Source organism: Ceratotherium simum, chromosome 17 (genome assembly GCF_057802395.1).
Source record: "Ceratotherium simum simum isolate JZ-2026a chromosome 17, ASM5780239v1, whole genome shotgun sequence".
NCBI lineage: Eukaryota > Metazoa > Chordata > Mammalia > Perissodactyla > Rhinocerotidae > Ceratotherium > Ceratotherium simum.
Genome location: NC_141916.1, coordinates 2,078,969 through 2,151,057, shown reverse-complemented (window position 1 = coordinate 2,151,057; position 72,089 = coordinate 2,078,969). Strand labels below are relative to the sequence as shown.

Here is a 72,089-nt window from a genome sequence, read left to right as displayed (position 1 = left end):
GAGGGACTGCAAAGGGAACTGAGAAGAGTTCTCAGAGAAATTGGGAGGAAAATGGGGGAAAACGGTTCTAGGAGCCAAGGGACGAGGGTTTCGAGTAGGCGAGAGTGTTCCACTGGGCCAAATGCTGCAGAGAGCAGGGAGAGGGCTCAGGAGTCTGTGAGCTTGGCAGTCAGGTCACCATGACCTTGGCCAAGCCACATTTTATTCCTTCAAGCCAGAGAACAATGCTTGACCAAGAGGTAAGGACGAGAATCGTGTCGAGCTGGCTAGAGGGTGGGTGGTCACAGGATTCAAGAATTTTTCTCAGTCCAAAAAATATAATTTATGTTATATAGATTATATAATATATAATTTTTTTTTGTTTTTAATTTTTTTTGCTAAGGAAGATTGGCCCCGGGCTAACATCTATGCCCATCTTCCTCTATTTTGTATGTGGGACGCTGCCATGGCATGGCTTGATGAGCAGTGCATCAGTCTGTGCCTGAGATTCAAACCTGTGAACCACAGGCCACCAAAGCAGAGCACACAAACCCAACCACTATGCCAGCGGGCCGGCCCCTATAATATATAATTTGTATTCAAAGTATTTGTAGGTTATAAATCACCATTTAATTTATTGTCGGTACAGATGCCCGGGGGAGGGGAGAAGGAAATACACCCAAATTCTCAGTGCATGCGAGAGGATAGTGAGTTTATGGATGTGTCTCCCTTCTTCTTCTTCAAATGTTTAATAAGATGCTGATGGTACGTTCAAAAGGAAAACTGTTTTATTTATTTATTTTTGTGAAGGAGATCAGCCCTGAGCTAACATCCATGCTAATCCTTCTCCTTTTGCTGGGGAAGACCGGCTCTGAGCTAACATCTATTGCCAATCCTCCTCCTTTTTTCCCCCAAAGCCCCAGTGGATAGTTGTATGTCACAGCTGCACATCCTTCTAGTTGCTGTATGTGGGACGCGGCCTCAGCATGACCGGACCGGAGAAGCGGTGCGTCAGTGTGTGCCCGGGATCCGAACCTGGGCCGCCAGTAGCGGAGCCCGCGCACTTAACCGCTAAGCCACTGGGCCTGCCCGGAAAACTGTTTTAAAGACAACAAAAGTATATCTTGTAAGGTATTCGTTGGCAATTACTCCAAATGAGTAAGGAATAACAAGTATTGTTTCCAACTTCATGGAAACTTTTAGTTAGAGCTATCCCAATATAGATGGTTTGCATTTGAACATCTGATAGAAGTGGAGGACATTGAAACCACCAACACACAGGTTTAAAGAGGAAGCTCTTAGCCTGGCTGCATTTTAGAACCACACGGAGCTTTGGAGAAAGTATTGACACCCAGGCCAATTACATCAGAACCTCTGGGCGTGAAGCCCAAGCTCGGGTATTTATTAAAGCCCCCGGGGAGACTGTACTGATGGAGAAGGTCTGGATTAAGCTACATAACAGGACTGTGTCTAAAAAATCATTCCGTGACTTTTTCTACCCCCCTCACCTTACAGACCAAGTCACCCTGATACAGTTTCAAAGCATCCTATACCATTCTTTCTGTCAGTCTCTAACTATTTACGTGTGTGTTTGTGTGACATTTCCATTGATGTCTGCCTCCCCCACCAGGCAGTCTACCAGGTACGGCAGGAACCCTGATGGTTTTATGCCCTATACCCAGCGCCCAGCACAGGCCTGGCACAGAGTAGGAGCTCAAGAAATACCTGTTGAATGAATAAACCAGTCTCAAAACATTTACAGATTAGATGATGGGTATGTTTCACACTCAGGAAATAAACCTTGTTCCATCCTCCCTCCCGAGGGGAGAATGTACGGCCAGGAGAGGCCTGCCGGGAAGCCAGGAAGGCTGAAAGCTTAACCCTAGAGACGAGAGTGAGAACAAGAGAGGTCTGGGCTTCCCAGGACAGACCCAGGAAGCAAGTTCGGAGGGAGGTGTGGAGAGCTCCCACCCCAGGGCTGAGAGCCTTTTCCTGGAGCCCAAGACCAAGTTCCTGAGCCGGGGGACATTGAGGGCACCTGTGCTGTCCAGACAAGGTCCAAAAGACTCTATGCCACTTATTTAAATAGTGACTGTGGGGCCAAAAAGTTGGAAAGACTATGAGAAAGTGCAAGCTTTCATTTCATGAATAAAAACCCCAGATCAGTGAATTGATGTTATATTTGTAAGTTCCCTGCTTCAAGTGTGTGCACAACTCAGAGGAAAGATGGCTTGAGATTAATAATAAATATAATGCCTTATTTAAAGAACATCCTAATTCTGTAATAGCTTCCAAAAATACAGTATGGAGGAATAAGTGTGTTACGTAATCCTCATTTCCAAAATGACTCAATCCTATGTGATTGATTTAGTATGTAAAACAGTCAGTGGTTCAACGTGCAAAGGTCGATTCTCAACCCATTCACGTATCACTGCAGATACTGTCTGTCTAGATACAAAGACAGAACTCTCTAGGAATGCCAAGGACACGTGAAGAACGCCCCATAGCATGAGAAAGAAGGGACAGTTTGTCTTTATCTTCCTACAGCCATTTATTTTCTTCATCTAAGGCATCTGTCTGAGTGGGGTCATTTGGTACAAACCTTGTAAATAAAAGAAGAAACGACCAAAGGTATTTGAAATAAAGCTTTTAGATTGTTTGAAAAGGGACGAAAGTATAGAAACTAATTTTTGCACAAACAGCCAGAAATGAGGATTCTAGGTAAACTGTGAAAAGGCATCATTTTCTGAGACCTTCGTTGTATAGACTGTATTTTTGATGTATGGAATTGAAGCAGAAAAAGGATTTTACAATTTCTAACTGGTTCAACAGAAATTGCTTCCAAAACCTTCTTGGTTTTTTCATTGTGTGAATTCTGTTTTTACAAAATGATTTAAAATCAAGGATGTGGATCAATGAAGCAAACCGGGAAGGACAGCAGGACCAATTCCTTTAATCACCAGAAGCATAACCGCGCAAGGAGTGGGTAGCAGTAAGCTTCCGCCCCCTTAAGATACCTCGGGTTGCACACCGCACACACGGAACGCGCTCCCCCAACGCCACAGATTTCCTCTCACAGAAAGCTTCCACACTGAAGCAAGTGAAAACATGGAGTGCATCTTCCCTCTGCCAGAGTCCCCCGTCAGTGGGAATGCGCCCACACCGTCCTGCCCCTGGCGTGCAGGATGTCACTTGCCCCGCAGTTGCACAGCCCACCTGTGGCACTCCTTTCTGAGCCCGCTTCTTTGCTGTGGTCCACAGCCTGTGCCGAGACAGGAACATCCATATTCCATCTTGCTTTCATCTGCCACCGGCATCTTCACAGTGTCACCAGGCTACCATCTGGCTTCCCGAGCGGCTCCATCAGCATTCTGGCTGCAACAGAGCCACAGGAACCGGCAGAAGACCATCACACCAGCAAAGCCTGGACTGCAGGTGTTCTGTGCAAACCTCTAGGTAATATCCATCACAGTCGGTCCCCAAGCTGGGCACGACTGAAGAATAAATGAGTACACAGATGCTGCTGTCACTGAGAGAGAGCGGAGTGAGTCAGAAGTCCTGGGCAAACACCTTAGGAATTATCTATCTGCCCCCTGACTGTTCTTACGCACAGGGAGAGTAGCTCCTTGGTGTGAAAGGGGACCCCCGAACTCAGAGCCCGTTTGAGTCTTGGGTCTTCCATTGACCAACTGTGTGGTCTTGGGCAGGGTGTAGCTTATTCATCTGTCCCTGTTCTGGCTGCCGGTAGAGGTGAATGAGGCCGCCTGGAGCTGAGGCAGGAGGTTCTCGGGCCGTCCCAGATCACCCCTCAGGGCTTCCTGTCGTGCTGCCCCAATTCCATCCTTCCCAGGGCCCTCCACTCCTCAGTCCTCCCCTAGCTCCAGTTCTCAGTACTGGACTTACTACCTAAAGTATTCATGAGCTAATTCAACATAGAGTTAGGGTTCCTATTACGTTCCAGGCCCTGAGCAAAATGGGTGCATTCCCTGCACTCATGGAAATTACACGTCACATTAGAGAAACAGACCTTCATCAAATAACACTCAGGAATGAGTAACAAGCTGGGGAAAATGCTGTGAAAAACCAGCCCAGGCGCTATTGGAGTGAGTATAGGGTGACCAAGGTTGCAAGGAAGGACTTCCAGGAAATGACTGCTAAGAGAGAGCTGAAGGATGAGAAAGAATTAGCTGGATGAAAGGGAGGCTGGGGAGGCATAAAGCATGGCTTGGCCTGGAGACCATGTGTGGGACTGGGGCTCCATCCTAGGAGCAATGGGAGGTCACTGAAGGGCTGTAAGTAGAGTGACAGCAAAATAACACATTGGACAGATGAAAGAGTCGAGTGGGGAGACCAGTTTGGAGGCTACTGCCATGATGTGGGTAAGAGCTGATAAGAGCCTGGGCTGGGGTGATGACAACCACAACACAGTGCTGGGTGCTGGGTGACAGGGTAAACAGGACAGGCTATCTCTACCTTCATGGAGCTGACGGGGAAGACGGTAAACTAGTATTCCCAGCTGGGGTGAGTACAACAGAGGGGACAGAGTCCTACAAGTGCGCTGAGCAGAGGTTCTGGAATACTCTGTTGGTACTCTGCCCTCTCCTGGGCCTGAAGCCTGGCCTTGAGACAGTCTTCCCAAGAGTAAGTTCTATTCCTTGAATCCCAAGTTGGTGGCTCATTGACAAATCAGCTAGATGCTGACTTCTGGCCTGGATTTCTGGCTCTTTAGGGATGTTACCTCTTTGAAAAATGGGCACCTGCTAAGCTTCAAACTGGTTCCAGTCTCTGCACCTTAGTTCTCTCTTTTCCAAACCCAGGCCCAGACTAGAACCCACAGCACCCAAGTTTGCCAACTGAGACCTCCACCATCAGCAGGTGCGACCAGGTCAGCATCCCCAGTGCCCAACGCACCCTGGTGAGGGGCTCTGTGCCAAATGCTGGACCCCTGCCTGGCTAGACCCCTCCTGAGCCCCACTGGTTCCCAAGACACAGGAGCAACCCTCCTCTAGCTTTTATTGATGAGATGCTTTCAGTAAAGCCCTTAGTTCCTGCACTGAAAACTTCTGGAAAATAGGGGACTTATACATCCTCATCTTGACAGATTAGTGACCGGTTTTGTTGAATGATCTTCATCATGGTGAGACTGCCACAATAGCTTTGTTAATGTACACGAAGGCAGAGAAGAGATACTATTTTTGAAAAGTACTTGTACAAATATTTATCAATATTCTTCTTTTTTTTTGTTTGGAGGAAGATTGGCCCTGAGCTAACATCTGTGCCCATCTTCCTCTACTTTTTATATATGGGATGCCGCCACAGCATGGCTTGATGAGCAGTGCGTAGGTCCCCGCCCAGGATCTGAACCCCGGGCCACTGAAGAGGAGCATGCAAACTTAAAGGCTACGCCACCGGGCCGGCCTCTATTGATATTCTTTTCTGAAATAGGTCACTTTCTGAAAAGACTGAAACCATTGCGCCTTTCATTTTAGGTTTCAAAGTCTGAAAGGAAAAGCAGAACCTGATAAAAATCCTGAACTCATGAAGATGAACTATCATTAAGGAATGAAAACAGGATTTTAGAATAAGTGGTTAATTGTGAATTTCCATATAAAAAATTCCATACGATAGTTAGAGTGCACGATAAAAACAATTGTGGGGGCCGGCCCGGTGGTGTAGTGGTTAAGTTTTCGAGTTCCGCTTCGGTGGCCCAGGGTTAGCAGGTTTGAATCCCAGGTGCGGACCGACACACCGTTCATCAAGCTATGCTGTGGCGGCATCCCACATACAGACAAGAGGAAGATGGGTGCAGATGTTAGCTCAGAGCCAATCTTTCTCACCAAAAAAAAAAAAAAAAAAAATTGTGCATGTTTAGTAGAGAATTGCTGAGTGATAATTTGCATTGATGGTGTCCTCACATTCACCAATTCAAGCAAACTTAATAATGAGAATCTTCAAGAGGAAAAGAAGAGTCTAGCTCAGTCAGAATAATGATTAATTCACAACTGCAATTAACACCTTGGAAGGTCTCAGCAGAGAAGCCAGTGGATGTCGCAGTGATGTCATCAGACTGTGTCTGTCTGGGTTGAACTACATCAAGGATGCGGGGCACGGGGTACCGACTCTCTATTTTTAAAGAAAGAGAAGACTTAGGTCTTCCAGAACTAAGGTTTCTACAATGACTTGTCTTTATCATAGTATTTAAAAGAAATTCTTATACGGAAATAGGATCCCCTCCTCCCCCCTCAGCACACACGTGACCGTCCCTCTTCTGATTTCTTTAAGAAACTAACAAAAGACAATGGGAACAATAAACTGTAACTTCTACTTCCGGCCCTGCCTCTGATCTTCTGTATGGTCGCAGAGCAGTTCATGTAAATAACTTCAATGTCTAAATTAAAATTTAGTTTTTAATTTGTGCTCAAAGGCCAGGAAGTGCAGGTGCTGCTGAAATCACTGGTGCGTGACCAACGGTTTTCCACATTAGGCAGGAGTGAGGGATGGTGCTTTGGGCTGTGATTACAGTAGCTATTCCCAGGGCCTGCCCCTGCAGGGTGCCCCTGGGGGTCAACAAGGAGAGCAGCTACGCATCTGATGGCCCTCTCCACCCTCAGTCACACTACCTGCCACACACAGGACCAGAATCGGTCCTCAAGACAGCCCACAAATGGCAGACTGCATTGTTTAGGCATTCAGCACAGCTAAGTCAGGTCACTGCCAGGCAAGGTGATCAGGTGCTCAGTAACTGGCTGCCACAGTGGCCAAGTCCACCAAGTTCACCAAGTGAGCAAGTTGGGGTTGACTTGGGGGAATGCAGTGGCAGCAGCACCCCGGTTCTGGGAGGGGCGGTGTGGGATGGTGGGATAAGGGGCTACTGTGGAGTCAGAGGAACTGGGTCGGAATTTTTACTGAGTCTCCTGTAGCTGGGTGAGAAACACCTGGACTGTTTCTTAATCTCCTTGACCTTGAATTTCCTTATGTGTAAAATGGAGAGATAATAAAACCCACTTTGTAGATTGTTGCAATGATTCGAAGTAATACATATGAAATCCTATCACAGAGCCTGGCACATAGTAGGCACTCAGTTAAAGGTAGGTAGTTTTTGAGACATCCCACCCCCAATCCATCCTCCCGTTGCAGTCAGATTGTACCTTCCTCAAATACTGTTTTTATTCTGCCTTCTATTGGCAGGCCCAGCCATCCAAACATATCTGCCTGGTGCATTCACTCTCATGCAAATAATTCTTGCTTATCTTTGCCTAGATTTCTTCCCTGGCCAGGAAAGTCCTCCTCTTTTGCCTCTGTTCATTTAAGTCCTTCCCATGTTTTTGTTTCTTTGTTTTGTTTCTTAAAACCAGCTCAAGTCCTGCTTCCTTCTTCAGGAGAAGCCTTACTCACTGACTCCCTCTCTGTTTGTAACGGCACCTGTGGTCTGTACCTCATGCTTCGTCATACCGGAATTTCTCACGTGCTAATTGTCTCACCATCAGATGGCGAGGTCCCCTGGAGCAAAGACAGTGTCACAATCTACATCTGCATCTACCGTGGTCCTCGGTACAGTGCTGACCACGTAACAGATCCCCACATTTTTGTTTTTGGACTCATTCATACAGCATTATCACCTTGTTAAAAAGAAACAACAAGCCCAAAATGGAGTCACTTACGCTAAGCCCCGCCAAGACTTAATATCTAACCTAATTGCAGTCTCAGCCTCTACCAGGAGTGAAACTTTAAACCAATCAGTCTGGAATTTCCTGATCAGCAGAGTGAGGTGATCTGCCTGATGAGACCCCCAGCCTTTCCCTAAGGGAAGCTGACCTTGCCAGAAATAATCCACTCTTTTAGCTTCCTTGTCCCACCCTCTTTCTGCCTAGAAAAACTTTCCATTTTGTGCAGCTCCTCGGAGCTCCTGCCTGTTTGCTGGGTGGGATGCTGCCTGATGCATGAATCCTTGAATAAAGCCACTTAAGTCTTTAAATTTACTGAGTTGAATTTTTGTTCTTTATCATGTTGATCTTACTTGATGAGTAAGTACATGTAATATTCACGCTTTCCTTGGAGCTGGAACACAGCTCCGGAACACAGTTTTGACGAAACAGAAGTCGAGTCAGTTTTAAAGTCTTCCTTAGAATTCAATTCTAGAATCACAGAAACACTGTTTTAGAGCTGGAGGTGTCCTACAAATTCATCTAAACCTGACCCCCCTTATTTCGCGGTTGAGAAAACTCAGAACCATAGAGATTAAAGGACTAGGTCAAGTGGGATGCAAAAGGGAAACTTGGGTTTCTGACTTCGGGGAGGGATACAAGAATGGGGCAGTACCAGGAACGCCTGGCACTGAGATGTACACACAATTATGTGGGCACTTGTCACGGTTAATTGTATGTGTCAACTTGACAGGGCCATGGGGTGCCCAGATATTTGGTTCAACGTTATTCCGGGTATGTCTGTGAGGGTGTTTCTGGATGAGATTATTATGTGAATGGTAGAATGAGTAAAGCAGACTGCCCTCCCAGTGCAATCTGCTGAAGGCCTGAACAGAACAAAAGGTGGTGGAAGGGAGAATGTTCCCTGCCTGACTGTCTTCAAGCTGGGACACTGGTCTTCTGACTTCGGGCTCGGACTTGGAACAAAACTTATGCCATCGGCTCTTTTGATTCTCAGGCCTTCAGATTCAAACTGGAACCACACCACTGGCTCTCCCCGGTCTTCAGCTTTCTGAGTGCAGATCTTGGGACTTCTCAGCCTCCATAACCACATAAGCCAATTCCCTATAATAAATCTCTTTATAGATATAAAATCTCCTATTGGTTCTGTTTCTCTCTAGAGAACCCAGGCTAACACAGTACTCAATAAGGACTGTAGGGATTGAAAGTTTCACATTTCAGTGCTGAGGAGGCACCAGACTTGTGAACTCCAACATCTCGCAATTGAGTCCTGATTCTGACTCACTGCGTGTTTTCTACAGAGCCACGTAAGCCATCTGAGTCTCAGTCCTTCACTGTAAAACAGAAAAAGGAAATGGGGCTAGACTCATATGCCTTGCCCCTCACTCACCAGGTTGGTGTCAGACTCCAAGAAGATGAAGGATGTAAAGGTATTTTACACATAAAAATTATTATTAAGATATTGTCAGCTGTGAGAGATGACAATGAGTGGTGCCATAATAAAACAGAGCCGGAGCAGCCATTTCAGAGGAATTGCCTTGCACGTCTTGTTTTCTTTATCTTCCAAACTGGACTAAATGCCAACATTCCAGAGAGTCGGTAAGGACAAGAACATCCTGTCTGGAAGAACTGATGGAACTGGACTTTGCTGATAACAGAATCGCTAACCAACCAACGAAGCACAAGTCTAGCCTTTTGCCTGATGACTGGATCTCAAGCCAATCTATGAAGTACAAACCCAGCCAGACCTCATCCTGCACCAGTGAACTCCTTAATACAACTCATCTCACCCTCCCTTTTCCCCATAAAAACTCTAAGTCCTCTCCTGTAATTGGGACATTATTTGGGTTTCTACCTGAATCTGTGCTCCCCGAATTGCAATTCTTTGATCCCAAATAAATGCTTTGTCTCTTAGACTGGTTTCTGTTTTTGCAGGTTGATACAGCTTTTCTGAGTAACTTTTTTTTTTTGCTGAGGAGATTCACCTTGCACTAACAACCATGCCAATCTTCCTCTATTTTGTATGTGGGTCACCACCACCGTGTGGCTGACAAGTGGTTCAGGTCCATGCCCGGGGTTCCAAACCGGTGAACCCGGGCTACTGAAGTGGAGCGTGCCGAACTTAACCCCCAGGCCACAGGGCTGGCCCCCCTGGCTGACTTTTAAAATGTCACAGGAAGGCCACACTTAAATGCTGTTGGCTTCACAGGCTAGCGTCTACAGGAGAGAACTTCAAAAACACGAGATGGAATCTTTGCTAAGGAAGGATTTTGTAAAATAAATGTAGTTGCTCCTAATTAAGCAGCAACTGCAGTTTCTTTCCATTCCTAATAAGAATCAGATTTGTGGGGTTAAAAAGTACTCTGGTAGCTTGCTTTTTCCGTCTATTGTCCTCCAACAGGAGTACCTTGAAGCCATCTAAGGCCTAAAATGAATGAATGAATAAGTGAATGAGGGAAAGAAGTGGAGGGAATTCAGAGGAAGAATTCAGAGCATCTTGACTACAATAGACTTTTCTCATCTTGGGGAGGAAAGTACAAATGCTTGGGACATTCGCTTAGCTGCGTAGATAAGCTTTCAGACAGGGCTGATGGTGAGCCTTGGTTTCCTTGTTGTTTTAAAGGGATATGATATTTCTTTTTTTTTTTTTTTTAAGATTTTATTTATTTATTTATTTTTCCCCCCAAAGCCCCAGTAGACAGTCGTATGTCACAGCTGCACATCCTTCTAGTTGCTGCATGTGGGACGCGGCCTCAGCATGGCCGGAGAAGCAGTGCGTCGGTGCGCGCCCGGGATCCGAACCCAGGTCTCCAGCAGTGGAGCACGCTCACTTAACTGCTAAGCCACGGGGCTGGCCCGGGATATGATATTTCTATAGCAATTATTTTCAATCTACTTTAAGATATTCTAGAGCATCTCCAAAATCTCCAAACCAAATTAAATTGCATTTACTTTACAGTTTAAAAATAAATGGAGCCCTCAGAGTGCTTTTTGCAAAAGGATATGATAGAAGGGTTTCAAAGTTAAATAACCCATTTGTTTGATTCCAAGAATACTGACGACTGCAGGTCTATATTGACTGAATAAACGTGTGCAATACGGTGAATGCAAAACAGAGGCACTGGGCAGGAGAGAGCCCCGGACGGAAGGCGGAGTGTCTGGAGGCCCAGCTGAGATCTACAATGTCTGCGGCTGACAGAGTAGAGTGGGTGAGGGTCCCCATTTGTAGACAATCCAGATGCAGCTGGAGAGGACGGCTGTCTGTGGTCAGCGACTACTGAGGGGGATCCCAGGAATCGAGGAGCAAGGAGTGCCGTTACTGGAGAAACGGACAACGGGACTCTGACCCCGGGGGGAGGAACAGCTGGAGCAGCGGCTCTCAGTTCTGGCTGTGCACTGAGCCCATTTCATGGAGAGTGTCAAAATGCGGTGATATCAGGCCCTCACTCCCAAAGATTCATTTAATTGGTCTGGGGTGGAGTCCAGCAGTGTGTGTGTGTGTGTGTGTGTGTGTGTGTGCGCGCGCGCGCGCGTGTGTGTGTTACTCTGTGTTAAAGTTTTTCAGGAGATTTTACTGTGTAGCCAGCATGGAGAACCACTGGTCTAGGTTAGTTGTAACTCCTAAGAACCAACATGCTTACCTTTCACAACTAGGTGCATTTAACTGCCATAAGTAGGGTCATCCCTTCTTAAGACCAATCTTATTCCCAGACAGTTACTCCTCCTAAATAAGTTAATATACAGGGGCTGTTAATTCCACTCTGACCTAAGTTAAGGACCTCCTTGGACCTGGGCAAACAACGCCCTGAAGCTGGGCCCTGCATTTCCTCTCTCTTCGGAGCACCTTCCTCATAATTTTCTAGCCGTCATCCAGTGCTTGGGACCCAAGTCTGGACCAGGATCTGCGTGGGCCCTGGTCTCCATTTCTACTTTTTGGGGCACTTTTCAACACTGTACCCCCCAGCACTCCCTATTCAACCAGAGAGTTCGCCCGGATGCCCTGAAGAGCTCTGGGATCTGCACCCTTGGAGTCATCTGGGGAGCCCATGGCTGGCACCAGTTTTAGGAGGACAGACTGGTGACAGACAGCTCCAGTGGCCAGCAGGCACCTTTCCCCCCTGCATTCATGTGGAACTGGGCCGCTAGAATGGTGCTGACACACAGATTTTGGGTGACTTCAATTGTTTATAAGCAGGGGCCACACACCCCGGGGTGATCCTGCCCAAGAGAATCTTAACTCATTTCCTTGAACTAAATCCTTGCATCTGGCCAGGCTCCCCTATAGTTTCTTCTTTCCCCAACTTCCTCCAAACAGAACTCCTTCTGACACCTCATTCTCTGCAGAGTCTGGATTTCTTGCCTCTATATTCCAGTGTCCTCATGATTGAGGCACAAATATCAGCTGATGACTCTCTCAAATGCCAGCTGTATACAAAGATCTTCCAGGTATTGGTGATTTAAGTCCCATGAATTGCCTGTCTCAAGTCCTAGATACCCCAAATCCTGAATTCAGTATAAACAATTGGCTAACGGTATTTCCATACTTCTTCCTCCCCTCCTACTCCTCAACTGCCTTCTCCCATGTAAGCCGATGTCTCAAATTCAGTCTTAAACACATGTCCTCCGCCCTTGTTCCCGTGTTCAGACTTAACTGTGCGTCTTCACCGTGGATCTGCTTACATTCTGGCTCTGACCTTCTCCAGTCTGCACTGACTGTCCCTATCAAAGATCACTAATTATGATAATGCTGCAAAATTCTTGCTAGAGCAAGAACAAGCATCCCAGTGTGGACAGTCCAAGGTTTGCAGATGCAGGTAGTAAAGGAAAAAATGAAATAACTGATATATGCTGAAATAACTAATATTTGCTGAAGTTATGGCCCAAGACAATGTTGATGGCAGCTAACATTTATTAGGCATTTACTCAAAAATGATTTCTGACACTAAAAAACCTTAGCATTTACTGAGTGCTTACCATACTCCAAGCACATCAACCCTATGAGTTGGGCATTTTATGACTATCCCTAGAACAGAGGAAACTAAGGCAAAGAGAGGGTAAGGAACCCGCCCAGGATCACACAGCCAGGCGGGAGCAGCACTGAGGGAGACCAGGTCTGTCTGATACAGAGACTTGTCTGACAGTCCCTCGCAATACTGTCTCCTGATGAGTTTTACCTAAAAAGGCAACTTTCTTTTCTAACACTTATACCAAATAAATTCTGAATATGTGAAGGATGGTGTTATCTTTTTATCCTTAAAGACAGAGACCCTAGGGTCAATGAGGATTCTCAATAAAGAAAGAGTCTAGCAATCCATACAGAAAAAGTGAGAAAGAATTCTGCATTTAACTAAGAAAATTTCTGATAAACATTATTTATTTTATTATTACAGAGATGTTTAAAATATGTATTAATAACTTATTATTTGTTTTAAATATTACGTTCATTTGGTGTCAGATGTTTTATTGTCCTGGCACCTAATGCTTATTTCAAATGAGGCCCCCAACTGCTATCCTGGCAGGCTTCCTTCCGACAAAGTTCAGGAAGGATGTTGAGGCATATTCCCATCTTCCTTCTTCCCTTACATTGTCCTCCCATCTGAGCTTGGAATTAATCAAAATTTACCTAAATTCTAAGATCAAGTAGAATGGACAAAGTGACTTACACTTTTCCAAGTCTGAAAGCCTGACATCTATCTTTCCATTCCTGGTTGCACATCCGGTCTAAGGCCGACTCCCGCCATGATATTCATGTCCTTTAAGGATTCACAAGAATTCCCATTATGAATAGTAGGTTAGAAGTTTGTTATTTTTGTGATCTAAAGAATGCTATAATGGAAACTTTAACCAGACTGAAGGAGAAGAGTTTCACTAAAGAACACTCTGGTAGATTTCAGATGATGTCATTTGTTTAGGAACATGATTCAGCACAAAAATCACTTTGGACGTAGTACAGAGAACAAGAAAATGAGCTGTTTTCCTCATACAGGACACTGTGCCAACAGGACTATAATCTTCTCATGGCTGATACGTGATGGTTGAGCAAAGCTTCTAAATGTGTAGCTTGATTATTTCTAAATTAACATGGAATTTGTATTATTTTATGATGTTTCAAGAAATCTAGTGGATTTTTTTTCAAGTCGTTTTGATCGATGTATCATGTGAGAAGGAGGATTTTATATCCTCTGGGCCCTGGCCAACACTGATGGGCTGACAGCAATTCAAATCTGACTTTGGCGTGGTATCTAACTAAGACCTTCCTTGCCCTAAAAGCAAATGCACTCTGTGTCCGTTACTGCCCTCTCCCGACTGGAGCAAGAGGTGCTGGCTCCCGTGGACTTGCTTATTCAGTCCACAGATCTGCTTCTAGTAATAGATGTGGGAGGCACTTCACGCCACACAGGTTACCCTCCAGAACAGTTTGATCTAGGACTTGACAATAACATGAATTGGCCCCACAGTACAGCGTGGTGGTGTGTGAGACCCTGCAAAGATTCCTAGGGATGAAGCCACCGCAGAACACCTGCAGACGCCTTGTTCCATCTCACAATAGCCTCCTAACCTGCAAACGAGCAGTGGGAGCTAAACCCCACGCAAACTTGATTTCAAGTTCTGTGTTTGTCCCACACACCACACTGCTTCTCCTCTGTGTAACTAGAGCAGTATGAGGTCCTGCTGCCACCACATTACTTCTTCTCTCTAATCCTTGTCTCACTTTCCCAGGTTAAAAGAAAAATCTGTGGTAACTACTCATCCTTCACAGTGGGATACACTAAATATTTTTTAACATTGATAAAACTAGAAACAGAGGAGATTACACAGAGGTAAAACTCAGGAAAGTAAAGATAGAAATAATTAAAAGTGGTTACCTAATGGGAGTGGGGCTGGAAATGGGGTGAGGGGGCAGACAGGAGACTTTTCTTTGATTTTAGACTCTCTTGCATTGTTTGATTTTTTCACATGTGCATGAATTAACTTTATAATTATCTTTCTAAACCTTCAAGTCTTTCATAAATAGTGTAGTTCAGAGACACCTGCAGACTAATTTCTGAGCCTGGGGAATGGTAAGGTGTAACTTACTTACCAGGTATACTAGTTAGGGTAGGCTAGCTGCTGTATAAACTAACCCCCAGATGTATAATGGCCCACATACCATAGAAGTTCACTTCTCTCTCTCAGAAGACGGCAGCTCCAGGTGGGTGCGGTGGGGCTGAGGAATGGGAGGAGGGGAAGGAGGATATGCTGTGCTGCACACAGTAGATCAAGGAGTCAGGCTGGCAGAGGATCAACTGCCTTCAGCATGTGGTTTCAAATGTCACCTGAGAATCCACACTGAGCCGGCAGAGGGGAAGGGACATGGAGAGGCACGCATGGGAGGATCGCTGGGCGCCAGATGTGGTAGGGGCGCACGTTACTTCTGCTCACATGCCACTGAGCAGAACTCAGTCAGCTGGCCACACCTAACTGCAAGGGAGGCTGGGAATTACAGGCCAGCAGAATACCCAGGAAGAAGAGAACATGGATTTCTGGTTAGCGGATAGCAGTTCTGTCACAGAAGACAACCATATTTACTGCTAGAGTCCCTGCTTTTGGGGACCCACCATCAGGTCTAATGATACTAGGATAAAACCCTTACCCCAAAGAGGGGATGGAGAACGTGGTTTCCAACACATCCCCTCAGCCCACCTCCTCAGCTGGGCAGTTCCCGTGCTCACTGTTCGTTCCCATAGGGAGGGCCCCTATGGCTCTCAGCTCTTCTGCCTCTGGGGTTTTTCTGAAGCCACAGGAGGTCCTTCATCCCTTGTGCAGGATAGCCTAAAAGTACAGGGGCAAACCTCAACCAATGGTGGGCAGAGTAGATGGATCGTAGGGCACATTCAGCAAGTTTCCAGCAGAGTTGAGCCCCAGTCACCACGATGGTAACCAACCCACTAATGCACCACTCTCTCTGCTTGTCACTCTCTCTCCCTCCTTCCAAATAAACTATCAGAACTCAAGTCCCTGTCCCAGGCTCTGCTTTGGGGAAGAAAGACCCAAATTAAGACAGAAGAGTCAAATGCTTCCCCTCGCTTCTCAATAAAGAGAACTCTAGGAATTTAGGAAGCTACCCCGAGGAAGGGTGGAGGAAAGGTTTGCTCCCTGCATCAGAATCCCGGGCTAGAAAATGCAGAAGGTATTTCTGGACAGCTTGGAAATGTACTTAACAGATATCTGCTTGATTCCCAAACACTTGGTAACATTCTCTAACAGAGGGAATTGTACACTTGAAAGAGTAAGACCTCTTTTGGGACTGCAAGAGCCACCTAGTCTAGGGATTTGTTTGCAAGAAACAGAAACCCCCTCAAGGTGGCTTATATAGTTAAATAGTTTTGTTATGAGAAGACAGGGGCCTTCCAAGGAACTCAGTTGCAGTGTGGATAGTCAGGCCATATGGTACCCAGAAATCATCAAGCAGCTATTCTCTGATTCTCTGGGACAGCATGTTCTCTCAACTCCCCTGTCCATCCACTTCAGTCTCTGAAGTCTGGCTTCTGGGCAAGGCTCTTAGTTTCTGCTCCTCCATAGCATCATATTTCATGTGGCTTTGCATCAGAAAATGCACCAACTCTGGCCCAAACACCGTGTAACCAGAATCTAGTGCCTACCTCTTCAACTGGGGTTTGGTGTATGTGGGGTTGGGGAGATGGCAGTCAAACTGGAAAGGGAAAACGGACGTGGCAGGAACGTTGAGGTGGATATATTTTTGAGGTGGAAACTTTGGGGCAGAGTGACCACAGCAGAAGGGATCAAATTAGTTCTCTCAAGATCAAAGCAAGCTAGAACGGGAGCTGGTGAAGGTCTGCAGTGTAGTGTATCTAAGATGGAAGGCAGAGTTAAGGCTGGACCTGGATGATGAAAGGAACTGAGGCGAGTTACGGCGCAAGTTAGAGAGCAGAGATGTCATGCCAAGAAATCTACTGTATATGGCTACAAGTAACAGAATGCCCAAGCGTGGCTTAAACAGTAAGAATATTTAATTATGTCACATAAGAAACCTTGAGATAGGCCATTCCAGAATTGGTTAATAAAGGAACTCAAAGGTGGCAGGGCGCTGGGTTGGCTTCTCTGTCATTCTCTGGGTATTAACCTACGGGTCAGAACACGGCTGCTGCAGCACCAAATATCATGTGCTCCCATATGCAAGGCAGGGGGTTTTCTTTGAAAGTCTCCCTTTGGTCAAGGAGAAACACCTTCCCCAGATGTCCACAACATACTCCTCTCAGGTCCCACTGCCCAGAACGGGGTCACATACCTAATCTCCATCCAAGTATTTGCAAAGGGAAATTCCATGAGAGCAGGGACTTTACCTGTAGTAGTCATTGCTGTATTCTCAGAACTGAAAATACCTTTGGCACACAGTAAGCACTCAATAAATATTTGCTAAATGAAGGAAAGGAACATAGCATGACCACGACTGGCTTGGATCAATCTGCAACTCATTCCCTGGGGTGGAGGCCAGAGTCCACCTTCTTTGAGCGTATTACTGCCCCATAACCATACCCCATTTGGCCTTGGCCCCTGCTTTACACCCAGTATGAAAATTACCCCAAGATGGATCACACAACTAAATGAAAAAAAGTAAAACAAGAAAACTTCTAGGAGAAAACAGAAACATTTGTTAATGACGATGAGGATCTTTGGATGTGTCAACTTAACTAGGCTACAGTTCCCAGTCATTCAATCAGATACGAATCCAGGTGTTCTGTGAAGGCATTTTGTAGATGTGATTAAAGTTGACTTTAAGTAAGGAAGGTATCCTAGATAATCTGGGTGGGCCTGATTCAATCAGTGGAAGGCCTTAAGAGCAGAGTGAGGCTTCTCTGATGAAGAAGAAACCCCATCTATGGACTGCAGCTTCAGTCCATGCCAAGACTTCCATCCTGTCCTTCCTGACAGCCTGCCCTACAGATTTTGAACTTGCCTAGCAGGCCCCCACAATCACATAAGACAATTCATTGCAATAATCTCTTAATATATATCTCCTAGTGGTTCTGCCTCTCTGGTTGAAATCTGATTGATACCATGACATTGGAGTAGGCAAATATTTTTTAACCAGGACTCAAAAAGCACTGCTATAAAAACTTGATAAGTTGGACTTCATTAAAATTATTTCATTAAAAGATACCATTAAAGGAATAAAAAGACAAATCACACAATGGAGAAGATATTCACAGTACATATTTCTGACAAAGGACATGTTTGGAATACGTAAATAACACCTACAAATCAATAAGAAAAAAATGAACAACCCAACTGAAAGCGGACGTAAGAATTGAGCAGGCATTTCACCAAATAAGACATCCAAACATCCATTAAGCATATGAAAAGGTGCTCAGCATCATTACTCATTAGGGAAATGCAAGTTTAAACCACAATGAAATACCACTAGACATCAACCAGAATGGCTAAAATTAAAAAGATCAACAGTGCAAATGACATGAGGAACTGGGATTCTTATGCATTGCTGATGGGAGTGTAAAATAGCGTAACCACCTTGTAAACCAGTTGGCAGTTTCTGCTAAAGCTAAACACAGCCGACCCCATGATAGCAATTCCAGTTCTAGGAATTTACCCCAGAGAAACAAGTATATATGTACACACAAAGGATGTGCATAAGAATGTTCATCACAGGGCCGGCCCCATGGCTTAGCAGTTAAGTGCGCACGCTCCGCTGCTGGCGGCCCGGGGTTCGGATCCTGGGCGCGCACCTACGCACCGCTTCTCCGGCCATGCTGAGGCCGCGTCCCACATACAGCAACTAGAAGGATGTGCAGCTATGACATTCAACTATGTACTGGGGCTTTGGGGGAAAAAATAAATAAATAAAATCTTTAAAAAAAAAAAAAGAATGTTCATCACAGCTTTATTCATATTAGCCAAAGTGGAGACAACTCAATGCCCATCAACAGAAGAGTAGATAAATTGTGGAATACGCCTAAAATAGAATACTACACAGCAGGTAGAAAGAAAATACAGTGATGTGTGTCAATTATTTCTCAGTAAAACTGGGGAAAAAAGAAAATAGCTATGAGCTAAAAAGAAAAGAAAAAAACAAGCTCCTGGTACATGCAACAACGTGATGTAACTCATAGATGTTAAGTTAGGTGAAAGAAGCCAAATTTAAAAGAATGCATACTGTGGGTTCCACTTTATACAAAGTTCAAGAACAGACAAAACTAGTCAATGATGATAGAAGTGAGAATAGTGATTACCTCCCATGGGACTGGGGTGCAGACTGGGAAGAAGCAAGAGGGAATCTTGTGAGGTGCTGGAAATTTTTCTTTACCTTGACCTGTGTGGTGATGACACAAGTGTATACCTGTACAATAATTCATCGAGTATGCACTTAGGACTGGTACTTTTGGAGTACGTTTATTACCCATCTATAAAACTTTAAAAAATAAACAACATTAGGGGTTCTATTTGCCAGGAACTGTTAGGTGAGCAAGGGGCAGTGTCTGCCACACCCCCTCCAGGGGCCTGAGAACAGAGGTTCCTGGTCTCCTACTCCACCTGGAGTGCATTCCCACAGAGCCTCCGAGGGAGGCGGGTCTGAGGAGCCCTCTCTTGAGACAACCGCCTGGGAGGCTGGTGGAGTGGAGTCCTGGGAGCTCAGTCAGTACTCCTCTGGTCCTTACTTGGGTTGGTGCAGTGATGGGTAAAAGGAACGCGGAAAGATTGGACGGTATCTCCTCAAATGTAAACCTATTGCCCAAAATTCAATTTCATGAACATGGTGGGAGGCCTGGGTTTTTGCCACCAGAGCTAATCAAGAATAGATATGGGCACATAATCATTTGTGGTAAGCACAGATGTGCACAAATCTCAGCTGAGCTGGGAGGCCTCCCTTTCCTCCTGCTAGTATCATCCTAAGACTACACTGACACTTGTATTTCCTAAGGTCTTCGCTAGTTGGTACCCAGGAATGTCTCCTTATGTATTTCATTTGGTTAGAAGGCTTAAATTAAACAAAGCTGCAGGTGAAGACTTTCTGCTGTCAAAACTATTAAAAGCCTGTCCTAAATGACCTCCTCCAAAATATAGACCCATTTGTTTGTTAAACATTCCGTTTAAACTTTGTGCCTATTTTTTCCTTAAAATATGTGAGACTGAGGATTTCTGGATCAATATTTTATACAAGATTCAATAGAGTTTCAAGCACAGATAGTATACTATTACCTAATTGAAAAAATTAGCACCAATAATATAACAGATTGTTAGTGGCCTTACATTATTGGAATTAAATGGGCATAACTTAAAAGCTTAAATAAACGAATTATAGAGTTGATTTTTCCTGCTTGTTTTTTTTTGTGTGTGTGTATGAGGAAGATTAGCAATGACCTAATATCTGTTACCAATCCTCCTCTTTTTGCTGAGGAGGATTGGCTCTGGGCCAACATCCGTGCCCATCTTCCTCTACTTTGTATGTGGGACGCCACCACAGCATGGTTTGATGAATGGTGCATAGGTCCATGCCCAGGGTCCGAACCTGTGAATCCTGGGCCACCAAAGCAGAGGGTGCAAACTTAACCACTATGCCACTGGGCTGGCCCTTCCTGCTTGTTTTTAACTTCTCTCTCCTCTGCCTTTACCCCTGGACAAGAATGATTCTGGGTTAAGCTTCCTGAGCACAGTATTAACTCCTAGTTAACGGTTCTTATACAAAAGCTGCATTTTAACGTCTTAGGAAGAATCAGTATCTGTCTTCTGACAGATCTGTCTCCTGGAAACCAGATAACTATATTGAAGGGCTTAAAGCAGGACTATGTTCTTCCTCATTCCCACTCTTTCTTGTTAACTGCTCTCTAATGACAGAAAACCACTGGATGACCTGGCTGCATCCCCCTCTGCTGGAGACATGAACTAGGGATGGCTTCAATATTACTCAAAACTGGACGTTTCACGGGAGCATTCTGCAGCTTTTTCTATGTCTCTGATGAGTGACTGGTAAAAGCTTCTTTGAAAATCTTGCATGCTAAGTCACCTCATCTGTGCTCTATGATAAAAAACTTGGGGGACTTGAATTTATTCACTTATTGAAGGCCCAGAGTAGGTCCTTAATAACGATCCCGCTTGGTTCTAGGTACTCCCTGGGTGGACCTTCGAAGTGAGGAGGGTGTGGCAGATTGTATTTTACAAAATGGCTGCAACAATATTTCTGGTCTCACATGCTCTTCCAAACCCTGCCACTTCCCCATCAACATCTCCTGGAATCTATAGCCTCTCTTCTTGAACCTGGGCAGAACTTCGTGCATGCCTCAATGAATAGAATGTGGTAGAAATGACAGTGCATGACTTCCAAGGCTAGGTCAAGAAAGGTAATGACATCCACTTGGTTCTCTCTCTCTCTTTCTCTCTCTGAGCCGCCGTGTAAGAAGTCCAGCTCTCCTGAAGCCATGCTGCTGGAGAGACTGTGCAGAAACTACACAGTCGAGTTGCCCAAGAGGCTGTTCCTGCCCCAGCTGACTGAGTTTTCTCAGCCTGGTACCAGACATGTGAGTGAGCAGGACTTCCAATGATTCCAGCCCCAGTCATTGTGACTGATGAGAAAAGCTGAGCAAGAACTGCCTAGCTGAGCCCAGTCAACCTCTGTAACCACGAGAAATAGTTATGATGAGCACCCTGTTTACATCACTCAATGTCCAGATACAAAGCTCCATACCAGAGATTTATTTTAGAGCTAAGTTCCAGTAAAAGCTTGAGAAACTAGACTGTTTTGCCTTTGTAGTCAAGAGAATCAAGAGTGGCCTTCGTTTTTTCAGCAGAAATTGAATCTGAATCTGTGGCTCAGAGAATTATACAGAGCCCTATTGCTTGCATAACTCATTCCTCTCCACTGACTTGTTTTTGCCTAATGTATGTTTCTAATGATCGTGGCTTCATTTATTATTTATATTTTCTATTTGATCACATGTATGCTTATAAGCTTTTCCAAATCCCTTGTGAAAGAAGACATAATAGAAATAAAGTGAGAAGTAAATAAATATGTAAGTAAATTACTCTTCTGAGACATCCCCAAATTGTAGCCCTCCCACAGGTCTGGTTTAATGATTAATCCATTTATCACAAATATGGATTAAGCATCTACTCTGAGCCAGGCATTGTATTAGGGAGGGTCAGAGCTGAAGAGATTTTTTTAAAGACCACAGTCCTTGCCCTCAGGGAAATAGGGTGCTGGAGGGTGGTCCAGAAGTTAGGGGCCCCAACGCAGTAGGCAGCGATTTAAAATAGTGATCTCTCTGAGGTCCCATAGTCATAGTACAGCCAGAGCTCCTAGCCTTCCTCATAAATAAGCCAGGGGGCCAGGGGTGAGGGTAGATTTTAGATGAATATGCACTTTAGGTTCCTCGTCAGGAACTTCCAGGGGCCACCACCTCAAAAACGCCTTCCAGTTCTGGAGAAATTGTTGACAAAACTTGCCCCTCTGCCCTGGATTGCACGTTCTATGCTGATCAATCCATTTATCCCCTACGGGACCAACACCTGTGACTCTGCTTGTGACTCGGCTCCAGCTCTACTTCTCTACTGATTCTTTGACGCCTGCTCGGGTGGCCTGCAACCTTCATTTGTACAGTTGGGTAACATTTTACACCTGCCTCTCAGGACACACCAAGGTCCTCCACCCCTGCAGACTGTCAGCTTCTGCTGCCAAGGGTGACAACAGACCAAACCCGCCTTGTCAACCATAAACCTCCACGTTCTGACCCCCCCCCATCGTTTCCGACAGCGTTTCCATGAATGCTCCTACTCCAGTCTCTGTCCTTCTTTGCTGGTCTTTGCCAGCAGTGCCTTCTGTACTCTTGTCCCCAGGGGTTCCCCCACCTCTTGGGATATTTTGGCCTCTTTTTCTAAGAGAGCTGCCCCTCCCCACCTCAACATTGACAAATGTGGTAACTAATCCTATTACCCTAGAACCTAGATTCCAAAGAAGTTGCTTGATTTGCTAATGCAAATATCCATAAATGCTTTATAATTAAATAATAAATCCCTCTGGCTTCTCTAAATGCTGGGTTCTAGGTACTTAAAAATGGAAATAAGCCTGTCCTTCTATACGCCCTTGTCTATGGAGTTTTAACAAACCGAAGTACTCTGAGCTAAATTTAAATAGGTGTAAATTGCTTTTTTGAAGTATTCATAAGCTCTCTTTCATTTTCCTAATAAGAGATATGTGAACTCAGCTAATTTCCCTGGCAAATAACTCATTGGAAAATGTGAGTAGTCTTCCTAGCAAACAGTCCTCACGGCTGCCATTTTTTCTCAATGGAACATAAAAAGGAACAGAGATTCCCCCTTTTGCATGTAGGAAAATCATTTAGGGGTGACTTTGGTAATTGTCCATGTCACCAGCCACTGAGCACTCTTTGCTTAATGATTACTTGAAGTGTCAGTGCTACAGAATGAAACCACATTTAGGCGATGATGGCCCCATGATTTCAACACAACCGTGAAGGTCGAGGTTATCCCTCATCAGTATGGTACATTTTGTCTCTTGCTCTTACCCTCCATTAACACCATCCACCCTCCTTCCCCGAAGTACTTTGTGAAAGAAATATCTACCTCTAAGTACTATTACAAACAAACAAACAAAAAAAGCTATTCACATCAGTTTGGCTGCTGTTTTGAAGGATACAGTTCAAAAAGATATAATTTCACATCCTCTTGTCTACTTGGTTGGGTGTGTTAGGTAAGTCTTAGAGCAATACCTCCATGCTGTGCTTCTACAGAGAACAATCAAAGCAGATTTGAGACACAACTCACTGCATTTCTCTACCCAGAACACATTCTTTCCCAGCAGCTGGCTCCACATCTGCTATTTACCCATACACTTAAGCACCACATTACCCCGGCAACTGGTCAGTATCTGTAGAAGCCATAAGCCACTAGAGAAAGCCTGCAGAAATCCACCTGCCTGCCAAAAAGCAATATGTGTTTATTGGTACTGAGCACCAAGGAAATATATTGAGGAAGACATCATCTGGTTATTTTTCTTATGCAAACATATCACCTGCCCACGCTAAAACTGAGATGACCAGCACTGGGGTTCCTCTGACCTCATGGTCTACTCTATCAGTCAGAACACTATGTATTACAAGTGACAGAAAATCCAACCTAAAGGTATTCAAACAACAAAGGCAACTTGTTAGCTCATGACTCATAACTCCAAGATCCAGAGTGAAGGCTGACTTTAAGAGGCTTAAACCTGCAGCACAAGCCATGTCATGAAGGACTGGGTTTCTCTCCATCTTTCCACTCAGTGTTGGCTTCATCCCCTGTCTCTGCACCAAGGCCCTTGTGTAGTTCTAGAACCCTCTAATGAGAACAAAATGACAGCAGCAGTTCCAGCACATTCCATCACACCACACCATCCAGGCAGATGCAAGTCATTCCTGAAGAACTGAGAGGATTCCTTAGAAGTTCCAGCAAACATTCCTTGGGTCTCCTCAGCTGTGACTAAGACACATGACCATCCCTGGACAAATAACTGGGACCTATGAAATGAGATCAGAGCTAGAGTGGTTGTCTCCAAAGATAATCAAGATGAGGAATGGATTTTGGGTAGTAGAAACAATGTCCACAAAAGCTTCCTACCCCTGTACATTGACCCTGTCTTTCACAACTCCCCACACTACCTGACACCAGTGAAAGAAACCTTTGCTCATCTGAACTGATGTAATTCCTCTGTTTTCAACTGAGGTGACCAGTCTCCCTGGGTCATCTCATCTACTGCCAAGGCTGTATACACCAACCATGTGAGGATGCCTCTCAAGGCAGTACCTTCAAGCCAGACCTTTCTCCTGAATGTTAAAAGAGATATGCTCAACTCTACTATATATCTACATTTGTTTTACTCAAAAGCATTTGAAACTCTTATTCTCAAAAAAGAATTCTTATCTTTTAGAGATACATGCTAAAATATTTACAGAAGAAATGATATGATATCTGGGATTTGCTTCAAAATACTCCAGTGGAGAGAGGGGAATGTGGGTTTGTGGAGAGAGGGGGATGTGGGTTCAGCTGAAATCAGATAGACGAAACGGTAGTTGTTGAAGCTAAAGGTGAGTTTGCATGAAAATTATTATACTATTCTTTCAACTTTTGTGTACACTTGACGCATTTCATGAGAAACTTCCTAAAGCACCTCAAACTCAACAAGTCTGTGAAAGTTAAGACACAGATTCAGCCACACAAATAGAGACTTAACACAGTTAAGTGCCGCATCTTGACGTTTTGGTCAATGACGGACCACGTACACAACGGTGGTCCCATAAGATTAGTGCCATAGAGCCTAGGTGTGTAGTAGGCTGTGCCATCTAGATCTGTGTAAGTACACTCTGTGATGTTCATACAACAATGAAATCGCCTAACGATGCATTTCTCCCATCTCTCCACTCCATGTTGGCTTCATCCCCGGTCTCTACACCGTGTCCCTATTATTAAGTGATGCATGACTATACTGGCTTTACAGGAGAAAGGATGTTTCTCTTTCCCGTAAAAGTCAGGTGTATCACTCCACAATGTCAGGGCCCAAGTTCTTCTATCTAGTTGTTCCACTATCCACATGGTGTTCTCTTGGTCTACACTGTCCCAGATGGCTCAAGGTCATATCACATTTTGACCAGCAAGAAGGAAAAGAGGAAAGGGCACGTCACTCCTTTAAGAGTGCAACCCAGAAGTTGCAAACATCACTGCCACTCCCATCCCATTGCTCAGGACTTAACCATGCGAGTAATCTAGCTGCAAGCAAGGCTGGGAAGTATATTGCTTTTCTGGGCAGCCATGTGCCAAGTTGAAGACTTCCAATACTAAGAAAGAAGAGAAGACATATCAACGGGCAGCTAACAGTCCCTGGCACATTCTGCCCTGTAGCCACCCGAATATCCACGTGCCCCTTTCCTCTCACACATTTATTTCCTCCCTGGGGACAGAAACCACCAAAGTCCTATCCAGTCTCAGCATCCTGCTCAAAGTTCACAATCTCTGGTTAATTCTCAGTCCTATTAATAACGTCCACATATAATTCCTTATGGTTTGGTAGTTTATAAACTAAAAGACAAGTTATATTGCCTCCAATCTCTCCGATCTGTTATAAATTGTAGAGCAGGAATGGGATAGCCAATATATAATTTTTTAAAACAATCTATTTGAAGAAGAGAAGAATGGGGAAGACACAGCTGCCTCTGGTTCAGGGCAGTCATCAATCCTGCAGGGCAGTCATTGCAAAGTCTCCCTGCTCTGGCAGTGGAGTAAATTCCTAGGTTATCCCGTCTGGTGTTGCTATTCTTTCTGCCTAGGGGTGGGTGGATGGGGGAGGTGGAGACCTCTTCCTTGAATCCTTGTCCCTTCCTCTCCATGCCCTAGGTTTTGTCCTATGGGAGGTTCTTCCCTCCATTCTTCTCTATGGCCACATCTGAAGTAGGCTTTGTGGAATGTGCCCTACTTGGGGCTGCTTAGTTTTCAAAAGCGACGACTGAGGTACAGGCTTCGTGCAAACAATCGCACAGCCAAAGGCTTCCTCTAGACATTTTTTAAGTCTGAAGACTGATCTTTTATAGAAAATGCATGGAAACAGATTCTCCCCTAAAGCCTCCTGAAAGGAACACAGCCCTGCCAACACCCTGATTTCAGGCCAATAAGACCTATTTCATACGTCTGACCTCCAGAACCACAAGATAATAAATCTGTGTTGTTTTTAGCCACTAGGTTTGTGGTAATTTGTTACAGCGACCATGGGAAACTAATACAAGACCCTTCCACCTGTTAACATGGGGAAGCTGTGATACACTGAACCCATGGAAGGAAGTGACTTGGAGGGCGAGGAGGGGCATGTTGGTGATCGCTCTGCTCCTCACTCTTTGAACACACACCTCGTGCCACATCAAGGTAAACACAAGAAAGCCAGCAGTAGCAGCTTCCAACCAGGTATGTGGACAGGCCCAGACTGCAGACTCTTCATCAGATCTCTCTTTTATTCCTGGCTTTTCAATTCCTCCTGGCACAATTCTCTGACCTCTAATGTCTGCCTCTGCCCCTCACCCTCAGTCTGAAGATCCAGAATTGTCTTCTCCAGCTCACTCAGGTCAGCTTCCCCTACAAGTCCGTGCTGGGTATGCTCCCTTGATTCCCGGGACATTTACTTACAGCTTCAGGCAACAGCCCTCCCTGACCAGCCTGGCTGGTCCTGAGGACTAAGAGAAGCTGGGATTCAGGGAAGAACAATGTTGTGAATCGGGATCATGTTACCAAAGACAGCATCGTATAAATCACAGATTTGATCCATTAAATATCAAAAAAGCAAGGAAGCAACTAGAAAAGTCTATAACACCTAAAAATTGTAATAAGCTGCTCAAAACTTATGAAACAGAAGCAACTGTCTTATCTGGACAGATTTCCTAAGAAGACTGACTGCACTATAAGGAATATAATCAGCACATTAAATTCAACACTATTAAATCATAAATTTGACTTACCCAGGACAAATATGCTAATTATGTAAATGTTAATTACTAATTAGACATTCAGGTAATGCCATGCTGATGACTTCCTTGTATTTAGAATAACTTTGGGGGGAAATCTAGGGGACCCAAGTCTCTTTAAAAACATTACTATGAAAAATGATTATTGTTGCATCATCTATAAGTGAAAAATTGTGAACAATTTAAATATTCAACAATAGAGCAATAGCTAAGTCAGTTATGCACAGACATAAAATGTTATTTGATCATTCAAATTTATCTTTAGGAAAAAAATCTCAATAACACGAGAAATTGCTTATTTTATAGTGAGTTAAAAAGGCAAGATGGAAAATTACACACAGTATTATTTCAACTTTGTGAGAATGTGCATTGAGAAATATTAGCGTACAGTCATACAATGGATAATATATATGCATTAAAGTGATACAGAGAAATATTTATTGATATAGAAAGACATTTATATTATATCCTTGGGTGAAAAGGGGGCATATATTACGATGCCACTTTTGAAAAAATGTGTATTTATACATGCGCATCAAAATATCTGGAAAGATATGCATGATATGGTAATAGGATTAGCTCTGGGTATAAGGCTAATTTTTATTTCCCCCTTTTAACTTTTTGGCACTGTCGAAAATTTTCCATAATTATCATATATTAATTTTCTATAGCATATAAAAAATACACAGTTATTTCCAGTCATGGAAAAAAGCAAAGGAAAATACTCAAAGAAAATACCCAACATGATAATGTAGTCGCTTCCACACAGTGATTTCTCTCTTTCCTTATACTTTTTTGTGCATTCCAACATTTCTTTAGAGAAGATACATTGCTACCTTTATTTTTATTAGTGGTTAAGTTCTCTTTTATCTGATGCTAGTAGAGCTCTGTCTGCTGTCTTTCTCCTGGTACTTGCTGCTACACCTTTTGTATCCCTTCATTTTCAACCCTTCTGCAAGTCTTTGTTTGGGTATGTCTCCTAGATGATTTCAACATCACGTTGATTCTAATAATCTAGGTCTTGTACCTGGTGAGTGTAGTTGGAGATGCGTTGGTTGTGTCCTGATATATTTGGACATAAACTACCATCTTATTTTGTGTTTTCTACTTATACTTTTTTCTTTCTTTTCTCTTTTCCTGGTTCCAGTTAGATTAGCAAAAATTTCCATCTCCTCACCTTTTTTCTCCCTGGTTTGAAGGTTATATTATCACATTTCTCTGATTTTGGAGGTGCCCTTTAATTTTTTGAATAACGTATTTAACATATATAATATATAATTTTTTTCTAACGATGTCTGAAGTTATTCAGTAGTTCTATCACACTCCAGAACAGAACCTTAGCACAGTCCATCTCTATCTATTCTACCTTCTTTATCATGCTGGCTTTTGCCTACATGTTTACGGCCTCATGGTTGCAATATGGTTGCCATAAGGCCATTGGGTAACAAGTTTACATTCAAGGCAGAAAAAAAGGAGAGGGGGGAGAAAGTTTATATCTATCCTATTTATCAAGAAAGCAAACATTTTCCCCTATCCTACTAGCAGAATTCCAATGAGGTTGCATTGGCCGGAACCAGGTCACAATGCTATCCTAGCTGCAAAGGAAGCGAGGAAAACCAAGGCAACAGGGAGTTTGCTAGTAGATCAGGATTCCATTCCTACTTTAAACAAAACTTGAAAATGGCTCATAAAGAGGGGACAAAATATATCCATTCTAACTATGATCTAGAGCAAGTCACTTTCCTCCACTGTAAAATTAACACTTGGATTAGACTATCTTCACTGGTGATGGAAGTGATGAAGGCTTGGGTCAGGATAATAATAGTACAATAGAAAGTAATGAGAAATATTTAAAGGAAGATTCAAGAGGTTTGAGACTAAATGAGCCCTGGCTTTTCAACAATTTGCATTTTACCTTTTCGTTTTTTTTCAATACTTCCTAGTAAACATCTATATTTCAGTTCCAATTGCTTTTACCTATTTATTCAAAGATTTGTGTGCTGGGATCAGCACTGCTCTACTACCAACCTGTTTAGGCTTAGGTTTTCTCTTCTGTAAAAAAAAGAGGGGGGACTTGGATTCATAGAACCTTCTTAGTTCTGAAATTTGTTGATTCGTTTTAACAATTAAATTCAGCCAACATTCATTAAACACCTTATACAATTCAGGCATTCTTCCAGAGGCTATGCGAATATAAAGATGAGTAAATGTGTTCCTTGACCTCAAGGAATTCACAGTATAATAAGTGTGATATAAGGGTTTATCATCCTCCTCCTCCTCATCATCATCACCTGTGTTCTTTTCTTCAGGCCTGCTTGCTTTCAAGACCAATCTTAATCTTGTTGGAGCCTAGTGCAGAGATAGTTTGTGACTTCACCCTAGGTATTTCTGTTCCTAGCCCCAAGTAATTGGGATTGTTTCTTGAAGAACAGAAGGAGCATACAGGGGCAGGATTAGCTTAATTTGGGGAGGATCCACGAAAATGAGATGGAGTTTGGGATACAAGAGCTTGCTAGTTAGAATCCATGCTCCATAATAGCTTACCTAGCTCTTGAGATGCAATATATTTCTTTTTTTGTTTTGCTGAGGAAGATAAGCCCTGGGCTAACATCTGTGCCCATCTTCTTCCACCTTATACGGGATGCCGCCACAGCATGGCCTGACAAGCGGTGCATCGGTGCGTGCCCAGGATCCGAACCCGGGCCACCAGCAGCGGAGGGTGCACACTTAACCGCCACGCCTTGGGGCCAGCCCGAACATTTTTTCTTGACTATGAGCAAAGAGCAGACATTTTTTAAAAACTGGTATAAGTGCTCACTATTGAACAATTTAATCACTGAATTGGCCATGTGGAAGGCTTAATCAGAGTTGACTCATACACTTTAATCTCATCACTCTTGAGCTAGAATTTAGAACAAGGCAGGTTCTGAAGTAAGCCTAGTGTAGAAAGATCCTTTCTCTGAAGTCCTTGGTCTCCAAAAAGGTGGACTAAAACCTTTGACCCCACAAGTGAGCATACATGGAAGGTAACTTTGCTCATTTCCACACTTTCTGTGCTAGATATTCTCCTTTGCCCCTCCAGATCCACTTTCCACCCTTTTCCACCCTGCTCTCTGCCCCAGTGGGTGACTTTTATGGACCATGTCAATGGTACCTCTTCCCTTCTGACTTCCAGATGGGTTCAACCAATGCGAGGCCCAACCAGGAGATCCAAGGTCAAGGGAGCAGTAATATCCGGTCTTTATTTTCCAGGGTCTCTCCCGTGTGTGCCTCTACAGCAGGCTACAGCTCAGTCAGGCGCCTTCTCTCACAGTTACAAATCTCTTTCTGAGTTTTAGTAACTGACTCCTCCTTTGTGCCTTCAGGCTTGCCTTACAGTGCTTCATCATCCTTTATTAGTATCTCTTAACCCTGACCACACCCTCATAAATGGTTAATCCATTAAATTCTCCTCCATTTTCCCAATTGAGTGTGTCATCTCTTTGCTGTCAGGTTGTGACTGGCACATCTTCCCAGAGAATTCCAAAGTAATACCTGTGCTTCTAAGGATTACCAGCCCCCTCATCTCCCACATGGTACATATATTTTCTTTTCTTTTTTTTTAATTTTTTTAATTTTTTGTTTATTGCGGTAACATTGGTTTACAACATTGTATAAATTTCAGGTGTACATCATTATACTTCTATTTCTGCATGGACTACATCATGTTCACCACCCAAATACTAATTACAACCCATCACCACACACATGTGCTGAATTATCCCTTTCGCCCTCCTCCCTCCCCCCTTCCCCTCTGGTAACCACCAATCCAATCTCTGTCTCTGTGTTTGTTTGTTGTTGTTATTATCTACTACTTAATGAGTGAGATCATACGGTATTTGATCTTCTCCCTCTGACTTATTTCACTTTGCATAATACCCTCAGTGTCCATCCATGTTGTCACAAATGGCTGGATTTCATCGTTTCTTATGGCTGAGTAGTATTCCATTGTGTATATATACCACAGCTTCTTTATCCTTTCGTCCCTTGATGGGCACTTAGGTTGCTTCCAAGTCTTGGCTATTGTGAATAATGCTGCAATGAACACAGGGGTGCATGTATCTTTACACATTGCTGTTTTCAAGTTCTTTGGATAAATACCCAGCAGTGGAATAGCTGGATCATATGGTAGTTCTATCCTTAATTTTTTGAGGAATCTCCATACCGCCTTCCATAGTGGCTGCACCAGTTTGCACTCCCACCAGCAGTGTATGAGAGTTCCCTTCTCTCCACGTCCTCTCCAACACTTGTTGTTTCCTGTCTTGTTATTTATAGCCATTCTGACGGGCGTGAGGTGATATTTCATTGTAGTTTTGATTTGCATTTTCCTGATAGTTAATGATGTTGAACATCTTTTCAAGTGCCTGTTGGCCATCCGTATATCTTCTTTGGAGAAATGTCTGTTCAGGTCTTTTGCCCATTTTTTAACTGGGTTGTTAGTTATTTTGTTGTTGAGATGCATCAGTTCTTTATATATTTTGGAGATTAAGCCCTTATCAGATGTATGGTTTGCAAATATCTTCTCCCAATTGTTAGGTTGTCTTTTCATTTTGTTGATGGTTTCCTTTGCTGTGCAGAAGCTTTTTAGTTTGATGTAGTCCCATTTGTTTATTTTTTCTATTATTTCTCTTGCCTGGTCAGACATGGTGCTTGAAAATATGTTGCTAAGACTGATGTCAAAGAGCGTACTGCCTATGTTTTCTTCTAGAAGTTTCACAGTTTCAGGTCTTACATTCAAGTCTTTAATCCATTTTGGGTTAATTTTTGTGTATGGTGTAAGGTAAGGGTCCACTTTCATTTTTTTGCATGTGGCTGTCCAGTTTTCCCAACACCATTTGTTGAAGAGACTTTCTTTTCTCCATTGTATGTTCTTGGCTCCTTTGTTGAAGATTAGCTGTCCATAGATGTGTGGGTTTATTTATGGGCTTTCAATTCTATTCCGTTGATCTGTGTGTCTGTTTATTTTCTAATTTGAGTTGATGTTTATAAAGCATTCATCTCAGGGGCTGGCACACATTACTCTATGCTCAGTAATTGTTGGTTCCTTTCCATTCCTCTCATCCTCAACCTAATATTCCATTTGAGGTAGATATTATTATCCCTATTTTTTTCAACAGGTCCCATTGAGGTTAAGTAACTCTTGCCCAAAATGGCACAGTTGGGTCAAAATGACAGAGTTGAGTCTCAAACCCAGATCTGTCACGTTGCACTGACCATGCCACTTCTCACTAAATCATGGTGGAATTTTATTTATGTTTGCATCGCTCATTGCTACCTACAGTGGCCCCCACCCAGTGGTTGCATTAAAAATATTTGTTGAATGATGGAATGAATAAATTCCATTATCACTTATACATTATACAGTTGCTGTATAAGTTGTAGGAAAAAAAATAAACAGTATGATCACTAATTTTGAGTTTCATTAGCTCCATAAAAAGCGATTTTTGATGCTGAAAAATACTTCCACTCATATTAATGTTATCGTATTTTGCCAAAGTGCAGCCCTTCATATGGACTTCATATTTCAATTTCATCTTCAATAGTTTCTAGTAAAAAATCGTTAAAAACACAAAGACAAATACATTTTACAAAGCTCAAAATAAGACCACTTGCAATGGTCAAACAACACACTTTAAAACCATGGTGAGAACTGTTCATTTTCTAAACACATTTTCACTCAAGTGCTGAAAAATAGTTTATGGCAAACTACAGTGTAGCCTTTAGATGTTTTTATTTTTTAATCAGGTATGTGACTCATTATGATTATCGGTTTCTAAATGCCAAGCTCCATCTTGACTCCAAATGTATGGCTATACTGCATAATAAAATCTTAATTCCATGCTTTCCTATTTTTAAAAATAAAGTTTAAATTTTTTTCTTGATTATAAATAAATATATGTTGCAGCAATATTGAAAACACGGAAATGTGTAAATAAATAAGAAACTAAAAATACTCATAATCCCACTGCCCCAAAATGATATTAACATTTGGACATGTTTCTATCCAGTGTTTTGTCTATACATACTTGAGATGAAATTTTTTTGGCCAGTATCTGATCACCCTGGCAGTGTGTACACGATCATATGCTATAGGCTTAGTGTTCCAGCTCCAGACTTCGAATCTTGAGGGATCTTGAGGAATCTTGAGGAATCTAGAGGGAATGTACAAAAACACTTAGAGTTGGTATGAGGTGGCTGCAGCTGAGTCAAAGGTGTGGCAGTCTAGCAGTGAGCAACCATCAATGGTGCAGTCCAGCAGAGTGACAGCAATTGTCTAGTGCAACAATGCCAGAAGTAGCTTCCTGAAAGTTTATCTCTGCAGCATGATCCTGACTGTTTGCCTTGTTTGGTTTCTGCCTGTTTTCCAAACTTAGTTCTCAAGGCTTTTAGTCAATTTTGAGTTCACTGATATCCTCACCATATGTTTCTTTATTGTTTATGTCAATTTGAGTCTTGTTTCTTTTACTTGCAACTGAATGCATCCTAAAGGATATACTAGGGTGAACCTATGAATTTGCCAATGTTAGACCATTTTTGACCTATAAAAACTACAATTTTATGTGGTTCAGTCTAACGGAATTTGGTAACAGGAAGTGCAGTGCTTGAAATGTGGAACTGACCATTTCAAGGAGAGGCAGTAGAGGGTGTGATGCCCTACTTTTCTAGGCTTGTAGCAAGTCTTTCTTATTTAGCCGTAGAAAAATAGTTGATTTAACCAATATTCTCTGAAGTGGAGTATACAAATCTATTCATTGGGATGTGGAAACATATTAGATCATGTACTTTTATATATATATATATTTTTAATTATTATTATTATTTTTTTGGTGAGGGAGATTGGCTATGACCTAACATCCATTGCCAATATTCCTCTTTTTTTTGCTGAGGAATATTGGCCCTGAGCTAACACCTGTACCCATCTTCCTCTATTTTGTACGTGGGCTGCCACCACAGCATGGCTTGATGAGCAGTGTGTAGGTCCGCACCCGGGATCTGAACCCACGAATCCCAAGCTGCCAAAGCGGAGCGTGTGAACTTAACCACTACTCCACCAGGCCGGCCCCTATTTTTTTATTTAAAAAATTGAAAAATTAAGTTTAACTAATAGTTAATATATGAATTGACACTACTGTCCTCATCAATTCATATGTCAAATGGTTTCATGTCACTAAGGTATGTGACAGGCATGAATCTAGGTCTTTTGGGGCCTGATACATCTCTATTTTGAGAGCTTTCTTAAAGAAAAAGAACAAAAAATTATGAATACAAAATAAGGAATGAAAGCAAATTGTTATTTAGTAGAAGAAAAGAAACAGAAATTTCAATTTCATGTGATTTTTCTCGTAAAGAGAAAAAAAAAGTATGGTGAGTTGATAATTTTATATGCCTCATTATTTAGTGTATTCCTGCCAGTAGAGACTTCCGTTTTGATGAGGCATTAACGAGAACCAAATCTTCCACTTATAATTTTGCATGTCTCTGTAGACTAATTTTCTAAAGAATCGTATCTGATTCCATACATTTCAAACTTTGTTTCTCCTCCACTACCCACATCCTTCTAGTGCCTAGCATGGCTGGACACACTCAGACCACGATATGACCTCTGGCCTTGCATCTTCATATCCCAGAAGCTGGGCGAGTCAGCACAGCAAAAATATTCCTGGAAAGCATTCCTGTCATCAGGATGACTAACAATAACTTACACATATATCTTTTCCATTAAAGATTCCATTAAATTTCCAAATTAAATGTACCACCTCATTCAACTTCCATTTTGATCCCATAAGAATCTCGGCCAGTCCAACCCCCATCCAACATGAAGGGGGATGTATGACAGCGAGGAAAGTGGAGTGGAAAGGATAAGGGGCCCACGATAGGGAGGAGCTTTGAATCATTATCTTCTTTCGCTTCCCACATCATCCCTCTTGTTGGGGGCAACCCTGAGGAAAGAGGGGGATTACCTTCCCAAAGCAGAGGATTCTAAAGGGATCCCCTCACACAGGCACTTAATACACTTCACGCATTTAATACACTTCACATTGTGACACGTGGCAGTTTATGAGAGCCCAGTTACATAAACTCATAGACTATATTTTCCAGTTTTAACTAAGTTAACCATCACAAAATGCCTGAGTGTCTTAAAAAGAATCCTAAGAAATAATGGTTCGTAACTGATACTAACAATGAAAGTACAAGTGAAAGACAAGAAAATGGCAGCGTCAACACTTGTCTACTTCTAGTACGAATTCTGGTCAGCCACATAATGAGATGAAAACAATGATGATTCAATCAGACTTAAAAGGAGGAGGCCTCAAAATTTCAAGAAGACTATTTGAAATTTGGATTTACATCCACTAATGATAATATGAGGTCATTATGATTAGCAAGACACTTAAAAATCCTGTTTATTTCATCCTTTAAAATCTTATATTTGTATATGTGTTCATGGTATAAAAATGTTCCATAAAATGCCTTAATAAAATAATATTTACATTTATATATATTATGGCTGCATGTTTAAAAATGTCATACTGACAGGGGTGAGAGTTTTAAAAAAAGTTTGGGGACTGCAGGGCTAAATTATGGCCTGTAGTCTGTCAGAACCAAAATCATGTTCCTACAGAGATTACAGCATTGGTTTATTCGGAGTAGGTGGGAATGACAGCATGTGTTAAATATTTATGGATTTGGATTTGCCTTCCCCAACCATCAGGCGTTTGTCTGTGTGTTGTCATCCAATAGGTGGAATGTGTTGGACAACCTTTGGGTGTCTGCTTAGCTCAAAGCAACTGTCTTTCACTGACAATTCTCCACCCTTTCCTAACTCATATAGTGGAATTTGTAAGGTGTTTTTACTCTGCCACCCCACGCCCTCAGACAAACTTGATTGGACTAGGAGTAGACGCCTATAAAAACTGAGCTAATCAGTTGCTTTCTCCATAGATTTTGTAATTGAAACTAAGACATATGGCCATTTTCTTGAATGGTGGTTATTTGAACTCTGGAGCTGAGGATGCCAGTGTTGCCTAGCCACGTGCATGGAAAAGGAGAGAAAACTCTTCTATAAAGAGAAGCAGCAGATGGACAGAGAACCTTAGAACATTATCTCCTTTCCAACCTCTTTGCTACTTTTCTTAAATATTTTGATTTTATATTGTTTATATTATTGGAGTGACGCGACTGTGGGCAGGGGGCCACAGCTAAAGAATATGGGCAGCCTCTAGAAGATGGAAAAGGCAAGAAAATGGATTCTCCTCTAGAGCCTCCAGAAGAAATGCAGCCTTGCCAACACCTTGATTCTAGCCCAGTAAGATTCATTTTGGACTTCTGATCTCCAGAGCTGTAAGAAAATAAATTTGTGTTGTTCCAAGCCCCTACATTGGTGGTAATTTGTTATAGCAGCAAAAGGAAACTCATGCAGCAAGGCTAGAAGGAAGTTCCTCTGCAACATTTAACGTACCATTGCCAAATTCCTTCCAAGGCGCCTTGGACTTTCAATTCTACGTAGATTTGAATAATTTCAGAACTGAGAGTGACTTTATGGAAGGACTTGAGGTTGGACTTGTCTAAGGTTACTTGGCTAGTCAGTTGTAAAGCCAGGACAAGAACCCAAGTCTCCAATCTTTCATTTATTTACATTAATGACTAGAAGATGTCTAACAAAGAGGCTAGTACGTAGAAGGTACCCAGTGGTAGAGTTTTGTTGTTGTTGTTGTCATTATTATTATGCATTTTTCTTTGTAATCTATAATAATATGTCATTTTTTGAACATTGCCAAGTAAAGAGGTACCCGGTAACAACATTTTAAAATTATCAAAAAGCCAACCAGGTAGTGAGTGACGAATTACCTGGCCAAGAAGCAGAAGAGGATAGGGTCTATACATTCAGAGTGCTTTTGCCCTGGGAGCATTTTCAGATTCAAAAGAGATCTACGGGAACAAAACATGGAGTCTAGGACTTGTCAAGAGTGGTGACTCTGGTAAACATGTTTTTGGCCGGTACTCAGAAGGACAGTACCCTAGGAGGTAAGGGCGAACCAAACTAAATCAGTCCCCCCAAGGTTCCCAACCATCTGGATTAGAGTGATCCTGTTTGTTGGTGCCCTCAGGTGCCTGCCAGAAGAAAATGAAAATCCTGTGGAAAAAAAAATCATCATAGGTCTCACATTATTTCTTCAAGTGTTTCAGTTACAATGTCCAGCATACGAAGATAGGTGACAAGACAACATGAGTGAGGACCAGCATAAACAATACACAACAAATAACTAGAACAAAGAACCAACAACAGACCCAATGGGACTCCAGATACTGGAATTATCAGAGACCTAGAAAGTACACCAATGATGCCTACTATATTCAAAGAGATAAAAGTCAAGACTGACAATTTTGGCAAAGAGTTAGATACTATAAAAATGAATCTAATAGATTTTACAAACAATCAAATAGAAATTCTAGAACCTAAAATTACCAAAAAGAAAAAAACTTAATAGCTCAGTACATGAGTTTAACACCATAGGAGAGAAAATTAGTAATCTAGAAAATATAAAAAGGAGAAGGTAAGAGAAACAGTGGATAGGAAAGATCTAACATACACTTAACTAGGGTTATAGAAGGAGAGAAGAAAGAGTGGGGCAGAAGCAATACCAAAGAGGTAATGGCTGAAAATTTTCCAGAACTCATGAAAAGCATCAATCAATATACTCAAGAGGCCTGCCGAATCCTAAGCATCACAAACAAAAACAAATACACTTCCAAACATACATAGTAAAAGAGCAGAAAATCAAAGTCTAAGAGAAAAACATCTTAAAAGCAGCCAGAGAAAAAAACCGTATGTCCTGCAAAGAAACTGACAGTAGACTTTTCATAGGCAACAGCGGAAGCCAGAATCTTGGAATGATTTTTAAATGTACCTAAAGAACATAGACAGCTCCTATCGGCACATCTCCTCGAACTCTCTTGCCTCTCTCTTTCACTTATCAAAACCCTTGTGATTGCTTTGGGCCCACCAGGAAATCCAAGCTAACCTCCCTACGTCAAGATCCTTAAGCACATCTGCCAAGTCCCTTTTGCCATGTGAGGTCACATATTCACAGATTCCGTGGATGTGGACATCTACGATGGGTGATTATTGTGGCCATCTCATTATCGATCTAAAATACGCTCTCGCCCTTTATCATGCGACTCTTCCTCTTTAAAGCCCCATGGGAAAAATCAGTATTTCCAAGAAGCATAAGAGAGAGGGCATTTTGCGTATTAACTCGTTTAAACCACCATCAACGTTCAGCCTTGGTGAGGTGAATATTACCACCCTGGTTTTAAAGGTTCTGAGACTGAACATGGGAGACATCGGGTAACTTGATGAGGTCGTCCAGCTGGTCAAGCGTCTGACTGGAAATCTGCACCCCGATCCCCAGCTTGGTCTCTAGGACTCCCACCAAGCTCTTCCCACCACACCAGGCACAGACGCTGCTCGGCTCATCACCGTGTGAATGGCTGCTGCCCAGTCCCCGGCTCAGGAAACATGCTCTCACTTGGTGGGTTTTTACACGGGTGAAAAAGAAATAAAGAACGGGGGAAGGTTTCAAGCCGGACTGACATCTTGGAACCAAGCACTGGTGGCAACAGCTCTTTCTTTATTGACCACGCGACCCCGGTTACAGCTCTTCAATTCCTCAGGTCCCAGCTCCCCCGCTGTGAGATGAGACGTCCGGGTCACCGCACTTTTCCCGTCCCCTGCCCGTGGGCACTCCAGGAGTCGGAGCCCCGCCTCAGGGGCCGCCACCTTGCCGCGCGGGCTCGAGACGGCGGCACTCGGCCACGGGGGACGAGGCGGCGATGCAGGACGACGACGGCAGGAGATGGGGACGGAAACAGGAACGGCTGTCAGCAGCCGAGATAACGCCGCGGGTTTCTAGCATTTCCGAGCAGACAACGCTCCGCGAGGCTGAGGGCGCAGAGAGAGCCGGCCTCGCCTTCAGGCGCCCCCGGCGTCGCGTGACACACACCGCTTGACCCTCGGCTGTGCGAGATGCCGGAAAACTGAGGAATGAAAACACTACAAAGCGCCCGAGCGCGCCGGAGGCGACGTGGAAACACGTCCCCGGAAACCAGCTCGGCGCCCCCGCCCCCGGCCCGGCCCGGCCCGGCCCCACAAAGAGCCGCCTCGGCCGCGGGGCCGCCGCTGTCCCCTCAGCGCGCCCCCGCGCCCCCCGGCCGCCGCCCCCGCGTCCCCGGGTCGCCGCCCCCGCCGCGTCCCTCGGGCCGCGGAAGTGACGCAGGCGCCCCGCCCCCGCGCCGCCCCGCTGCTCTGCCGCGGCGGGCGGACCTGCAGGCGGCGGGCCGAGGCCGAGGAAGATGGCGGACGGCGTGGACCACATCGACATCTACGCGGATGTGGGCGAGGAGTTCAACCAGGTACGCGGGCCGGGCGCCCAGGCGGCGGCCCGCGCGGGGGCCGGGCGGGCCGGGGCTGCAGCGTGCGCCCGCGCTCCGGCCCCGCGCCGCCCACCCGGCCGGCCGGCGCGGCCTCGTTCCACCGCGTCGTTGCGCGGGCGGCGGGCGCCGGGGCCGGGAGCGGGGCCGGAGCGGACGCGGGCCCGTGAAGCCGCCGCCCCTCCCCGCTCGGCCCCGCCGCGCTCCCATTGTTGGCGGCCGGCGCGCTTCCCGCCGCGTAGGCCCGGCGCGGGCCGCGTGTGCGCGGAGGGGAGGCCGGGGGGCCGGGCGCGCGCCGCCCCCGCCCCCGCCCCGCCCCGGCCCGGCCCGGCCTCCCGCTCGGGGGGCGCCCCGGTCCTTTGTGCCCCGGGCCGCCCCCCCCGGCCGCGCGGAGGCCGCTCGGCGCGCACGTTCGCGGAGGGCTGGGCGCGCTGGGGGCCGAGGCCCGACCGGGCCGGCTGCCCAGGGTCGAGACAGGACGCCCGCGTCTCGAGGGCCGTTCCGAGGCGCGGTGGCCGTGGCCGGCTCTCGGCGGCCGGCGGGCCGTGCGGCCGGGTCGGGCCGGGCGGGGGCGCAGACCCTCCGCGCCGCGGCTTCCCCCCCGGCGGCGCAGCGCGCGTGTCCAGACGTCGGCCCGGCCGCGCCGCGCGGACTGCTTTACTTTTGTATTTTCCAGGTCCGTGTGCGAAGCCTAATAAAATGCTACTGGTTCATGGTTTGGGGTTTTTTCCCCCTCCCTAAAGGATCTTATTTGTGGCGGGGGCTCAAGGTTTTTAAAAAATAGGGAAAGCTAGAAATCGCCACCGTTTCCCCCCCGCCCCCGGAATGACTTTGTGCCCTGGTTTAAATATTAGGAAAGGAAAAAATTCTCACTTAGCTTAAAATGTGTCCTGCCCCCTTAAAGGCTGGATGTGTTTAAATGTAACCCATTGTAGTCATTTTTAAAATCTTTGTTCCTTTTATTGTGTTTATATTTTGGCTATGTGATGCCCGAGTTGTGTCAGTGACAAATTTAGACAATTATCTTAGTGCTGCACAGATTCTAATGCTTTTAAGTCAGCAGACAAAGAGCTCTAGGAAATTTCTTTTGATTTGTTGAATGAGTATAACATTCCATCCAAGAGAGGGCCGTGCCTGCAAGTCAGGGAACAAGTAAGTGTTCAAGCCTGTCCTCATTAGCTTTTCTTACAAGAAAATACGTCTGCTTTGCGTTTCTCTCCACAACGAAGGAAGAATTGGGGTCAGTTTTAGAAGTTGAGTTTTCTTCAGGACGTCCTCATGAAATCTTCTCTCGGCTTTCGCATACTTAATTTGGGGTGGGCGTTTCTCTAATCTATATGGCTGGATGGGGTGATCCTTGCTTATCTCTGTGCAGTAACTAGTGCTGACTGAGCAGGAGGTAAGAAGAGATTAAAATTTTGTGGTCCTAATGAGGAACTACTTTATAGGGTTCTTTTAAAAATGTCACTTTTTGTTTACTTGTACCTGTAGCATTATAGCTCACACATAGCTAGCTGTATGATTTTACCAGTAAAATCTTTATACTTTTGAATAGATTAATGGGGGGATTAAATAGTGGCTTCGTTTTTGTTATTATTTTGCATATCGTTGGCCTTTGTAATCTACTGCCTGCTGTGATAATTCCTATACAAAGTATGGCCACAGAAGGATAGTTGATTGTTTTCATGGTTCATCCTGTTTTTTAAAATGTTACTGTCACTGAAATATTTTTCTGAAGTTTTATCAGAATTAGAGGCAACTACAAAATTATTGCTGATTGATTTAATTTGCACTGTTATTAGCTGGTGGCTTTATTCCTACTGGTTGCTATAGTAAACTATGGCTCTTATTTTATTGTAGTTGAGTAAAATGTTTTACCAAGTATAACCAGTCTTGACTTACTTTGGCTTTTAAACTGCTAAACGTTTAAAAAATCTTTATTCTTCAAAGTGAGCTGCAGTTCTATTTGCATCTGTATACTTTGAAATTCTCTGTAATCTATGTGTTTGCCATTTTCTTCTATCTTAAATGGTCGTACTTTTATGAAGCTTTTCATGTGTGTCTGTATTTTGCTAAAGCACAGTATAAACCTATTTCCAAAAGTGTAAGGCATTCAACTGTTTTAGAAGAATCTTTAATTTGAGGATGAGATGAGAATAAGTTGGTGAAACTGTAGTAGAGTTTCTTTCTTCACCAGATGAATTTAAGAATGGAGAGTCAAGTTGGAGAAGGGGAGAAGGCACAAGGGACTCCGCTGTTCTTTGTGGGTGCTCTTTAGTTCTTAAATTCAAGGTCTTCAATGTAACCAAATTGAGAACAGTTGCTCCAGTGGAAGGAGAATTTGAACTACTTCCAAACCTGTACATTACTTGAATTTGGAGTTGAGAAGAAAGAGGTTCTGTTTCAGCCTCTTTAGTTGTATCAATTCACTTTCAACTGGGATTTGAACTCAAATGTAGTATTTACTAGCCTAATATTTAATAATTATAGACTTTTTAATTTTGACCAGAACTACATAAAAAATTTTAAAACTCAATTGTTCCAAATAGGTTTTTTGAGTATCTGTAGTCTGCCAACAAGGAGGGATATTAAGTTTAGATAGTCTCTACCTTAGAGTGCACTGCAGTGGGGGTGAGAGACGCCTACATAATTATAATACCCTGACAGGTGGTATATTGTAGAATCCACTCTTTTATGTGTGTCTGTATCTATAGAATTTTGTTGCTGGGGGAGAGGAAAGTCAAAAATTCTGTGCACTTCAGGAAAGCTTATACTGTGTGCATTGAAGTAGTGTGTACTTTGCCTGTTTGGGGATCAAAAGCTCTTACTGTAGAATTTAGTTATTGATCTGTCTGGCGCTAGGTCACTGATAGCAGTGTTGATTTAGTAATCTGACCCCCCAACTTTAAAATGAAAATGTGTATAGGTAGTGGCTGGAAAAAAATTAATTTAGAAGTTATGGACCTAGACATCTTCATAAGTCCACTTGCCTTTAGTTCATGAGTTGTCATACTTTATATTTAGTCATCATGTATCTACTCCAGCCAATTGTCTAGCCAATGTTGGAAAATAAGTTTATTAGACAATTATTGGTGAAACCCTATTTCTAATAAATTCATGTTTAATAGAAAACCCTCTAAGATAAGTCAGTAAGGTCAGGAGTGAGGCAGGTAGAGTTCGATTCAGAAACAGGTAGAAATGTTTAGGGGAGCTAGAACTCTGCTCACTCAGTTTTATTATTTATAAGTGTAGTTCATTCAGCTGCCTGTGAATTGTCCACTTTGTGGTTTGTGTGGCATATTTTTAGTACCAAGTTGGCTTCCTTACTGTTAGTCGAGATTTTTACAGGGATTACAAACTAATTTTAATATCTACTCAGAACATAATTAGACAAAATCAGGAAATGATATATTTCCTAAAAAGATATATACATATTAGATTATCTGCTGTTGGATTTTGCTTGCTAGTATTTTTCTTCCTTGGTATAGAATACATTTTGTAAATGCAAAATGTAACCTTTTCCCCCTGCTTATATTTCTCCAAATGGAAATGAATGTTAAATTCCCTTTATTTATTTTAAATAGAAGGGCTTTGAAACAAGTGGCCTTTGCTATGCCGTTACTGGTAGTATCATATAATGCAGGAATGGTATTACGCACTACAATTTTAGGACCACCAAAAGCAGTGTGGGGCCTGTCAGGGAGAAAGAAGAGTATAGTACAGCTATACCATATTCATCTCAATAATGGAATACAGTATATCGGTGATATTAAAATTTTATGGGAGGTGATCAGGGGAAATATGTCTAAAAATAACTCCTTGGAGGAAGGGGAGTTAGGAATAATGAAAAAAAAGTTGAGAAACATTGCCTTAAAAAGGAACTAATAGAATTTTGGTTATTTTAGTGTCCATATTATTTTTAAGTGTTTTCTCTGACTTGGCAACAGCTTCTTGTATATTGTGTAGAACATAATCTTGAAGTGTAAAATCGTGAGCAAATACCTTGCCTTTAGAATGATTGTAGTGATTTGGAATGTAGGGAATGAAAAAAAAATTACTAAGTGGATTTTTTTAACAAACCCTAAGAACTGTCGCTTACTGAAAGTTATGTGTAATGTGCAGCTCTATTGGTGATTAGCTACTATGAAAAGTAGACAGTTAAGATTGGGCAGTATTTGGTACCTAGAATAATTAGAGGTGGTAATATTGATATTTTCTTGTTTTTGAATGCCATTAAAATTTCCTAAAAGTAATAATTGAAAAGACTCTGTACATAGTAGAACTTGACACATGACCATTTGTCTTTGACAGAGTAGAAGCCATTTTTTTTGTTTGTTCAGTAGACTTTCAGAGTTCATGTTCTGTATATATGACCTCAGATATACATTTTGCATAATTTCAGAATATGCACGTTTTTCCTCTCTTTAAAATGGGAACAGAGTAGGATTTTTTTTTTCTTTACGTGGACGCTAGATGTGATATGCTGAAGCTGAAAAGGAAGATTACTGATACTACAAGAGTATGTGCTTTGAGTTGAAATTTTAGTAATGGCAGCAAATGTATTCAGATTCATTAATATTTTTTCACCACGTCCAAACGCATACCGTTGGGGCTAGAAGTACAGGCTGTGGCCTTGGAACAGAGCGAAGCTAACTAGTCCACATGGAGATCAAACCCCAGGACCGTGGTCTCATTTAGCATCACACTTCAACCAATTGGAAGCAGTCCAACTACCAGACAAAATGGCTGATCCTAAATATTGGTAGAATCATATCAATGTGGAAAATTGGTTGGTGTCAACGTAGAAATTCATGGACGGACAAAAATAGTAAGTGATTGTGATGCACCAGGTTAGTGTAGCTGCACTTATGCTTGTAAATTATTGTCTATTTATGTAAACATTGTCCTAGATTTACAGCTAATGAAAAATAATGTGCTAACCTATTTTATGAAAGTGTACATTTAAATACTTTTACTTTAGTCCTGCTATTAATAACTCTTGCATTCTTTTTTGCTCTCTCTCAGACCATATATTGTGATTATAGTCTCTGCTGAGGAGGATGGAAACACAATTCCCTTTGAGTAATAATAATAATGATAATAATAATAATTCTACTTGATGTACAGAACCGCATTGCAAGAGACTTTAAAGTGCCCACTACCCCTTGTGGGAGGCTTTATAGTATCTTAAGTGTCTGGAACCACTGCTGCAGCCACGCCACCTGAAGCTTCAGCTTCACTGAAACTTCATAACCAAACTCACCCTCCTTTTTTCTAATTTTTACTGTCACTGCAATTTGAGCATGTTACTTTGTTTAACACAAACTCAGTCCTGAAAGAGTATTTTGGTATTGCTGTACAAACAAAATAAAATTATGGCATTATTCAGTGACTTGTGGTCTTAGTTTCTGCCCATTGCTAAAGATGACTTTGTTTTCTGATTTACCTTAAGATCTTGGGCCCCTTACCAAATAAATCTTGCAGACATTGTACCTCATACCAAAATTGTTAATGTAAAGATTCTGTTATATAATTAGTGAATTAGTTAACTCAGTTATACAGATTACCTGAAGATGACTTTACAGATTTCAGATCCCTTTGGCTATATGTATAAATGGTATTTCTCCTCCTAGGTTTTTTTTTCCGTTTTCTGTTTCTTTAAAAAAAAAAAAATTCTTGGGCTGGCCCCATGGCGTAGTGGTTAAGTGCGCGCGCTCCGCTGCAGCGGCCCTGGTTCAGATCCTGGGCGCACATCGGTGCACTGCTTGTCAGGCCATGCTGTGGCAGCATCCCATGTAAAGTGGAGGAAGATGGGCACAGATGTTAGCCCATGTCCAGTCTTCCTCAGGAAAAAGAGGAGGATTGGCATGGATGTTAGCTCAGGGCTGATCTTCCTCACAAAAAACAAAAAGAAAAGAGATGAGACAAAAAAAATAATCTTAACTCGGGCTCCCTTCTGAATAACAAAACAATAGCTGTGTTCCCTGGGGGCCTCTGATACCAATATTTTGTTGATCTGTTTACAGTTGTATTACAGATACTTTCTCTGGGTCCTTCTCTATCAGTGTAAAATAGTCCCTAAAACTAGTAGCTCTTCCTTATGTGCCATTTATATAACAGTTCATCCTTAATAAATTGTATTAATGGGAGAGGATATGAGTTATGCCTGAACTCTTAAGTTTGTTGTTTTGTAGTTGTAATTGCCTCTTCTTCCTTTATTATCTCAAATATTCTACCTCATAAGATTAAAGCAGTTCACATCAATTTAGGTACTTACTGGTGGAAAGGGAGAAAGATAAAAATAGAGTTTTTCCTCTGATACCGGCTGGTCAAGCCTGTGGCCCAGTAATCGTTACCAAAGGCGATTTAAATGGTATTGTGTTCTGCCAATACCTGCATTTCATTTTTCCCCTGTTTACGCATCTGTTTCATTTTCCTTGCTTATCATTTAGGCATGTAAGTGGCTCCACTAGCATTGCTTTAATTCTGCTGGTGACGCTCAATGGCAAAGCTTTACTGTTCACTAGATCCTTGTTCATATCAACTTTCTCTTGCTAATTGACTAGATATCTAAGAAGTCAGGTAAGCATTAACTCTTTGTTGACCGAGAATAATAAAACTACTTCTAGAAACTAATTTGGATAGTTTTACCTGTATTTTATTCATTGTTTCTCTTTCCTTTGTTTATTTGTTATGACATTTGGAATTATTTACATACCCACATTTCTTCATCTCTTCCGTATGGCTTAGCTCACTGTGCCTTTTTCTAAGACTAATAGCTTTTTCAGGATTGGGAAGCAAGATCCTGAACACCAGAGAAAATAATAGTTGTATTTTTCTGCAGTCAAATATTAAAGATTTGTAATGGCTTTGATTTTTGTTTGTGATATTTTTGTCAGTTTTTTTTTAAAGCTCATCTATTTGCATTTATGTATTATTACTTTTGCTTTAACAGTATCTTACTTCCAAGGAAGGTTTTATATTCTTACTTTATTTCGTCTATATGCCATTCTTTCCACAGAGAAAATGTTTCCCAAACGTTATTTCCTATATTATAATAAATATCAGTGGGAAAATAGGATTCATTGTAGATAAATTAACTTTATAGGCACTGTTCAAGAGTACATCTGTGGCATAAAGTGAGAGAAGATTTGCACTGAGATCTTTGGGCTTTTTTCTATCTTCTACTAGATTTTTAAAACAAAGTAGTTGAATGCATTTGTATTCAAATCTGTTTAGTAATAGTCTGACTACTGTATAATCTAGAGCATTATTTCTGTATCTCAGGAAGCTGAATATGGTGGGCATGATCAGATAGATTTGTATGATGATGTCATCTCTCCATCTGCAAATAATGGAGATGCCCCAGAAGACCGCGATTACATGGATACTCTCCCACCTACTGTTGGTGATGATGTGGGGAAAGGAGCAGCACCAAATGTTGTCTATACATATACTGGGAAGAGAATTGCACTATATATTGGAAATCTAACATGGGTAAGTAAACTTAACATATGAATTAAATTATTGGTAATTGATTTTTGAACTGTTCCAGTGGTTAATGTTTTTCTCTAGTTTTTATAAAAATAAGAATTTGAAGCTACTAGATTGGTTGTTCTGTATGCTTGCATATGCAATGAGGAAGGAAATACAAGTATCTTTACTTGTATTTCATAAGTTCCAAATCTTCTAGTTTTGAATTTTGTGGTCATTCAGCTTGTTTTGCTAGAGATTCCAGTTAAATATAGTTCAATTATTTTATCTTCAAATCAATTTCTTTTTTACCTTACTACTCCTACACTTCAACTATCCCAATTTTACAGAGAAAAATGCTCACCTGAGGTCTCAGATCAGGGTTTAGAACTTTAGAAGGAGAGAAAGAAACACAATATGGCTCTTGGTTTTAAAAAGTTTTCATTATCTGCTTAGTACAGTCTTGCAGAGTTTCATTTCTGCTCTTAAATTTGAAATCTGATTTATGGAAATACTGCTATATAAATTGTACTTTAATTTGGGTTGTTTTTGAGACTAAGATTATTGTTTTGAGACTATAAGATTATTTTCTAAACTTACTACACATAATAGAATGTTCAGTCTGTCTATTTATAATTTTATTAGCATTAAACCTTAAATTAAATATTCACTAAAACAGTCCTATATAATTTTTACATCTTTACTTAGAAACATTTGTTACATATAACTTGTCTAGAAATCAAAACTTGTTACCCTTCCACTTCCTTAATAGCATTTTATTTTAAGATGTTTAAATTTTTTTTTTTTTTTTTTTTTTTTGTGAGGAGATCAGCCCTGTGCTAACATCCGCCAATCCTCCTCTTTTTTTGCTGAGGAAGACGGCCCTGGGCTAACATCTGTGCCCATCTTCCTCCACTTTATATGGGACGCCGCCACAGCATGGCTTGCCAAGCAGTGCGTCTGTGCGCGCCCAGGATCTGAACCAGCGAACCCCGGGCCGCCACAGCGGAGCGCGCGCACTTAACCGCTTGCGCCACCGGGCCGGCCCCAAGATGTTTAAATTTTTAAAAAATTACTTGACCCGTCTCCCACCACCCAGTCTGAGCAATTTTATAATATTGAAGACACTAGCAGTGTCGTTATGAAGAGTGTGGTTGCTAAGGAAGACTTTGAATCTTAGCTCTCCTGTTAGTTTTGTGACCTTGGACAAGCTCTTTAACCTTGCTGTTGCATTATGTGTAAAATGGGAATCATAATAGGACTTAGAGGGTTGTTTTCAGAGTTAAATATTTGATGCTAAGTCCATGGTAGGTACTCAGTACATGTTAGTTTTTTTCTTTTCATCTTATATGCAAACATAAGATGGAATTTATTTCCCCAATTTCCTTTAAGGAGAGGAAGTGACAAGTGAGTTTGGTTTTATTGAAAACTTAAATTCATAGCAATTTAAAGATGGAAGAGATCAGAAACTCTTTAAGAGTAAAACATCTATCTTCTCTGTAAGGGTGTGTACCTTCTGATTTCCAAAACTCCTATCAAGGGATGAAGTTACATCCTCAGGTGCTTTTATGCTGTTTAAAAACTGGGGACTGACTGGCAGTAACTGCACTTAGATTTGCCCTGAGCATTAATTTTCTCTTGTTTATTCTGAGTTTACCCTTAAAAACTAAGCTGAAGCAGTAAAAATCTTAGATATGTTTTGATGGTTAATGAGGGGGAAATGTCTTGCAGTGGACAACAGATGAAGACTTAACTGAAGCAGTTCATTCCCTGGGAGTAAATGATATTTTGGAGATAAAATTTTTTGAAAATCGGGCAAATGGTCAGTCGAAGGGGTAAGAATTTTAATTCTTTTTTTCCTAATATGAGTTAGTACCTAGTGATTACAATTTTGGGGATCACTTTCTTTAAAGGTAATGCTAACTTTACACGTGTAGGATGCTTTATTATCCACATTGGCAGGAGGTTCTTGGGCAAAGGTTCGTAATCATTTCACTTTCTCTGTGATCTGGCTCACTAAAACTAGTGGAGCTGGACGTGTGGGCAGATGAGATCTATTCTTTAATTTTCCTGAGTTTTCTCCATCTGTGATGGAAATGATTATTGAAAGGACAGTTTGAAGAAGCATTACTATGCCTATGATTAAGGGATGGGGGAAGATGGGCTACTAGAGAATAGTGTGAGTATCATGGATGTTTTGCTTTATTTTCTTAGACTATTAAACCTTACAAATGAGGTAGGATCATTATAGGAACATTATAAAATACAGATATCCAAAAGTAAGAAAATAAAAAGCCACAGTCTCACCATCTATATAGATGATCACTCTTAACATTTTAATAATATATTTTCAGGTTTTTTCCTAATGTTTATATCATATTTTTATTGCAAAAAACAGGGTTACAATTCATGTTTTATAACGTCTTTGATAGAAAGAGTAAAACAAATATTTATCAATAAATATACATCTACTCTAATGTCTGATTCTTTCCATCATACTTTGTATGCTACTATAGTTTATTTTACCATCCTTATTTTTGGTTATTTGAGTTTTTTCCAGTTTTTGCCTATTATAAATAATGCTGCAGCAGGTATCATTTATATAAATCTTTAGGTGCAGATTTTGGATTTTTTTAAAGATAAATTGCTAGATGCAGAATGATAAAGTAAAGAATATGCTCATTTTATATTGCTCACTGTACCAGTTAATGCTAACTAAGAATATTTTCAAAATATGTGCCAAGTCTGACCACTTCTCACGCACTTCACTTCTACTACTTGGTCTGAGCCATTATTCTCTCTTACCTGAACTTTTGCAGTAGCCTCCTACCTGGTGTTCCTGCTTTCCCCCTAATCCCCTACAGTCTATACTACACATAGTAGAAATTGAAAAAAAGCAGCATCAATATTTGTCTGTTCAGCGTCTTCTGATGGCTTCCTGTCGCACTCAGAGTACAAGCTGGAATCTTTGCTGCAGCCTAGCAGGCACTGCATTGATCTGCGGAACAGATCACTAGGCACTGTGATCTGTTCCCACCTCTCTGACCTTGTCTTCTACTACCCTTCGTCTTCCTCGTGCTGTTTCAGCCACATTGGTCTCTTTGCTGTTCCTCAGCGCATCCTACTCAGACTTCACAGTAGTGGTTTTTTCTTCTTCGTTTACTTTGCCCCAAATATCCACATGGATCTCTCTCACTTCACTCAGGACTCTCTTTAAAGAGTTACCTTCCCTGACCACTCTGCGAAATACCTTCTTCTCCCATGACTCTGTTTCTTTTCTTTATTTTTCCTTTGTTATTGTGTATTTTACTTGTTTATTGTCTTGTCTCCGACTAGACTGTAAGCTCTATGAGAGCTCTATGAAAGAGAGGGTTTTGTTTTGTTCACTCTTGTATCCCTAGCCCTAGGATGGTGCCTGGCATGCAGGAGGTGGTGCTCAATAAATATTTGTTAAATTAACGAATTAGTTAAATTTTCTAAATGTTGTAACTCAAGATAATCTTGAGTTACACAGCAGAGTTTGTTGACTAGAATAAGAGATCTAGTTAAAGGACCATTTTGAACATTAGGAAGAAAAGGGTTCTAAGCTCATAAGGGCCCTTCTGAGAATAATCTAGACTATCCTAAAACTATATGAAATTGGTAATCATTCATTTTTTTTCTGTTTTAAGTGTATTTTTTTAATTGAGATATAATTCACATACCATAAAGTTCACCCTTTTAAGGTGTTCAGTTCATTCAGTGGTTTTTTAGTATATTTGCAAAGTTGTGCAACCATCTCCACTGTCTAATTCCAGAACATTTTGCCACCCCAAAAAGAGATCCCATACCCATTAGCAATCTGTCTCTATGGATTTGCCTTTTCTGAACATTTCCTATAAATGAAATCATACAATATGTGGTCCCATGTGACTGACTTCTTTCACTTAGCATAATGTTTTCAAGGTTTATCCATGTTGTAGCATGTATCAGTATTTAGTACTTTTTATGGATAAATATTACTCCATTATATGGATATACCATATTTTTTTTATTCCATCCATCTTTTTTTTTATTTATAATTTTATTTATTTATTTTTCCCCCAAAGCCCCAGTAGATAGTTGTATGTCATAGCTGCTCATCCTTCTAGTTGCTGTATGTGGGACACGGGCTCAGCATGGCCGGACAAGCGGTGCATCGGTGCGTGCCCGGGATCCGAACCCGGGCCGCTGGTAGCGGAGCGCGCGCACTTAACCGCTAAGCCACGGGGCCGGCCCTATTCCATCCATCTCTTTATTTACATTGGAGTTGTTTCCGTTTTTGCTATTACGAATAATGCTCCTATGAATATTTGTGTACCAGTTTTGTATGAACATACATTTTCAGTTCTGTTAGGTATATATATACACCCAGGAGTGGAATTATTAGATTATGTGTTAACTCTGTATTTAACCTTAGAGGAACTGCCAGATTGTTTGTCAGAGTGGCTGTGCCGTGTTATATTCCCATTAGCAGTATATGAGGGTTCCAGTTTCTTCACATCCTCACCAACACTTATTAATTGTCTTTTTGATTGTAGCCATCCTAGTGAGTGTGAAATGGTATCTCATGGTGGTTTTGATTTACATTTCCCTGGTGGTTGATGGCATTGAGCATCTTTTCATAGTGGCGTTATTCATAATAGCCAAAAAGTGGAAACAATCCAAACATCCATCAACTGATGGATTTTTTAAATGTGATATATCCATATAATGGAATATTATTCAGTCATAAAAAGAACTTAAGTACTGATATATGCTACAACATGCATAAACTTTGAAAAGATTATGTGAAGTGAAAGAAGCCAGTCACAAAGGACCACATATTGTAGGATTCCGTTTATGTGAAATGTCCAGCGTAGGCAAATCCACAGGGACAGGAGGTGGATTAGTGATTCCTTAGGGTTGGAGGGTGGGAGGAAATGGAGTGGACAGTTAAATGGTATGGGGTTTAATTTTGGGGTGATGAAAATGTTCTAAAATTGATTGTGGTGATGGTTGTAAAACTGAATATACTAAAAACCACTGAATTGTGCATTTTAAATGAGTGAATTGTATGTTGCTGTAAAAAAAAAGTTAAAGATGAAAGTGTGAACTTGTATAATTTTAATTTAAGAAATATTTTCAATTTTCTTAGATAAAAGTAAGTTCAGGTCATTTCCTTTTTAATTGCAGTAACATTATTAATCCTTCCTCCCTTCCTACCCTCACCCCTTTAAACATCTTTTAGGTTTGCCCTTGTTGGCGTTGGATCTGAAGCATCCTCAAAAAAGTTGATGGATCTGTTGCCTAAAAGAGAACTTCATGGTCAGAATCCTGTTGTAACTCCATGCAATAAACAGTTCCTGAGTCAATTTGAAATGCAGTCCAGGAAAAGTAAGCAATCCTTCAGAGGCTTTTATTAAAAGATGTGCATTTAATCAATGTTGCTAGCATTTGTTAGATGTTATACTAGAGAAGTCATCTTAATATTTAGTTCATTAGAGAATCCATTTTAAAAAGTCCGTGCTTTGAATTTGATTTAATTACTGGTTTTGACTGTGGTCCCATGTACTGCAAATATACTCCATTTTTCTCTAGATGTCACAGACCAATATTATTCAACAGTATACAAGTTTTATAGCCCTGCTGTCCTTGTCCTGTCATTCCCATCTTAGAGAAAGGAAGAAACTGCCTTCTAACCCTTAGATTGAAGGAAAGTTATGTGGGTGTGTGTGATGGATGGTGGGGGAGAAACCACTGATAACCAGAAAATACTCGTTGGCTTTGTGCTGAACACGAAGACCTTTCACCCGTTGGTAAAGTGGATGTGGAGAAGATGTGCCATTACACACTTAGGAATGTTACCACTTAGAGATAAGATGGATGATCACGTAATTAACAGAAATTCACGTGATTGTTTTTCTTTTAATGTTTTAGCCCTTAAGATTTAACTGAAGAGTATGCTACAGAGTTTAAATGGTCTATACTTAATGAAATTCAGATTTCTGTTGGAGAGTTTTGGTCTTGGTTGCTGCAGAGTACTGGTGTTTTGAAAGTAACTCATATTTCCTCATTGGAAGTACATTTGAGCCTGGATGTTTTGAGACTTCAAAAGAACTTAAATAGATGTGAATGTTTTCCTAACCAGTGTTTCTCATGTAGTTTGGACAGGCCCAAGGCATCTGCAAGTTAGTGTGTAGTGTAAGTGAACTTTGAAATAGAGTTGTTTTTACTAAGAGTGGTTACATTTCAGAGAACTATGTTAATCAGTGCTATTTATGAGTATTTGGATATTTGCAGCTACACAATCAGGACAAATGTCTGGGGAAGGTAAAGCTGGTCCTCCAGGAGGCAGTTCACGCGCAGCATTTCCACAAGGTGGTAGAGGACGGGGCCGTTTTCCAGGGGCTGTTCCCGGTGGGGACAGATTTCCTGGGCCAGCAGGACCAGGAGGGCCACCCCCACCTTTTCCAGGTAAAATTTTTCTTAAATTACCATGGATAAAATGTCTACCTAATACCTCTTTTCCTTTTCTCTCTTTTTCAAGTAATGCATTATTAATGTGACTTACTCTCCTTGTTATGCTATTTTTGGAATCCAGGAAATTTGATCAAGCATCTTGTTAAAGGAACTCGGCCTTTGTTCCTGGAAACTAGGATTCCATGGCATATGGGGCACAGCATAGAGGAAATACCCATTTTTGGCCTAAAAGGTCTTTATTTTTCTCCAAACTTGCTTGACTTATATATAGAATATTTACATCCGTCTTATTTTCTTACCTCTTAAAAAATCCTTTCAAGACCATTTTTCCTTGTTTCACTTTCTAGCTTGGCATCAGAGTAGACTATAAGGTGGGTGATCTCACTGTGAGAAGTGTGTGTATGCTGAAAGATGGAAACTATCTCTAAGTGTTGTAATCTTTATTAAGGTTTTTGTTGTAATAATTTTTCTTAAGCATAAATTGAGGTAGTTAAATTTGTAAGGATAGACATCACGTTTGCAGTTGTTAGTGTAGCATTTACCATATCGGTTTCATTTAAAGAGAAAGGATGTTGGTCTATGAGTTATGCTTTAAAAGTATAATCTTGGCATAAAGGTTAAAATACCTCATTGAAGTGTTTTTTTTCTCTCTCTCTCTCCTTTATTCTATAGCTGGACAGACTCCACCACGTCCACCCCTAGGTCCTCCAGGCCCGCCTGGTCCACCAGGTCCTCCACCTCCTGGTCAGGTTCTGCCTCCTCCTTTAGCTGGGCCTCCTAATCGAGGAGATCGCCCTCCACCACCAGTTCTTTTTCCTGGACAGCCTTTTGGGCAGCCTCCATTGGGTCCGCTTCCTCCTGGTCCTCCACCTCCAGTTCCAGGCTACGGCCCCCCTCCTGGTCCACCACCTCCACAACAGGGACCACCTCCACCTCCAGGCCCCTTTCCACCTCGCCCACCTGGCCCTCTTGGGCCACCCCTTACACTTGCTCCTCCTCCGCATCTTCCTGGACCACCTCCAGGTGCTCCACCACCAGCTCCACATGTGAACCCGGCTTTCTTTCCTCCACCAACTAACAGCGGCATGCCTACATCAGATAGCCGGGGTCCACCACCAACAGATCCGTATGGCCGACCTCCGCCGTATGATAGGGGTGACTATGGGCCTCCTGGAAGGTAAGTTAGCATGTGTCTATGAAAGTAAACTTGGTGTATTTGATCAATAAAAGATATTCTGTGCTCCATCGCTGAGGTTTTTTTTTTTTTAATTATGTTCTTTTCCTCCAATATTTAATTTTCTGTGTTGCTTTCTCTTGTTAGAAGAGGAAGTTATGATATGGTGAAAACTTACTGAACAGGGTTGGGAATAATCCAGCTCTGTTACTTATGTGGCCATGTGATTTAGGGCAAGTCACTAAATCCTGGGATTCGTTTCCATCGGTTTTTAAATTAAAAGAGGTTAATAAAGATAGTTTAAGTGAGCAGATGGGATACTGAAGCTAGTTTTAAGATTGTAAAGTCTGAATCTCATTTACCGTTGATGACACTACACAGAACCTTAAGGTCTTTTCATTGTTTTGGGTATTGGATCAGTTTGTTAAGTAGGTACTGTCAATGATCTCATGCTGATCAGGAGTCTTGAGTAGCAGCTTACTAACTTTTAATTAAAATGGGGACATTAAATAACTTACATGTGTTTTTGGGTAGATAAAGGCTTGTAAAACATAGACTATGGAAATTAAAATAATTTATGGTCATCCTTAGAGAAAAGCTGGGTGGAAACCACTGTTGAACTAAATGATCTCTTAGCCCCCTTTTGAAGTAATTTAAAAACAATCCAGGGGCCGGCCCCGTGTTGTAGTGGTTAAGTGCGCACGCTCCGCCGCTGGCTGCCCAGATTTGGATCCTGGGCGTGCACCGACGCACCACTTGTCAAGCCATGCTGTGGCGGCGTCCCATATAAAGTGGAGGAAGATGGGCACAGATGTTAGCTCAGGGCCAGTCTTTCTCAGCAAAAAGAGGAGGATTGGCATGGATGTTAGCTGAGGGCTGATCTTCCTCACACAAAAAAAAGATCCATACCCAAATCATAATTTGGATAGCTATGTTTATAATCTTTAAGAACTGTTTGAATTTGTACCTTTCAATTTTTGAGTTTATCATTTGATTTTGTATTCTATAACTATCACTATTAAACTACTTTATATTTCAGTTTGTCTGATAAGGTCCTGCAGGAATGAATATGAGCATCTGCCTAATTCCGTACAATTACACAGGCCACGGCAGTAAATTTGATGTTGTAAACAAAGTTTATTAGCAGTTATCTATCCATAGAAGTTGCATCTTTTTGACTGCCAATGCTTTGTTTTCTTTAGAAAAATATTATAACTGCCAAGCTAGTATAACTTTTCTTCTGTTGATTTTAATTCCAGTGAGCAACTACATACCAGGTGTTCACCCTCAGTGTGTAGGAGTGGGTTAGGTGACTTGGTTTGACAGTTTAAAATTTGAGTCTCATATCCTTTTCCTAACATACTAGAATTTCTACAGTATCAGATTTTCAAGAATTTGGGGGAGCAGTTTATTATTGACTAGTTTTTTATTGAAAATTGAAGAAAACTGATTATCTTACTTGGGATTTTTTTTTTTAGGGAGGTAGGGTGGGCACAAGTCACAGCATTTAGTTGAAATCATGCATGAATTTTGAACAACTTGTAGTTTGGTCAGGATGTTTATAAAGTTTTGGGAATAACAGTAATACCGTATAAGCATGCAAATGGTTAGATTAGCACCTTATAAGCACGCAAATGGTTAGATTAGCTGTTTCCTCATTTCAGTGGAATGAACTGCTACTGCTTGCCTCAAGTCAGTGTCCTACTTAGTAATGAGTAACTAAGATGGCAAAAAGAAGTTGACCTTTTCCTGTACTGTACACTTAATTTTTTTTTTTTTTTTTTTTTTTTTTAAAGATTTTATTTATTTTATTTTTTCCCCCCAAAGCCCCAGTGGATAGTTGTATGTCATAGCTGCACATCCTTCTAGTTGCTGTATGTGGGACTCGGCCTCAGGATGAACGGAGAAGTGGTGCCTCGATGTGCACCCGGGATCCGAACCCGGGCCGCCAGCATCGCAGCGCGCACACTTAACCACCAAGCCACAGGGCCGGCCCTGTACACTTAATTTTTAAAGTTGTCAAGCAGCTTTAGAAAATCTTGGCATTTTATTAATTTTTTTCAACAAATATTTACACTTAATGAGTACCTTTTGTCATACATTATGTTACATATATTCATCAGAACAATTATCTGTTTTTGTATGACTCTGAAAAATATTACATTGTAGATATGTAAGTATCTCATTTCTGGCCTCCAGAAAGACAAGGTTTATGAGTTGCTTCTTTATTTCAGCTGAAAGATAATGGTGTAAGAGAATTTTGCTTAGACTTACTGTCTGTAGGAGAAATAGCATGCTGTGATCTGGAAAAGTAACTACTAGCCCTAGGGCACTTGTCAAAAGCAACTAGTATGAATTGCTTATGCTGTTAGGACTAAGAAAATCTGTTGTGTACCATTTAAGGTTTATTTTGATTTTATAGGGAAATGGATACTGCAAGAACACCATTGAGTGAAGCTGAGTTTGAAGAAATCATGAATAGAAATAGGGCAATCTCAAGTAGTGCTATTTCAAGAGCTGTGTCGGATGCCAGCGCTGGTTTGTATATTTCTTCCTTTGAGTATTTTTCATTTATGTTATTAAGAATGACCTAAAACTTTAAGTACAATCTTGAAGAAGGGTCATTTACATGTAATAGTTATTTTTATATTTCCAAATCATCACCTATACTTTATTTGAAAGGCCTCGAAGGAAGCTGTATGTCAGAGTGTAGTGGAAGGACCCTTAATTAAATTTTTATGTATAAATTCAAATCTTAGCCCTGACATTGAATGGCTCAGGGGCCATAAGGCAGCTCATTTATTCTCATATTTAAAAATGATAACCTGCCTCACACAGCTGTAATAATAATAATAAATTGTGCTGATTTCATGCACGTAAAAGCCTTTTCCAAATGGTGAAACAATAAAAAAAATTAAGACATCTTCTGTAGTCATTTGAAAGTGCACTCCTGTTGTAAAATGCGTTATCACTCTCACCACAAGTGGTTTGGTGGTATTTGAAAACGAAATTTGACTTCAGCCCCTCTCCTTTGCTCGTAGGTGATTATGGGAGTGCTATTGAGACATTGGTGACTGCGATTTCTTTAATTAAACAATCCAAAGTATCTGCTGATGATCGTTGCAAAGTTCTTATTAGCTCTTTGCAGGATTGCCTTCACGGAATTGAATCCAAGTCTTACGGGTCTGGATCAAGGTAAAACTTTCCTGTCTCATGTCTATTTAAAACCGCTACTTTACAAATAGGAAAAATTTTGTGCTTGGGACTTTAAAATAGGACTTTGATTTTACTTACTACTGTTTACTCAACAACTAGAGTGATTTTTTTTAACTCTAAATCAAATGTTAGGTGTTTGCTTAAAACCCTTCAAAGGCTTCCATCTCCTCTTAGAATAAGACTATGCACCTTGGGGCGCTGTGTGCTGTGGTCCCTGCCTCTCGCTTCAGCCCCGTCGGGCCTCGCCCCTTGCTTCCTGCTCTCCAGCCATCCTGGTCTCCCTTCTCGTCGTCCTGACACATCAAGGACTTGACCACCTCGCTGTCTTTGTACTTCATGAAGCTTCTGCTGGAGCCCTTTTCCCTGGCTCTTCACATAGTTGGCTCCTTATCCTTCATGCCTCAGCTCAGTCTAACTTCCTAGGAGGGGTCTTCTCCCCAGTTATTCTCTCATGTTGTTCTGTTTATTTTTTTCACAGCACTTACCTTAATCTCTTCTTATTTATTATTAATGCAATTTTCTCTTCGCTAGAACACATGTTGAAAGATGGAAGAGGCCTTACCTGTTCTGTTGACTATAATGTTTAGTGACTAAGCAGTGCTTGGTACTGAATGGGTGCCAAATAAATATTTCTTGAACAAAGGAGTTAATGAATGAATGAATGAATGATCTATTCTTAGCTTTTTAATTAGGTAATTCCTTTTTTTAGCATTACTGCTAACCTTGAAATTTTACATATTTTTGAAAGGTAGATCTTTAATCTTTCCATGATAGTGTTAGATATGTCTTTAGTGATTTTATCTGGTGGTAGAGTCTTCTTCATTAAGTTAAGGAAAAAGAGCTTGTCTTTGTCGTGGTCTCCAACTTTATTGCCTTTTTGACCCAGTGTAAGGATCTTTATATCTGAACAAGTTTGTCATAGCTAAAGACCAAATCTTATATAGTCGTCTTTTTAACTTTTTAAGTCCAAAGTAAGAGCTCCTGCCTTGGTCAAGGAGCTTAACACCTAATAATATTTGCTGAGTCTACCTGTCTGGTGCAAAAATACAAAATAAATATTTAATTATTTCCTTATCGTGAATTTCAGAATTTAGAGCAACAGAATTTCTAAAAGTATTTTAGGCAGTATGCTTTCATTAAATTACCTGGGGTTTTTTTTGGAGAAAAGAAAGCTCATAAAACATTTATCATTATTAAATAACAATGTGAATAGTATCCCCACCTTTTCTAGTGGTCGTAATTACTAGATTTTTCCTCTGCTTCCCTCCATGCCCCTAACAAACATATATATATATATAATTAGAAAGTTTCTTAGTGGAGTAGCACTCATGATGAACCATATTTTGGTTAGTTATAAATGTATTTTATTTTATATATTTTTTTTTTTTGTGAGGAAGATCAGCCCTGAGCTAACATCCATGCCAATCCTCCTCTCTTTTTTTTTGCTGAGGAAGACTGACCCTGGGCTAACATCTGTGCCCACCTTCCTCTACTTTTTTATATGGGACGCTGCCACAGCATGGCCTGACAAGTGGTGCATCAGTGCGCGCCCGGGATACGAACCCAGGCCCCCAGCAGCAGAGCACGTGCACCTAACTGCTACGCCACGGGGCAGGCCCCTGGTTAGTTATAAATGTAAAATTGGTGCTTATATATAGGTTTAGGTAACCTGTGTTAATGGGTAGTAGTTTTTATGTATTTAAGTCCCATTGTATATTGAGTGATTTCATGAAATCTATATCTAAAAAACTACCTTCTCCCTTTTTTTTTTTTTGCTGAGTAAGATTTACCGTGAGCTAACATCTGTGCCAGTCTTCCTCTATTTTGTGTGTGGGTTGCCACCACGCCGTGGCCGCCAAGTGGTGTAGGTCCGTGCCCCGGCTCTGAACCCACGAATGCTGTCTGCCAAAGTGTAGCACGCTGAGCTTAACCAACAGGCCACAGAGCCTGCCCCCTATGTTCTTTAGCTTGAAACACAAGTCCTTTGAACTTTTCTCTCCTTTATCTTGCTATTTTTCATTCTGTAAATACCACATGTCTGTTTTAGGCTACTAGTTATAGTAGATGTAATGATGTATTGCCCTGGTGTGTCTGGTTCCCAATTTTTGGGTGAATATTTTAAAAAATGAAACTTTGGGCCGGCCCCGTGGCTTAGCGGTTAAGTGCGCATGCTCTGCTGCTGGCAGCCCGGGTTCGGATCCCAGGCGCGCACTGACGCACTGCTTCTCTGGCCATGCTGAGGCTGCGTCCCACATACAGCAACTAGAAGGATGTGCAGCGGTGACGTATAACTATCTACTGGGGCTTTGGGGGAAAAAAATAAATAAAATTAAAAAAAAAATTTTTTTAAAATGAAACTTTTATGGGGCCAGCCCAGTGGCACAGTGGTTAAGTTCACACGCTCCGCTTCCACGGCCCGGGGTTTGCAGGTTTGGATCCCGGGCGCGGACCTACACACCGCTTGTCAAGCCATGCTGTGGTGGCATCCCACATATAAAATAGAGGAAGATTGACACAGATGTTAGCTCAGGGACAATCTTTCTCAAGCAAAAAGAGGAAGATTGGCAACAGATATTAGCTCGAGGCCAGTCTTCCTCACCCAAAAAAAAAAGTTTCTAGTTCATGCTTGAAGGTGAGTTGGTAAATTGTTATTGGCATTTCATGGTATTGTAAGTTTGAACTAGATTTATGAAGAATTTTTTGCTTTCTTAGGTATTTTTAAACACCAAAATATTTAATATCTTTTTAAGCTGTCCAGTTACGGAGAGCATTAATCCAGTAATTTCTTTTAGAAGACGTGAACGATCAAGAGAAAGGGACCATAGTAGATCACGAGAAAAGAGTCGGCGTCATAAATCTCGTAGTAGAGATCGTCATGACGATTATTATAGAGAGAGAAGCAGAGAACGAGAGAGACACCGGGACCGGGATCGTGACCGAGACCGAGAGCGTGACCGAGAGCGAGAGTATCGTCATCGCTAGGAGGTGGGTATTCCTTGTTCCTGTTGTATTAACGTGTGTATTATAAACAGGAATTATAACTCTGAGGCTATTGTTTATACAGTATATACCTACATTTTAAATGGTCCAACTACTTGTTCTGAGTTTAATCTTCTGGAAACATCTGAGACTAATGACAGGTAAGTAATGACAGGTAAAAAGTTTGATCTCTTATCCTCAAAATTGTATTGCTGAGTTATATATAACTTTTAGGTTTCACGTTGTTAGTGGTCTTAGGAAGGCAAGAAAATATTCAAGAGGACTCGTTGTTTACTTCTAAAATCTAAAAACTGGAATTCTCTTAATTACATACATAGTTTGCATGCAATTTAAAATATAAAATACAGGGAGTTAATTCATATATATATATGTACATATATATGTATAATGTGCTTGGACTTTTAAAAATAAATTTAGTTTCTCTCCTGAACTAACTACATTTATCCCTGAACTTTTAAAGGAAATCTAACACTATGATAGTTTATAATACAGGAGGATGGTTTCTCAGCATTGAGAGAGCTTTTCTACTTAAATAAAACCACTTTTTAGAAATGACACTTGTTCTGGCATCTGGTTGTTTTTAAAAGAAAAGAAACAGTATCCTTTAATTTGCAAAGAAAATATGAAACTTAATCAAAATGGGATCAGGGTAGTCCATATCTAAGAATTTTAAATTGTATCAAACCATACATCCCAGGTTAGAATAACCTTGAAATAATTTTCTTTGGTGTTTCATTCATAAACCATAATCATTGTGTCTTTTTTTCTGTATTTTAAAACTATTTCTTGTGTACATTTTTCATAGAGTGGGAGGGATTATCTGTTTATACTTCATTTCCACGTGTAATCTTATTTTTATATTTGTGAACAGCATTTATTCATGTGAAAGGTTGGGGGAGGGCACTGTAAGGCTTGTGCATGTGATACAAAGGTTATTCTGTAAACAGATATTTTTTCTTTATATGTTTGTGGCATATCCAAATTAAATTAGGCTAAAACAAACCCCTTTTATAGGTAACTACTCTTCACCTGATTGTCCTTCATAATCATGGGAAATATTGAAAATTCAGTCATGGTAATTGTTAGTATTTAAATTGTTGGCAAAATCAAAGACTTTATCAAGTGTATATAATTCTGTGACAGAATAGCAGTTTCTTTATAATAGATATATTTTATCAAATGAGATTCCTTTTGAATACTCTTTAGAAAAGAAGCATGTAAGTCTTATTTTTATGGTACACAAATAAGCTATTACAGTTTAAAGAGCTTTTTGAAGTGAAAAGGCCAGTTTTAATAAATTTCCTTGCATTTTGAATATGCATCTTGAATATTTATCAAAACTTTAATTTTAAAATAGTTCTCCATGTATTGTATTAGAGAACTTAATATAAATGATTCTCAAAACATTTCTTTAATGTAAGGCAAAACATCTTTCACTTTTAAAACTAAACTTATGGAAATTGATGCTGTTTCTAGATGTAATAATTGAATGTTGTATTATGTAAATCTAAACACTAAATTTTAAAAATGTAGCTTCTTTTCCCCCTGGGTTGAATAGATCAGATCCCATCTAACGAAAAAATTCTCAGCGTCCATCAGTTGTTTATGGTGAATTGTGGCCAACTTACTGCTTGAAATGCATAACTATATCAGCCGTGTCATTTATAGTAATGTACAGGTCCTATGAGTTATGTTTTTAATTCGACTTGGTCAGTTATCAACAAGCTTCTAGTTACTGAAGGCATGGTAACAAAAACTTGCATACATTTTCAGTCATCTCCAAGGTTGGATGTGCCCATCAAGGGGCTTCTGAACCAGTTTATACCCAAAGTTAATAAGTTTTCCTTCTGGTTTCAGTTAAACTAGCGTAGTCAACCAAGTAAACTCCTTCTTGAAAAGTCCATTATTAATTTTAAATACTTTGAATTGACTAACATTACGTTTCAGTAGTGAGTACACCTAACTATCATGGCTTGAGTTTCATTACATTCAGATGTTAACTATGGATTCCTAACTTGCAGACTATTGTTGACATTTTCTCTTAATCACTGATGTGTACCATACCCAAATTCCCGTTTTGTTTGTACATTAATCAGAAATTGAGTTGTAATATTGTGATGTGCTTTCATCAAAGCAAAATTTTACGTAAGCGTTTCCAGTGCAAAAAATTCTGTTATCCTGGAATATTGTACCTTTGCTATACCAAACAGTATTTATTGTGGTTGTAGACATGAATAAAGGGATGGGGACTGGGAGTAAATATATTCAAGTTAAAAACTTTTTTAAACAAATATAAAACTATCTGCACATTTAATCACCATCATGATAAGGTCTGTTGACCTTTTTAGAAGTTTTAAAATGAGTCCTTTTAACCTTTCATGTAAATCTTAAATGGGCTAAAGGAAATAAGAGTGACTTGGAAGCTAAGGTGAATGTCAGTAAGTCTGTATACAAGTACAACAGTACTGTAATCGATTATTAAAGTGATGAATGGCTAAAAGGGCAAGTTCTTAATTTAACTGGAAACTTGATGTTGGCAAGCTGTTGATGTCTGTCCCATCTTAATTTTTTTGTGTTTGAACTGTTGGTAATGTTAATTGCATTCTCGCATTTAAAAAATGTATTAGTTTTTCTAAAAGCATTCAATATCTAAGTTTCAAATAGATAACATTTTATTGGGAATATCAGTATTGTAAATTTTCAGTATGTAAATACATTGTGCTTCATATTCTGTAATTTCTGCCTCTATTCTCAGACCACTCTGAGCAAAACAGAAGTAGTTTAGTATTTTAAGATTGTACACGTCTAGAAATAATTTTCCTTTCATAGTTCAGTTTTTTTTTTTTAAGATTGTGTTCCTCTTATTGTTTGGAACAACTGTACTCAACAAATTTCTGTGAATAATTGAGTTTTTCTTTGTGTACTGAAGAGTAATGAAACCAAATTATTTTTTAAATACTCTCTGGTCATGCTTTTTCTCTCCCTGATATATGAGGTTTTACATATTCTCAAATCATTTTCCGTTTCTTTGATACAATTTTTAAGCATCATGTATGGGATATGGATTAAATAACTCTACACTTTCTTTTGTTGTGTGATTACTCTTCTGCCGTAATTACAATCTTAGATTTTGTTGTTATTGCACAAGATTTAGCGTGCTTTGCATTCTTTATTCAGTTTATAGCTTTTCATTAATTTGGGAAAAACAAAAACCAAAAGAATCAAAAGTTCTTTCTTGTATGTTAAGATGTTTTATCTCCTTAAGAGTTAGTGTTACTTTGAGGCTCATGTGAAAACTAAGTTCTCTTAACTGTCGGATGAATGATGTGGTGGTAATGAGATTTAAAAACTATTTATGCGTCTCTTAGGTCCCCTGCCTGATACTGTCTGGCCCTGTGTTTCCATGTGTCCTCACTGCTCTGCTTCCTTTTGACCTGCTAGCTCGCACTTCTTTTGCTCTAATTTTCCTTCTTTTAGTATTATTTGCAGAACCTATCTGACCACACAGCTGTCTTAACTGAAGTGACAGGAGGGTAGAAAGTAATCCTTCGAATGGATGGATAGTGTGTTTTTTTGCTCACTGTGGTTTAAGAATATGATTTTGTTTACAAATGATTAATGTTCCCTGTAAGAAAAACAAATTTCAGTGCCAAATGTGAGTCGCTTTGCTCTCTCACCTTCATCTCAGTGTGAAATTTACTACCATTGTTTTAGTTTGTAAATTAGATTGTTTTGAATAAACAATATTTTGAACGAATATTTAGTTAGCGTTGTTTAAAGAAAACCTAATGACCAAAAAAGGGCAAGAGTGCCATATATGCTATCCAAACTTAGTACTTTGCTTGCTTTCTGTGGTAGCATGTTTTAACTTGCACAGTGAATTCTAAATCACATAAACAGCTTATTTTGAAATGTCCATTATGTGAAATTTAGGGGGCAAAGCTGAGTTTTCTTTGACTGTGGTGAAATTTATTTCTACTATTTAGTGAACTGCCTAGAGTAACAATCAAGTATGTGTTTTATAGTATAATAAAAGGCTTTAGTTCAAATGAGGTAAGTACTATCTCCAGAGGCAGAAAGATGAAGATATGAAATGTTTTAGTAGTAAGGAAATTTTTTGTAAACATCTACAATAAACAGAATTTTGTGTAATATGTTCTAGTCAACGCAAGAAGGAATTTTCATTTTAAAAATAGTTAAATTATATTTAGATACTTGTATTTCTTTTGCCCAACCCATCTCCATTCCTCTCATTAAGGAGAGGTTTTCAGATAAAAGTGAATATTATTTCACTGAGTTAATAATAGTACGTCTCTAAAATTATCTTAGAATCCTTTTAATTCAATATATTGTGAAAACCTATAGAAGAGCCATATCAAATGTTTGAATCTTTTACTTGAAAGATGAATTTGCCATGAATTTAGAAACACTATGCTAACAGATTTGCTTAGATAAGTTTCTTAAAGAAACACTCATAATTTGAGTTGTTAGTATTGGCTTGATCTTATCACAAAATGCAAGTGTTCCTCTGTGTTATAATTTTACTTAGTGCTCACTTTACAGACTTCATGAAAGAGCTGTAGATTGCATTTGTCTTAGTTTTTTAACTGTTTACATAGATCTTCCTTTTATAGCTGATAGCTTAAAGCAAGTAATTGTGTGGCTTTGACAAAAACAGATTTGACCAAATGGTATTTTGAAAACATGAGCATTGAATGTGTTTGTCACTTTTAAGCTTCTTTTTGATATCTTTGTTTATGTAGATGTCTACTTAGAAATTTGAGACTATAATATGAAATTGGATTATTGGAAATGGGTTGTATTGCCTTCAGATTTGCTTCCGTTTGAGATTGTAAAATTTTTATTTCCAAATGGATAAATGTAAAGTATTTAGAAACAGAAGTTAAAACTGTCAGACTATCCCCCAGATCTTATGTCTGTATGGTGAAAATGAGAGACTTATTAATAGTAAAGATCTATCTATAAAATATAATCAAGCACAAGATGAGTTCCCCCGCCCTGGGTGAAGATGTGTGTTGTAATTTCACAAACAGGGCTCTCTACATAAAAAGTAGTGACATTCTCCATTGGAGTGATGAAAGATATAAAGTTGCAGTGTATGCCATATGTTTTTTGGAAGGGTTGGGTATTTTTGTTTTTCTTACTGTGACTGTAAATAACTTTCCCTCTGTAATGACCCAATGTCTCTTTTTTATCCCTCCCAGCACAACAGAAAAATTAGGGAGCCAGCATTCTTTTGCAATAAGAATTTTGAATTTCCCAGTAATGTGTTTTTTAAGATTAGAACATATTCCTTGTTCCTCTTTCTGTAGTACTTTGACATGAGTTTTTAAAAGTGCATTGCAAATAATAAAAATAAAACATGGAAGCTACCTTTCTAGATTTTTTCGATGAAATAATTCCACCAAAAGCTTCATCAGCATAAGATAAAAGTACAGTAAAAGGTGACATTAGAAATGGCTTAAGTAGCTCTTTGAAAAATAAGGAAAAATAGAAACTATTTAAGAGAGAAAGTCCAGGATTATAACATCTGTTTTTTCCTTTTGCAGTTGTAAAATTTAGGTTTTTACTGCCAGGCAGTGTGTACCAATGCTCTTAAGATGTTTACAGCCTAGTTGGGGAAGAAAGGACATAAAAGATAACAATTATAGTTCTGACAGAATATTAATTACTCCTAGTTATAGAGCAAAAAGTATTTTTTAATTACTTTTATGGCAAAATATACCTAAATATTGTCCCATTTTGCCTCTTACTACATCATCTTAGTGAAATACTCTCTTGGCATTTATATTTTAAATATCTGGTGTTTCAGTGATTACTTATATCTGAGTTAATTGAATGTTTCTTTTGTGAACCTCTCCCTGAAGTATGCATATTGTTGTATTCTTGAAATTTTAGTTTATCCAATTTATCGCTTTTTTTTTCTTTATGTGAGTTTTCAATGAAATTTATCATTGTAGATTCCTATTTAGCTTGGTTTCGGTTAGTTTTATATACTGCATTAGACATTTCAGTATAGGTGGAATAGAGTGCAAGTAAAGTAAATGTGTTAAATTTGTATTATGTCTAAAGATTTGTACGTGGATGTCATTATATTTATTTAAATGTGCATACTGAGCTATATATCTACAAATTTTATTTATAAATTTTGTAACATGAAGCACCGTTTGATTTATAACATTTGCAGAAGTTCCTGTATGCTGTCAAATAAATACAACTAATTTGTAAAATAATTTATTGCATTTTATGTTCAGTTTGCATTTGTTAATGAGTTACATAGAATTGATATATGGGTGAATGAAAAATATTTACATTAAAATCATCGAAACATTTTTTCATTTATTTTTGTAGTATACATACTTTAGAAAATGACTTATAAATGTTTCCATCATCACAGAAACACTAGCTGCTATTTTCATTTCTGTTCCAGTTACTAAATTTATAAGGCAATAATATTAAGAAGAATGAAACCAGAATGTCTCAGTTTTAATCATCACATAAATTGGGAGCATTTCTCCACCACAAAGGCAGCTACTGTTTCAGTTAATTCTTATTTTGTGTTAGAGTACGTACAGTGACGTAGATGCACGACTTGTGTATGTATAGTTAAGCCAGCGTTTTTCTGTCTGTTATGGGGAATAGCAAAATCTACATCACAAATTTTGACACATTACAGCTGAAGGAAGAGGAACACCTTCCAAGACAAAACAGTCTTCATGGGGGAAAATGACGCTTGTCCAGCAGTTTGCTTCTTGTGATTGAACTGAACCCGTAAGGATTCACGGATAAAATGAACAGGAATAGATCTGAATAAAGCAAATCTGCATAAATGGTAACCAGTAGCTCTTTTTTTTTTATGTTGCTTAACTGTTTTATTTGAAAGAAACCTGTGTGATTTAAAAAGTTATAGCTTTTGCAACTTTATTACTGGTTATATACATTTGGCCATTATAATGTGCAAGCAATTGGAAAAAAGTCAAGTAAATGCTTGTTTTTATAGTAGTTTGTTCTTGTTAAAAATGTTCATATGATAATGTCTGTAAACAGCACCACTTTGATTATAATAGATGTAGTGTTGTAATAAACTGTTTAATGGGGCTGATGTGTAAAGCTGTTCAAGTTATTTGATGTTTACACCTCAGGGAAAGTGTTGTGTTCAGCAATATCTAAAGATGATGTTACTATGACATTTATACTGTCCTTTCAAAAAGCATTGCAATAGCGGTTTTGGATATGCATCAATCTAATCTTGCGTTCAGTGAATTAAAAATACTAATTAAGTGTTTCTTGCCCTTGATTTTGATATTAGAATAGGTGATTACATGGATACTTAAATATTTCTATATTCTGCTTTTCTAGCTGTTTTTACCTAGTTAGCTTGTGATTTTGCTGAATGGTATGTAAACTTGTAAAAACTGAAGTTTCACAGACATAGCAATCCAGTCAATGTCTTAGGGGTCAAAAAAAATGTGGTTTTAACATTTTAGAAGAAAACCCGTACATTATTTGCTACAGTAATGCAGCTTAATTACAACACAGATGTACTGAAATGCTTAATTGTAAACTGCTAGCATTGAAGAAATACTTTGACGGTTCTGATTTGATGCGGCAGTTATTTGCTGTTTTATATTGATAATGCTTATGGTTTGTTTTGAAGCCATGGGCAGTGTAAATACAGCCGTGCAGCAGACAAATGTGAGTAAAGAGAGCCTTAGTTTTATTTTCCGGTTACTGTCGATTTCTGAAGGGTGTAATGTTTATTAACATCAGGTTGTATCCTCCTGTGTGTGTAATGGGAGAGTATGGGTGTACCCTATCTCCGCAGTTTAAGGAATTCTATATATATTCATGCAACCCATTGATTTGTGCTGGAGTTATTTACTTAATCAAAGATTCTTTCAAAGCTGCCTTGCATACAGGCCCACATTGAAAGCACCTGGCTAGCACGTGTTTTTAATTGCAAAATTAGTAGAAGCAGAGTGTCAACTTGATTAGACGTTTTCATAGGAAGGTCATTCTGAATCACTACTTCAGAAATTTGAGTTCAAATCCTTAAGCAAATTAATTTGTTTTTAATATCTGATTATCTTTGAGAGATCTTCTGATAATACACATTGGTTTTTAAAAAGTATAGCCAAATTTTAGGACAATGCTTAACGTGTTTAGGGACCCTAGATATTGTGTCACGTGCAACTGTAAACGCCCTCCGAGATTTCCACTCCAGCTCTGCACTTCTTTTTTGTCTGTTCTCACCCTAGTTCTTACAAATTTAGCTGTTTCAGATTATTCATATTATTGCCAGTTTTATTTTAAAACATTTCGTTATTAGAGTATTTGTGCATGGGCTCGTTGGTGTTAATCAGACTGTTTGCTCTCAGAAATTTCAGTGTTCTATCTTGTTGAAAATGCAGTTGCCTTTTTAACATCTTTGAGAGTTGTATCAGAATTGATTTTCTTGTTTTGTATATAGGTCTTGTTAGTTTTTGTCATTTCTTAGCTCTTTTATATTTTAATTGCAATGCCCTAATGCGAAGAAGTATAGACATAAATTAATAATATTCCAAGGGAATTAGTTAATAGTAAGCTTAAAAGGTAAGTAAATGTCCATGAGAATAAAATTTTCTCTGAACAATTTTAAAATGGAATCATAAAAATCTAACTGCGCTTGAACTGGAAATTTTGTACTAATTAAATCCTTCATTTACCTATTCATTTTTTATCAGTGGAACCTTTAATTGTTCATTGTCTGTCATTCTCCTCCCTGCTTGGCTGATCTCATTATGTGACTTGTTGCAGACAATGTGAATGTGCTAGAATTGTTGGCTTCTAGTCCGGTGTTTTTAAATGTTGTCAGAAGGTAACTTTTTGGTTTGACCAATTAATTTTTGCAAAGTCTTACTCTACCTAACACGTGAATGTATAGCAGTAAAGGTGAAAATTACAAAGCTTGTTTAATTTTTCATATCCCTTCTGTTGTTTATGGCTGATGTTATTTGAAAACTTTTTTTCTTTTTTTTCAATGTTTAAAAACAATCCAAAGAGATAAATCTTTACATAGACACCAAAAAAAAAAAAAGGAGAGAGTCCCAGAAACCTTCTCTTTTCTTCTTAATAATAATCGTAGTGAATATGAAAACAAACTTGAGTTTTAATTTTAAACCATAGCACTTATTAGTGCTGTGCAGTCACATTCCTTTCAACCAGTCAAGTTATGAATGAGGGAGACAGCACCGGAATGGAATTGCTTCTGCAGCAACACTTTGAATTGAATGTGCTGCTTTTAGTTAAAGAACGTGTTGTGGAAAGGATATTCCATTGTAAATTTGGAAGGGTTTATTTTGTCAATTTGCATAAGCAAGATTTGGAGTAAGTTGCAGTGGCTATTGATGATAGTTTAGTCCATTTAATGGGCCCCTTATGTAGAATATTCTTAAGCAGTTAACTACAATTTGGAGTTTACAAATAACTTATGGATTGTAGCTTAAGGTATTGTGTTCATTTAATTCTCCTGTGGAGAATATTGCTTTGTTTTTTACTAGTTTAAAGTCAGTTCTTAAAATAAACGTGGAGGTTTTAATGAACGTTATAACGTTTTATAGTGAAAGGGGAAAATTGGTGGAAGGATAAAAACTTTCTCTTTTCCTTATGTATTTCAATGTGCCGATCACCTAAATACATACTGGTTTATAAATGAGATGCTACTACAAGACTTTGTTTAGTGTTCTCGACACCTGAATGATCATTACATTTTCTGTGTCTTGTAAGATGGCTCCATTTTTGTGTTTTAAGCTTCAGCTTGCTATTTTAAGAGGAAGTTCATGATCTAATTCTTTACTGAGAATACGATATTGAGATTCTTGCTGTTTTACAGACAACTGCCTTTTAAATTTTATTCATTAAGTTCATTTGCATCCCATAGCTGCCTGTAAACGTTTCCTGGACTTGTATGTACTTTTATGCATGCTTATCCATTGTACATATTAGACATTTTTGTGCAAAAAATGTATTAAGTGGGATTTTTGTAGCAAAGCATTCTATTTTTCTGTTCTTACAATGTGTGTTTTTTGGTTTTTTTGGTTTGTTTTTTTACATTAACCTTCAGTTTAAACACTGGTGTATTTTATTTTTTAGCAACTTGACTCTTAGAAGCCTTAGACTAATTTTTTAATAACATTCAACCAAAAATTATAAATTTATTAAGATGTGGCCTTAACACATAGCATTCCTTGTGGTCGTAATGTGAGATTTTTAATGTAGAGAAGTCAAGATTCAGGATTAAAGTTTCATTGTAAGTTGAACTAGAAAATGTATTAAAATGTCTAGGCTTCTGGGAGGAGGTTCTTTAGCTCTTCTTTCTTGACATTAGAAAGAAGCAATATGAATTTTTTGAATATTCAGAATATTCAGGCAATTGTGTCCTGTTCAGATGATTTAGGTTTGTCTTAACCAATGTTTCTTTAAAATTTCAGGTTGTTGGCATTCACTCTGAGTATGCGGCTGTACTGTGGTTTTTGTATGGGACGTATAAACACTTGGTTAGGTGTAGACAGATTTTAATGTTTTGAAGACTTCCTGCTATATTAATTAACATATTGTTATGGGAGTCTTTTAAAATATTAGGTAAAATTTAATTGAAGTCACACAAATCTTGAAATGGTATCTGTGGATAATAAATGCTACAGAGAGTTTTTCACGTGAGAGTATCCTAAAACCCTGCCATAGGTGTAAATGTTTTACATTAATTTCATAGTTGGACAGACCCTGCGTTTAGTTTTGAAGATGTGTTCTTTTTGTCGCACTGTTACTGCATAACACTTCTCAGCATTCTGTAAGTTAAATTATTTTAAAATACAGTGGTGAATTCATGTTTATTTTTTTACTTTGAAAATTGTAGTACTCAGGTGGTATTTAATGGGAAAGGATCCTTTGGGGTAAATCGTAATGTATTCTAAGGAATGCATCTATAACATTGATGACTTTAGCCTTAAGAAAAGGTCTATTCTTATTATTCCTTCTTCCTCTTCATCCATGGTATATTCACAAAGCAGTTTACAACCTTGTACAGCCTTACAGAGTTGTTTTACAATTTTTAATGGAAAG

General features: G+C 40.3%; 1 protein-coding gene across 4 annotated transcripts; it reads left to right on the top strand.

Moving 5' to 3' along the window:
• The first annotated feature begins 39,445 nt into the window (after positions 1 to 39,445).
• CPSF6 (cleavage and polyadenylation specific factor 6) lies at positions 39,446 to 68,087 on the top strand. Of its 4 annotated transcripts, none has more exons than XM_087442035.1 (11): positions 39,446 to 39,607; positions 46,913 to 47,122; positions 48,830 to 48,933; positions 52,347 to 52,492; positions 53,399 to 53,572; positions 53,700 to 53,810; positions 54,251 to 54,755; positions 57,175 to 57,290; positions 57,794 to 57,947; positions 60,764 to 60,953; positions 67,666 to 68,087. In XM_087442035.1, exons 1-10 carry the CDS (start codon positions 39,548 to 39,550, stop codon positions 60,948 to 60,950), a joined length of 1,767 nt encoding a protein of 588 aa, XP_087298161.1. In that variant the 5' UTR covers positions 39,446 to 39,547; the 3' UTR covers positions 60,951 to 60,953; positions 67,666 to 68,087. The 4 variants fall into 4 exon arrangements, with proteins under 4 accessions (XP_087298161.1, XP_087298160.1, XP_087298163.1 ...); XM_087442034.1 differs by having other exon boundaries at positions 60,761 to 60,953; XM_087442037.1 differs by lacking the exon at positions 53,700 to 53,810.
• Positions 68,088 to 72,089: the final 4,002 nt, after the last annotated feature.

Excerpts from the sequence above, each read along its gene's own strand:
- CPSF6 (XM_087442034.1), top strand. The coding sequence starts at position 39,548 with ATGGCGGACGGCGTGGACCACATCGACATCTACGCGGATGTGGGCGAG. Across the intron at positions 39,608-46,912 it reads TGGGCGAGGAGTTCAACCAG|GAAGCTGAATATGGTGGGCA; the intron begins GTACGCGGGCCG and ends TCTGTATCTCAG. Across the intron at positions 54,756-57,174 it reads GACTATGGGCCTCCTGGAAG|GGAAATGGATACTGCAAGAA; the intron begins GTAAGTTAGCAT and ends TTGATTTTATAG.